Source organism: Balaenoptera borealis (genome assembly GCF_965194805.1).
Source record: "Balaenoptera borealis genome assembly, chromosome: 14".
Classification (NCBI taxonomy): domain Eukaryota; kingdom Metazoa; phylum Chordata; class Mammalia; order Artiodactyla; family Balaenopteridae; genus Balaenoptera; species Balaenoptera borealis.
In genome coordinates, this window is record NC_138875.1 from 61,680,712 (window position 1) to 61,752,005 (window position 71,294).

At 49.9% G+C, this 71,294-nt stretch overlaps 2 long non-coding RNA genes across 7 annotated transcripts; both read right to left on the bottom strand.

The window, feature by feature from the left end:
• Positions 1–15,597: 15,597 nt before the first annotated feature.
• Positions 15,598–35,692, bottom strand: LOC309610467. Of its 6 annotated transcripts, none has more exons than XR_014233966.1 (4): positions 34,433–35,692; positions 26,131–26,266; positions 22,510–22,794; positions 15,598–16,698 (listed from the first exon to the last, which is right to left on the bottom strand). It is a non-coding gene; the product is annotated as an uncharacterized lncRNA (long non-coding RNA). The 6 variants fall into 6 exon arrangements; XR_014233967.1 differs by having other exon boundaries at positions 22,510–22,676; positions 34,433–35,684; XR_014233968.1 differs by lacking the exon at positions 15,598–16,698 and adding an exon at positions 17,163–17,221 and having other exon boundaries at positions 22,510–22,676; positions 34,433–35,686.
• Positions 25,392–26,124, bottom strand: LOC309610468. Its single transcript, XR_014233972.1, has 2 exons — positions 26,016–26,124; positions 25,392–25,546 (listed from the first exon to the last, which is right to left on the bottom strand). It is a non-coding gene; the product is annotated as an uncharacterized lncRNA (long non-coding RNA).
• Positions 35,693–71,294: the final 35,602 nt, after the last annotated feature.

The following is a 71,294-nucleotide window of genomic DNA, read 5'->3' on the forward strand; positions in this document are numbered from 1 at the left end:
CCACCCCATTCCCCACTGAACAAGCCAGCAGGCTCAGCGCCCCTCTCGGCCCTGGAGGTAACATCCCACGGGCTGGCTCTGTGGGGCGTCCAGCTCATTTGTAGGGACTTAAAAAAGCTATCCGATCTGGTCACGGGCTGAGTCTTAGCACATGTTGGTTCACGCCTGTGGTGTGAAGAGCCCGCTTCGAGGCAGAGAGGAGAGAGAAAGTCCCAGAGAGAAGTGAGGGAGCTGGTGTCTCGTCCCACCGTGGCCCTGGACGTGGCCGGGGATCGGCGACCCGGCCTCAGCCGTCTTTGAGGGCATCTGTGAATATTCTTGCCGTTAGAAGGAAGAAGGGAAGGCAGAGGGGAAGGAGCAGGGGGAGGAGGAACGGGCGTGAGGGCCGTGTGCAGCCCAGGAGCTTGGCCTCGGGGAGTGTAACTTATGGTCAGAAAAATCCCTCATCATCACAAGCAGCGTGTCTCTTTACAGAGCTGTCTGTCCCCAGAATTTGAATAATCAGCTTCACAGAACTGGGAAGCTACAGGTAAGCTGTATTTCTGAAATAGTGGAATTTTGGCTTCTAAAGCTTCACTGGAAACATCAAGTTCTAGTCTGTGATGCTGAATAGATTATCTTCAAAACTGACCTAGAGCATTTTCTTTTTTTCAGTTTGCTATATACCATTAAGGATATTTCTGTGAGATTGTTTTTACACGTGCTTGGGTTTTAAACAATTGCTTCTTCCTGTATTGCCAGAAAGTGGAAAGATTTTTAGGATAATTCAGTCTAACCACTGTTCGAATTTTCTAGGGTGTCACAATGTTCTAGCCTCATAATTTCTATGAACTCGAAAGGGAGGAAAGGATGATGAACTGATCGAGGGGTTCTATGTGGAAAAATGAGGAGATTCTTCAGAACGGGAGGTCAAGGGACCAGTTAGGTCATTTTGTCTAAAGAGAGAGAGAGAGGCTGCTCCCGGTGTTTGTGGACTTTTTTCTGGTTCCATCCCAAGTGACTCAGCTAATGAGCTTTCCCATAACCTGTTTTTGGAAAAATATCCAGAAATCTACAGGGTTTCCTGCGTAGGAAAAGCTCCTGTTCCGATGAATTTTCTTGTGGTTCCGTGTCCTTTGCTGGAGATCCTGTTCATTCTGTCACGGTAGTTACATCCCCCCAGGATGACAGTTAACAACTTTTGGTTTATGTCTGTCTGATGCCTCCCTATTGTGTACTGTCAAAACGCCTTCGACTTGCTAATTGCTTCTCCACTTCCTCAAGGCTCAGAGCTGGATTCAGAATTTTAGGTGATCTGAGCTGAAGTTCACGGCCCAGTGTTATGTCTGAATCCGAGAATCAGGCAACTATTGGTATTTCCCAGTGATGAAGGATGTAAGGTCTGCAGCTCCTGTGCTGGACCTGTGGGTCTGCCCCTCACGGGCCTTGTGACCTTGAGCAAGTTACATGACCTCCCCAGCCTCCGTTTCCTCATCTGTGAAAGAGAGACCCCCATAGGGCAGGGCTACACACATAAAATGTGTAGCACGGGTCTGACTGCTGAAGACGTACCTGACTGTCAGCCGCCGCTGGTGCTGGGAACAGAGTTCCAGGTCTGGAGAAGTCGTGTGAGATTTAAAGCAGATTTTCTCGGAGTTTGGGGCTTCGGCCCCATCTCCGTGGGGTATGGTCTGCTTCTCCTGGAGTAGCCGTCACCCCGGGCTGGCCCAGGGCCCCTGAGCGGGGCTGGCGCCTCTGGGACCGGCTCCTTCACAGCTGCTGAGAGCATCCTCCAGCCCCCCCCACGTCATCTCCCCAGCCCTGCTCTTCCGCGGCTCCCCCGGGGGGAGCAGGCGCTGTGGCCCCCGCAGGGCTGCCCTGGAGCTCAAGTCTGCACGGCATCGTCAAGGTAACCCCAGGAGTGTGAGGACTCCGCCCTCCCACTTCAGGGGTCTTGGCCCCCACCGAGGGTGGGAGAATCGTTCTTCTCTCCTCTCTCACTGTCACCTTTTGCTCTTAGGCCACCAAGCCCAAAGCCCCCGGCCTCAGTGCTGTCCTAACGCTGAAGCTTCGTGCTTTCGGGCGCCAGCACCACACTGCAGGGGTCTGGGTGGGTCCAGGGCACTGAGTGAGCCCGAACCGCAGAGCCAACCCCTGTCCTCGTATCAGGAGAGGCCCCTCCCCCGCACAAGGTGGGGAAGGGCAGGGACTCCCCTGGGCCCAGCAGCTACGTGCTTTTAGACCTGGGACTAGGGCAGAGTGTCAGCCGCTGGTCTCTGCCGGGGGTCCTGGGCTCCTCCCGTGGCCCCAGCCATGCTCCACACGTCTGTGTTTGCAGAAGGGTCTCTCCTTCTGGGTCCCCAGCTCCACTGCATTCACCTTACAAAGGAAACCTGTTCTCGCCCTGCGTCATCCGGGCGCTTCTAACAAGAGAGTTGCCCTCCATCTGTTGCAGCAGATTTTTAGATTTTCCTGGTTGTGATGCAAATCAGCCAGGCAAGAACCCCCTGAATGCAGGTGGAGCCAGCACCCCCGAGCACGATGGCCGTAGCTGCAGGGTCTCCCTGGGCCCGGCCCCTGGCTGCGATCACTGATCATATTACTGAGCTCTTCCCGATTCAGTCATCGCTGAGTAAACTCAGCCTGACAGCATTAGTGAATGGTATTTGGCTGTTTGGCTAAATCTGCCACCGTTTCCTGTGGGATGTGCCAGCTCTGCTCTGGTCCCATTATGGCCCATGTTGGTCCCCATTTACTAATGTTCATTCTTGCAGGAGGAGTCATGGTAACACTTCGGTCATCTCGCCTGGCCGGTGTCCAATTCCTAATGGAAATACATTAGGAGTATCTTTTGTATTTGAAAAAGCAAACAAATGTGGCCATTCTCATATTAATCTCCAGCAGGACAAAACTTCGTGTCAGAAGGAACAAAGCACTCAAAACAGCCTCTAAGATCTAATGAGCTTCTAAGGTGTTTCTCTCTTAGAGGGTCCCCTGTCCCTCTGTCACGTGGAGGGCAGTTCTCTTGATGCAAACACCCTGAATGTGACAAATGTGACCAGGTGAGAGCAGGTTGTCCCTTGAATGGTGAAAGCAGTGGAGCTGGTAGCCCCAGAGGAGTGTGCCGCCTCCTTCTGCAAATACGGACACGCCCCAGAGCGGCTGGGGGCTGAGGAGTAGTTCAAAGAGGTCCCGAGGGGAAGGGGGGACGAGGTGCCTTTGGTTCTCCACCTCCCGGCACATCCTTTAATCAGCACAGGTCGGCTCTCGTCTAATGGGTGTATGTGTGTGTGCATGCGTGTGCAAGTGCACGCACGTGTGTAGAGTTTAAAGAAAGTGTGAATGCCACATTGGATTCTCTGAAGTAACCAGAACTCTGTAGAGTCTGAAACAACCAGGCGAGGGACCCCCGTGTGAGCAGTGGGCGTAGGGTGGGGGGAATGAGTCCTTGTATCTACTTCCTTCATTTGGAGATGTAACAAATGATATTTCTCGTACTTTATCTCAAATGTGTGCTGACACTGTTGTAATTGATAGCTACAAATCCAGTGAAGCATTACTGAATTCGTGGCAGCTTTCTGTCATGACTGTCATCACATATTTTCCCAGAGTGTCCCAGAGACACAGCTGCCGCCATGCAGAACTTACCGGTTGGTTGTTCAAGTGGGACCTTCAGGCTTGGAAAGGTCGGGAACTCCTGCCTTTTGTATTCAAGCCTCACTACACTCAAGGAGCCGTCCTCTGTCTGGTTATTTTGTCCCGGTATCTTGGGGGACAATGGGGCGGTTGCCCAGGAACAGCCCTCCCGCCAGTCTACGAGGTGACTGTAGCTGGGGAGCAGATATTCCCTGGATACCGTGCTAAAGCCGGTGACTGGGCCTTCCCCACGTCTCACAGGCACTTGAGGACTGGATCCAAAACAGAACCGCCGCGTGCCCTCCCGCCGGCTGCCCTGGGGCCTCCCGGGAGAGTGGCCCGGCGTCTCCAGGGCCCACACCTGGTGCAGAATCAGGCCGTTTCCTTCCCCTCTCTGGAGTCAGCTGGCATGTGGGAGAGGAGGTGTGGACAGAGTGAGTGGAGCACAGACTCACACGAGCAGGCAGCTGGCTGATTTCTGATGGGACCCCCAGCTGCTCTGCAGCATTTTTACAGACGGGTCTTCACACGTGACCTTCCCAGTGTCACACGTTCCGGCTCTGTGGCCACTTTTCATCCTAAGCTCACTTTCGCTGCTACAACAAGATGAAGGAGATGATCATCCTTTCCTGACTTAGTCTTGGGTGTCTCGGGGACAGTATTCCTCGCTGGGTGCTTGATAAGACATGGGCTTCTCTGTTGAATCCTCCAGTCAGTGAGGCAATATTCTAGCAAGAAGAAAAACTGTAAATCACCACATCAGTCATCATATTTTTCCAGAAGGAGCTGGAGGGGCAAGGTACATAGGGTAAGAAAAACACCTTCAGGCCTCCAGTGTGAAGGAGGGGTGGCTGAGGTCTGACTTCAGCAAGTCAGTGGAGACACTGAATCCCCCAGTCTCCTCCAGGACCAGCCATCTTCTCTTCTTCCATAAAACAGGGCATGGAGTAGCAAACTCCCACGCTAATTCCAGATACGTTTTTATTTCTAATAAGTTCTATGAAGCAACCTCCTGCTACAAACCCTGACCCAGGCTGTGTCCCAGGTGGGGTTTTTCTATTTTGGTTTTTGAAGAAGCAAACCACATCCCGTGTATCATGTGTGCATGGCCTCTCAATATCTCCAGGAAGATAGTTGATCTGTCAATAAATACTAATAACATCACAAGGATTTAGAGCTTATTAGGCAATTAACTCTAAAAAGTGATGGAATTGAGGTTCAGAGGAAAGAATCTGAGTGATCATGCTCGTAAGTATTCAGAGTCACCAGGAAGCTTCAAAGAAAATGACTGGGAACCACAGAAAACAAGGGAATCAGGTGAGCACTGAGTATGGCCAGGAGTTAGGTGGTCAGTCTCCCTGGATGCTGGGAGAGCCACAGCTCAGAGCCAGCTTCCCCGTTGTGACCTGCACAGGTGGCCGGGTTGGCACGGTGTTATAGTCAGTTGTCTGAATATTGGGGAAAACTCATTTCCTTTATTCCTGGGTTATATTTATGCAGAGAACTCAGGATTCTCCCTGGAGAGCATACATGAGACTTACAGCCCCAGGCAGGGAGGGAGTTGGGGTGACGATGGTGATGTTTTCTTGGTCCCCAAGCAGGGAAGCAGGTAAAGCTCACAGGTGTGGGGAATGTGTTGGTCACTCGAAAAATCACCCGGTGACCGTGCTTCAGACCAGCCGTGGGGACCAGCCATCGAACGTGGAGGCCGCTGGGATGCGGCTGTTCTCCTAGGTCTGCTCCAGGGGAAGAAGTAGCAGGTGTGAAGACACGGTTTTGTTTTCGCTCCGTCAGGGAAACACACAAGAAACCGTTTGCTGTATTGGAGCAGCGAGTACTGAACAAACCTGCCCTAACCTCAGGCATTTGGAACCCTCTCCAGCCTGGGCGCTGAGCAGAGGATAGAGGTGTCCCCAGGGGAGGTGGCCGTGCCCTCACACGCTCCTCATTGTATGAGATTGGAGATGCGTGGCCTTTCTGAACCCTCGGCTCCAGTGGGGGTCCCTGGAGGGCCTTCTGGGGGGAGCAGAGTTGGAAGGTCAGTGGCCTCTTTGGCTGTCACGTCGAAGCTGCCCTTCCGCAGGGCTGGCCTCCACTGGAGAGTTTTCGTCACCGAGTCCTTCTGTCAAAATGATCCCTAAAACAACCCTCAGCCGTAATTTACACCTTGATGCAAACGTAAATGAGTGGGTTCCCAGCACCGGGATTTGGGCCTTTGGGGGCCCCAGACAAGGGGGTGTTTGTGGAGAAGGATGGTTCCTGACTGGCCTTGGCAGGTTTCTGGGGAGTCCAACCCTGGGTGTCCTCTGTGGGTCCTGACCCAGAGCCCCACAGAACCCCCCAAAGAGAGAGGCTGTCAGACCCCAGGGCGGTTGAAGCAGGGGGGCCTCAGGGAGGCGGAGGCACGGTTTTCCTGACCTGGTTCCTCCTCCTGTGCTCCGTCGGCCCCTCCAGGGAGACTCAGAAGGATAACGGAGCTGCTGCCCCACTCACTTCAAAAGAAAACGTTCCTTTTATCTCCCGCTGTAAGATTAGGAGTCCAGGCACACTGACTTGTGTCTGAACACTTTAAACACACTCTTGGGAAAACATAAACAGGATTTATACAAAATGCTTTAATCCCCCCCCACAGAGCAATGAACTCTCACGAAGGGGCACCAGCCAGCCGAGGGCGGGGTGAGTGCATATTTGCTTGTGTCTGTTTCTCACCTGGGCCTCAGGAGCGGCCTCACGTCAACCTTAAGCATCTCCCCAAATTCTCTTGGACGCAGGTGCTGAGCTGGGGAAACAGGCGAGCAGAAAAGGTCTGGGGCTGTGAGGGGCTCAGGGGCTCATATTTATAAACAAACCTCCGTTTAAAATTTTGATTGATCTGACTTTCTTCTTCTGGGGAGTCTAGATGATTCTCACGAGGTTCTGCCATCCACATGTTCCTAAAAACATAAGTGTGAGTGGAGTTTTGGGAGATTGAATCATCAACCCATACAAGCGCGGGGGTGTGGCCGTGACTGCGAATTCTTTGGAAATGAACCCTGACTGTAACTGTTTGGTAAATCAGCACTTTTCCAGCCTCATAGAGCTCCATAGGCGAGCAGATTTCAAGATGGTCTCCTGCAATGGGCTTGTTTTGTGGATGAGGAAACGGGGATCCAGAGAGGTTCAAGTCTTTCTCAGCATCACACAGCAGCTGTAGCGACATCTGGGTTGTGTGTAAAGCAGGACATGTTTGCATGTAGACCCAACACTGTACATGGTGATGACACATTGGCCTTTCTGCTTCATTTCAAGAGATGGAGTAAGGCCAGCAATTTACGGACTTCATGGTAGGAGAAAAGATACACAGCTGCATGCACAGACACGCACGTGCACAAACACAAACACGCGTGTACTTTATTTTTGCAAAGGAAAGGGAAATAGGGAAAAGAAGTGTTGACACCAACTCTCACATCCTTAGAAGGGAAGCCAAGCCCTCCGTTCACTTGAAGTGTCTGAGATATTAATTACGTTTTCTTAAAACTACTCAAGTTCTTAAAGTGGAGAGCAATTTAAAAGTCAGGTGGGACAGAGAGGAAATGACTTAAATATCCATCTCTCTTCCCTGTGAGTTAATGTCTCCGTTGTCCGTGTTCTATTATGTCTTTGGAAATAATAACTCTGGAGGTTTATTTTCCTTTTATTTATTTATCAAGTTATCTTTTGGCGGCCCTGTCTGGCCGCAGGGGGACCGGGCCTGGGCCTGTCCGGAAGGGCTGTGCGGAGAGTATTGTTTGCCTTCTGCGCCTGAATGAACATCTGGCCGAAACTCGCAGCCCAGGGCCATCTATTTGTTTTTAGAGTGTGGTCGTTATTTTCTGCCCATGTGCCCCAGTCAGCCTGAGACACTCCTGGCTCCTCATCAGTGGGAAAGGACCAGAACGCCCTCACTAGTACTTTCTTCTGTCGCCTGCAGGGCCTCTGAGCTGTCCCTGATGGAGCCATGGTGGCCGGCAGCACTTTAGTGCCCCCTGGTTCCCGGGAGCTGGCAGGAAAGCCGGAGAACCCCACCTCCCAGGGTTGCAGTTCCCTGGGCTGAATCCCCGCCCCCCCCAGTGATAAAACATAAATCACAACATGACAAGTGGTGCAACGGACACGCCTTGGAGGGGTCGGCCCTGGGCTGGTGCGGCTGAGCCCCTCCAAGTGGGAAGGGCTTATCTGCCGTAGTCCAGGCCTCTGTGTCGCTGCAAATGGGACTTGAAAGCGACGCCCTAAGTGGATTAGGCCTAGAGATTAGCGAGAGTATCCTGTGTTGAAAGGCCTGGATTTCACTCTCCCCAGAGACCCCGAGGATTTGCGATGGACCAGTATTTCCAATGCTGTGGCAGCAGCTGCCACGCAGGAGACCCTGTTGCCGAGAGATGGGGAAGGGGAGGAAGAGGCTGTCCTTTCACGCTGCTTTGCCCAGGCCTGACCCGTCCCTGTGCCCCAGATGCAACGCCTGCCCCGCCTTTAAGGGCCGTGCGTTACCCAGACAATCGCCAGGCGAGTCAGAACCTGGAAAGGAGGGGCCGGAAGGTTCTCTTCCAGAGACGTCCAGGCTCCTGAAGTCACTCAGTACAAAGGCCGGAGGGGCTCGTTTGATGTTGGGGGTTGTGGCTGAATGTCCCGCTCTTGGTCTGGATGTACAGGGTCGGGGTGAGGGGGGCTGCGGCGGCAGCCAGGCGCCCTGAGGGTCCCACTTCCCAGGCCTCCTCGGGGCCTCTGTCCTGGCAAACTCTGCTCGGGGGTTGGGGGCATAATTGCTCTCAGATGCGGAGGGGACAGATACTATTCACTGAGCAGGAAGCTGCTTGCGGGGCACCTGATGTGGAGGAGGCCTTTGTTAATTGCGTGTTGTTTTCCTCATTCCTGCGGGAAGAGCAGGTATCAGGCAGGCCGCTAACCTGGCGGGTGCCTGTGGGATTTTGTCTCGCGGGGATTTTCCGTGTAGTTCAGTCCTATGTCTTCACTGCAAACCTCGAGCCACAGGAATTGACTCTGTGGTGCAGCTCCCCTCCAGGAGAACCCGGGAACTTGCTCAGGATCATTGCTAACAGGTGGCAGAGCCAGGATTCAAACCCAGAATTTTGCGTTTACCTGGGGCTGACTCACTGCTCCGATGCCGGGGCTGCCCGCTGATCAGACCGAGGGTGTGGATTTTCCACTGGATGTGGGATCCTCACCCGGCTCCGGGGAAGGCGGGCTCCCCCCGCCCCACGCTGGCCGCTGCACGTGGTGGCCAGCTGCGGCTCCCATCCGGGCAGCGGTGGAGCGGAGCCAAGACTGCACATCAAAGGGGAGCAGGGAGGTGTGCCGGCTCCTTCCTGACTCCGGCCTCCGCCGCGTGCTTCTCAGCCTGTGTGAAATTAACCGTGGCCAGACCACTGGGGGATCCCGTCTTGCAGGACAAAAACTGTTATCCCAGCTTCGTCCAGTCCAGTTGCAACTGGTCATAGGTGGGCAGGTAGAGGACTGCAGAGGCTCCTTTATAGGAAGTTCTTACCACTTTCACTGGAGGTGAAAGAATCTCTGACCGAACAGTTAAAACTGCTTAAAGTAAAAAAAAGCAGAGCTCAAAGTACTATAAATTCTTAGTCATTTAACGGTCTCATGGAATGGGGTAATCTGACTAATTTTTCAAAGAATTAAAATAGTAGAAATTTCTTTAACAAAATTCTATGGAAGATAATAATTTAGAAACAAAAATCTACTGGGCACCCATGTTGTGCTTTGTGTAAAAGTTGTACAAGACCCCGGAGAGGTTCTGGTCCAGTGGGGAGACAGACCTTTGAACAACCTCAGTCCCAAACGATTAGGACTGCGGTTAAAGTGTGTACAAAATGTTACTGAGATAGAGAGCACGGGACTGGTGACGGTTTAGAGGGGTGGGGAAACCTCAAAATCTTCCCCAAGATGACAGTATTTTGGCTGAATGCTGAAGGATGCCTGGGGCATCTGTAGAGAGGGCAGAGAGAAGGGCATTTGTGGCTGAGGGCAAACTGTGCGTGCGTCGGTGAGAAGGCAGGAAGGGGCCTGGTGTGTCCGGGGACTGGCTTCGGGTCCATGCTTCTGAAAGCAAGCCATCCGTGCTCTCTATTGTAGACAAAAGTGTGGAACCCCAACTCATTAGAAGGTAAACCACCTTTTACTACATTGTCTGAGGATGCCCAGGTTTTGGGGTTAAAGAGACTGGGTTAGAATCTTGGCTCTGCCATGCTGTTTGTTTGTTCATTCATTCATTCAAATGCATTGTCAGGCAATGCCTGGTCCCGGACACACAAAAGCGAGCAAAGACACAGACACTGGTGTCAAAGGCAGGACAGGCTGGGAGCAGAGTGTGTGTGGATGGTACAGAACAAGGGTTTCTCCCGAGCTGATCCGAGGGCAGGTGGTGGAGTCCGTGGCATGGAAGGTTTTCATAGAAGAAATGACCTCTGAGCTGAGTTTTAAACCTGAATGAAAGTTAGGAGGCCCGAGGAAGGTGGGACATTCCATGCAGAGGGAAAGGGAATGGGGAGGAGGACCAGCCCGTGAGTTGGAAGAACCAGAGTTCAGCCTGTCCTGCGGTGTAAACTCTGGGTGGGCAGCCGGGCAGGGGCTGGTGGCAGCTTCAGGCCCAGGGATGGAGGGGTCTGTACAGCATCAGATCTGTTCCACGTTAGAGTCACCCCAGGGAGCTTTACAGACGGATCAGTGTGCAGGTCCCACGACAAAAGGTCCTGACTGAATTGGACTGGGTCCTGGCCGTGTTGTCGTCTGTTTTTGAAAGTGGGTGACTGATGTGTGTGCAGCTGCAGGGGTCGGGGTGGGGGGCGGGCACTGAAGAGCTTTCGATAAAGGGCCTGGCTCAGTCACTCTGTGATGGGGAAGGGCCTTTCTGGCAGAAGTCTGGAGGAACCAGTGGTGTAAGAAGCAGGAAAAACATGTTGGAGACGATCATCCACACTGGAGATGGTGGGGCCTGAACTGGGGCGGCAGCTGTAAGAGTGAAGACAGACAAGAGGAAGTGTTTTCTAGAAACATCCAGGAGGTGAGATCAGCAGGAGTTGATTGATGCTGAGGACGTGAGGATGAGGGAGAATTCGAGGTGGGCACTCCAGTGGAGCTGTCACGTCAGATAGAAGACACCCAGTGACGCCTGCATGTAAGATAAACAAGGAATGTATGTTTTTTAGTATAAGGATGTCCCATGCAATATTTGACGCAAACTTATAAATATATATATTTTCTGCATCTGACAATCTTTGTCCCTGGGCTTAAGGTGGAGACGTCAATAGACAGAGATTACAGAAGGAAGAGTCATCGTGTTGGTGATGAACCCAGAGCTTTGCCATAAGCAGGAGGAGACATCCAGTTGGCCGTTGTTGGATATACGTGTCTGAAGTTTACAGGGTTATCCAGGCTGAAGTCACCAGCATAATTTTGTAGAAGTTGAAACCATGGAATGTGGATGAGTTTTCTCAGCCCCATTAGATGAAGTGAGGACAGTGGCAGCTCAGGATGGAACCCAGCTTTTTAGGTGACTTTGAGAAAGTCATTGAGCTTCTCGGAGTTGCTCTTCCCCATCTGTAAAACGGAGAATAATAAAACCCGCGTCAGATACTTGTCATCTCCAGGTATGACACCTTGCCTGGCTCTTACTAATACCAACGTTATCCTTATCACCATCAGTGTCACTTAAATGGATCGTTCAGAATAGTGAGCAAAGACAAACTAGTGTCTACAAAAACAAATACGTTAAAATATTAGCAAAACAATATACTTATGAAGAAACAAATGCAACAAAAATAACCATGAAGCCCCAAACTATGGATTATTTGATGTAGTTCAAATAGTAGGAGAAATCAGAGGGATAATTCTTTATTACAATAATCTCAGTTTTATTAATCATCTTCTCCAAAGGATGAAGTGAAGAAAGCTAATTTGTATCTCCCAACACACCCCACCAACAGAGTCTTAGCAAAGAGTTTATTTTCTTTATCTTTAGCCTTTCTGGGAAGTAAATGTTTAAAGATATAAGTAATATTCATTTTCTATAGCAGGAGAAAGAATGTCAATTGTCTGAATTGGCCCACAAATACATACAGATGGAGTGCACGTGCACACACACACACACACGGCCCTACCTGATCTCTCTTCAAATTTTGTCCGGACACGTAAGCCACACAATGAGTCGCTGTTTGTTCTGTACATACAGAAAGAAGCAGGACCACCAGGGCTTTTTAATCTTGTTCCAAAGGTGGGAAACTAATGCCTCGATGAAAAGAAAAGGGAACATAGAAATGTTTGGGAAAAACTCAAAAAAACTAATTCCTCAGAGGATCCCCTTTAGCTCATCTTGAATCATGTAAACGGTTTTAGAGAAATCTATATTCATACATATATTCAAACACTTATTTCAAGCTCCCATTTTATATACATCTTCTGGTTGTTTCCCACTGGGTGTCCAAGTAGCATCCTGACGTGTTCCATCTGTCAATCAAGTTGCCAGAATTTACAAATGACCTCTCAGGGCCTTTCTCTCTTGTAGTAAATCACTACTAGGAAACAAAGAGGCACAAGGTTCAGACTGAGCCTCTGAGCTTCTAGATCGGGAGTGAGGGTGGGGATGCAGGAAAGGCACTAATTTAAACAAGCTCCTTCCACACTTGTGCACAGAGAGAAACACCCAGGAAACAGGCAGCGCTCGTTCACTGGCTGGTTCATTTCACGCCCAGAGGCGGGTGTTACAGCCCAAGCAGGAGTTCGGTCCTGTGAGGTGGGAACAGGGAGCAGACAGCCGACAGCCCGTTTCCTGTTACACGATGCAATAGGGCTCTGCTTAACAAAAAGAACAAAGTGCCAAGAGGGGGAGACCCTCGGATTAACGCTGCCTGGGTGGGACCAGAAGGCTTATCCTGAGTTTTCCAGCTGGTTGCTCATCCAGTCTTAAATGTAGAGGATTAAAAAAAGAAACCCGTTGCCTGATTTGATATGGTGCAAGTCTCCTGGCAGAGCTAGTCTCTGCTTCCCCTGGACAAGCCCTGCGCTTACTCCACGCCTCCACGTGGCTGGGGCCCTCCGTGTCTGTCTACACGGCTACAGCCTAAGGCACGGGCTTGCTTCCCAGCGCCGTGGTCCACCGTACACACTGGTGTTTCCTACACGTTTGCTGTTGGCGTGAATGGATGCAGCCCCTCTAGAAAACACAAGTGCCCTGGAGCAGGAACTCCTGCTCTCACCTTCTGCTCCCACCCACATCTTCTCTCTGCTAAATGAAGGGGTCCGAATATTGGGCGCTAGTCATTCTGTCTTTGCCGGGGAGAGGTTGCCCACGTGGGAAGAGAGGAAGGTGGATTCCAACAGTGGCAACAAAATGTAGGGATTAATGTCTCAACCAGTGAATTAGAATCTCAAGGGGGGTTCCTATTATTTCCAACTGTCACAAACCATTAAGAAGACTTCGACCCAATTGACTGATTCTCGGGTCCCTGAGTGGGCTTCAGTGAGAAGTGATCAGCAAGTTGTGAGCCCAGGAGGCCACAACTTACTTTCCGGCTCTTATTCTATTGCCCCTTCTTATCCAGGGCCCTAAGCATTCTTTGGAAACAAACAAAAATCGTAATAAAGCAAGCAGAGTTCACTAAGGGCACATAAACATTTTAAGAGCAAACCAACCAGATTTCCTTTCATACATATTGGTTTAGAAAGGTCCACTATGAGAAACCTTTTGGGAACTATAATCACGTCAGTAGTCATTTCACTTAGTTTAGCAGAGAAACAAAACACATACTCTTTCAGCTTGATTAATTAAGGCCCACGGAAGGAAATACCAACGTGGGAGCAAGGTGGCGGGAGAGACTTGGACCACTCTGTACATCCGTTCTCTCTATGTGATGTGTCTGTCCTCTCTAGTCATTCACCTGATAGAGCCGTGACAACTCGTGTATGGAACCAATAAAAAGTTTCCACATATTGTCAGATCCGAAGTGTATCCTCAGGTCCAGACATCCTCATCTTTTATGCTCTGTACTTCTTCTTTGGCAGAGTTACACTGGACTCTGGCATTTTGCCAACTTTCAGATACACTTAAACGCTGGATGTGAGGAGAGGAAGGAGCTGGGATCTTTGCCGTGTGTCTGACCTTCCCAGACTCACAGGTGAAGGCAGATGGGAGTGGTCCTGGCGAGGCCCTCAGCCTCCATCTCTCCTTCCCATCCCACCGCTGTAGAAAAGAAAGAAAGAAAGGCTGAGATACTGAAATCAACTTTACAGCTGGGGAGGGGGCAGCATCAAGAGGACTCCGCCCACTACGTCTGTATCCACTGTCCTGCCCGAGTCAGATGTGCCTCTTCAGAATCCCCGGATGTCCATTTCCAAGGCCACAGAGAGTCTTCCTTACCCGGTGTCTGTATTGAAACCACCTGGATGGGTTTTGATAGACTAAGACTTAATTAAGGAAGCCAAGACGTTTGTTGTTCATGAATAATTGAAATGAACGACTGAGTGAACTTATGAACTAAAAGCCAACCAAGAACAAGTGGATCACCGGCAGCAAACTCATGTCAAAGCCTGTAAGAATTTTCTAAGAAATAAGTACATTTAATTCAGAATTGAAAATGCCTTTTGCCATCACTAATAAAAACATTTCCTAAGGAACAGAGGAAACAATTTATATATTCTCCAAGTGTATGTATGCATTTATTGTATACATTTATATTATAAATGTGCAAGTATGTGTATACCAGAAGGTATGGCCGCGCGTTGTGAGCTGTTATTACTTTTATGGACACACTGGCGACCCCATCCCACGGGAGACCACCCCTGAGAATAAGCCTAGGGGTGCACGGCTGGGCGTTCACCCTGAGACCGTGAATCACCCCAGGCTCGAGGCTTGTCTCGGCCTTGGGTGGTTGCCTGCAAACAGTTTTTACTGTTATTTTGAAACACGGGCTGGCGCTTGGGCCCCTCACATGCCATTTTCTCTTCGTCACAGGGAAACATTTTCCCTGAGGGATGAATTGCCATGTGTGGGAACCCCTGCCCCAGCTTATGCAGCTGAAAGACTTGGGAAATAGGAAACGGAAGGTGGGAAGGGCGAGACAGGAATGACCGGAGCTCTGTCCCTGGAAAATTCCCTTTATTTCTGTCACGACAGAGCTGGGCTCGCGTCCTGCCCTTCTGACCCCAGCATGGAAGGAAAAGGGGGGCTGGCACCATTGGGGGACCACACCGGTCCCTGCCTCGGATGGGACCTTGCTGTGACTGGGCCCCATCAGGTCCCTACTGCCATGCCTCTTGCTGCCACCTTCTGGGGTCCGTGTGGCCCTGCCTCACCTTGGTCTCGTCCCCCGAGCCTGGACCCTCCCACCCGGAGCCTGGACCCTCCCACCCGGAGCCTGGCTCACAGCGTTCGCTCTGCCTGGGACGCCCTGGCTGACCCTCCATTTGTTAAACCTGAACGTCCTTCAAGTTCAGCTCCAATGTCACCTCACCAGGGATCCTCCCCAACCACTCAAATGCTGCAAGAATTTACCTGTCCCTCTTCTCTGCTTCTAGACCGTTTCCTGTAGCCACTTCTCACCACCGGGAATGCCAAGAGAGTTGATTGGGAGCAGAATTGATTTTGTACACTGCATATCGATGCAAGCAGCAAAGGGCTTACCTGTGAATCTGAGATTTTGCCCACCTGCTTTACACCCCACCCCAAGGCTGAGAATATACAGACGGGCCTCGGAGCTGAGCCACCGAAACCGCGTGTGTCCCGAGTAGGTTCTCTCCCGTCCCAGCTTTGGCTCCTGATGTGGACCCCGGTCTCGTTCCTCTGTGCAGAGAAGCCCACCAACCCTTCCCACTCACTAACTACAACTCAGAACTCTGGGAAACCACAAAAACAACTATCTGAGGGCTGTGAAGAGCAAACAAAGCAGGCAGATTGTGGAACCGACTCAAACTTGGAGAGATGATTGCACACAACCACTGGTCCCCATTGTGGGATGCTGAGAACTTTAATAGAAACTCCATCCTGCTTGCCAGAGGAACTAGGAGAAGGGTGCAGAGAATCCCGGAGGGGACCCCCTAATTCTATGTGTAAATCCACACAGGTCTCAGCCTAACCCTTGAACCACCCGTGCAAAGGACAGGCCCCAAACAGCATAATGGGAGTATTAGCTTCCTGGGGCTGCTGTAAAAGTCTCCACACACTTGGTGGCTTAAACCAACAGAAACATTTTCTCTCCCAGTTCTGGAATTTGTTCTGGAGCCAGAAGTCTGAGATCAGTTTTACTTCTTGTTAATTGGAGTTCATCAAAATTAAAATTTTTGCTTTTTTGAAGATATAGTAAGAACATGAAGAAGCAAGCCTCAGACTGGGAGGAAACATTGAAGGATTTGTAGGGACACTATATTAAGAACTTGTACAGCTCGATTACAAACAACCCAATGAAAAACTGGGCCAAAGATTTGGATGCTTTCAAAAGAAGGTACCCGAATGTCTGGCAAGCACATGAAGTGATGCTCAACATAATTTGTATCAGGGAAAGATGAATGAAATGGACAATAAGATACGACTGCGCTCATTGCATTGGCTGTAATTAAAAACAGTGAACATGCCAAGTGTTGGGGCAGATGAGGAGCAACTTGCTGGTGGGGATGTGAAACGGTCCAGTGCTCTGGGAGACATTTGGGCAGTTCCTTTAAGAGTTAAACATACACCTACTCCATGGTCCAGCCCAGCCTTTCCACTCCTGAGTCAAGTTACTCCAGAGACATGTTGTGTCCAGGACGTGACTGTTCTTTGCAGCTTTGTTTGAAGTAGCCAAAACAGGAAACGACCCAAGTGCTCACTGTAAGGGTAAATGAGAATCATTTTCTCCATTTATAAAGGCCCCAAAGACCATTTTTCCTTTCTCAGAGTGTGTTCTGGGAGACGCAGTGAATCTGTGTCCTTGCTCTGTTTGGAATACAGGTCCGTCTCTCCAGGACCGAGCCCAGGCTCCAGGCTTACAACGTAGAGATGTTTCTCTGGCCACGTGGACGGACTCAGGAATTAGCGCCAGGCTCCCTCACAGGAGATGTGGCATGGAGCTGGAAGAGAAGAGACATGATTGATCTTTCTTCTCTTTTGTGGCAGAAATATGTTGGATTTCCCCCTAACTTTGTAGTCATCTTCAGGCCACCTTACCTGCATGTAAATCTGTTGATGTTTGCTCCGTAATGTGGTGTGTTCTCTGTTCTTCTATTGGTCCAGAGGGTCTTTCTCTTGGCCCTATTTGCATCCTCAACCCCACCCACAGGTGGATGGATAAGCAAACTGTTGTCTATCCAGACCACGGAACACACTCAGCAATAGAAGAGAATGAATTGTTGACTTGTGCAGCAGCATGAATGGATCTCAGAGAGCGGTGCTGAAGCCCAAGTGGAAGCCGGGTCTCTCCGACCCCATCCTCAGTGGTCTGGGTATTTCCCAGGGCTGAGCTCTTGGCCCAGAAACAGCCGTACTTTTCCCTCAGTTTGTTGTCTTATCTTCAGACTATTTTTTCACAGCCAAAGTGGAAGTCATAATGGGGGTGGGCAGTGAGTGGACTTCAGTCTCATCACTTAAAAACATCTATAAAAATATGCAGGGCTCTGCCTCAACCAAGAGCCAGTGATCCTGAGAACAGGGTCTTGAGTCTGAATTTGCAAACAGGTAGTGACCCAAGAGCTGCCTCCTCATCATCTGGGGACTTCCTTAAAAATAGCTCCCTGAACACCTGTGGGAACTGCAAGTTAATTGATCTGAGATGGTGCTGGGAATTTGTATTTTCATGAGGGGTCCAGGTTATTGTAACACGCAATAAAGTGTGGGCACCGTGGCTCTGAGGGTCACGTCATTGACTGGAAAATTCCATCTTTTTCAGTCTCTCCACTTTTGCCTTCACCAGCAGCTGGTGCCTGGAAGCCCCTCAGAGGAGCTGATGGCAGCCTGCACACCAGAGGCCCCTGACCAGCTACCCCCATTATTTTTGCACTTTGCTTTTATTTCTTTTAACTGAGTCTTTGAAGCCTATGAAAATGCAAACTACCTTAGGCAGATGGAGTGAATTAGGAGATGGTCCAAAATTCTTTGCCTTTCTACCCACTGAGAGGTAGGGTCTCTGTCTCCCCCTGCCTACCCCACTGCCTTGAATTTTGGAGGAACAGATGCAGCAGAAGATGGGACTGTGCCAGTTTCTAGGACCAGGTCTTAGGGAATCGGCAGCTTCCCCTTGCATCTCTCGGAATGCTTTAGGAACTCTGCGGCCATGCTGTGAGGAAGCCCCAGGGGCCCTGTGGAGGCGAGGGGAGGGTGGGTGTGGGTGGGTACCAGCCAACAGTGAGGGCACATCTTCCAGGTGCCTTGAGTCACCCCAGCTGAAGCCTGTGGATCAGGGTGAACCATCCTTGCCAGGCCCAGGGCAGACTTGGGACTAAATCCAGGACTGCTGTTTCGGGGTGGCTCGTTTTGCAGAAATGGGGACCTGCAAGGGGAAGCTCTCACGTCGGTGTTTGAGACCAGCTCTCAGTTGTCCGTCTTCTGTCACTGAGCAACGGTGACCCAGGACAAGCGGCCGATCTTCACTGACCTTAATTTTCTGCATCGTGAATTTGGGTAACACTGGACTAAACGATCAAGATGCTTAAGATTCAATGATTTTGTGGAACTCTGTGATTTTTATCTTCATCCGAATGAAGGGTTGGTAGGTGGGTCTGGATGGGAGGTGGAGAGAGGGGAAATCTTCCCTGACAGCCCACCCCTCACCTTTGGGATAAGTGGGTCCCTGACTCTCTCCAGCTCAGTAATTCTCAAAGAGGGGGAGTCAGATAACATCTAACAGCTCATATAGGTTTTTAGTCACAAAATGTTTTGATATTTAATAAACCTTAAAGGAACATATGAGATGCTGCATCCTCCACAGGAAGCAGGCATTAAAAAGAAGCTTGGATGCCTCATTCTGGCTTCTCCGACTCTGCCTGGGGCCGGACCCACGTTGCCACCCCCTCCCTCTCACTCGGAGACCAGAGGGTTATCCCAGAGATGATCTCAGGGCATCAGGAGAAAGCTCGGCCCAGTCCGTCTCATTTACTGAGCTGCCTTACCCTCTCCCAGGCCGATGCCGGGGGGCTTGCCCTGGAACAGATTTAATTCTTTTATTTAGTGTCCCTGAGGACAGCGGAGGGGGTGTCCACCTGGCCCCTGACCGCGTGGAACCACGTCATAAGGCCTTTGGATTCAGGACCTCCTGTTGCCCTGAAATGAACGATGTAAACTCGTTCCCACCATCCTGAGTGGCTCCTTGCAGGACTTTCGAGGTTGAATGCACTTAATCCGTGGGGATTTCCTATTTTGAGAGTGAAAGGTGCAGCCTTGCTAAGTATAATTAAACACTTACCCTCGGATGCTTTTCAGAATTTATCCACAGCAGCATGTGGTTTGTGTCCTGCTGGGACTTTAAGGTTATTGCATTGAGAGGGAGGGTAGGGTGGGAGGTGTGTGTGTTTTTTTTGTCCTGGTAATTTCTCACTTGCCTCTGAGCTGTGCAATTTTCAATGGGAAGAGCTGACCTTCCAAATAACCCCTGTGATGCCACCGTGCTCTCACCTGTTTCTATCCTTAACGCTGAGGGGCTCAAGCGTTCAAGGCCACACATGGCTTGGTCGTTTCCTTCCAATTTGTGCAAAGAAGTCTGTCCATTCTTCTCTGATGTGGACTTTCATTTCAGACTTATTAAGCCGTTGGAAACACCCTTCCCTTCTGAGTCCTGAGATGATCAAATGCACATTCCTTCCCTGTATTTGTTCTGCACTTAAAGCATTTCAGACCATTGGGCTTAAGGCATTTCTCTCATATCTGTGTGGAATATTCCCATCTTCTCTCATCTTTGCTGAAAATACAAGCCAATCTATTTCTGTGAGTTGTAGATATCAATACAAATCCAGGTCCGTGATAAAGGACAAAATATAGAAGGAACCCAGGTGAGCTGGGTTGGGGGTGGGGGAGGAAGAAAAGGACAGTAAGTGGAGATGTGGGATTAAAAACATGACCCCAGGGCTGAGACACAGAAACATGGGTGGAGTGAGATGGGTGAGGAACATGTATCTGTCAGTAGGGGACAGGTTATGCTGTGGTAACAAACAGCCCACTGATCTCAGGGCCTTCAAACCAGGCAGGTTTCTTTCTCTTGCACAGAAATCCCCTGAGGTCTGGGTGACCCTCCAGAGCACCTGTCCCTTTTTTCACTTTTATCAGACAACAGAAGACCGAGGCTCGATCTCAACTGTGTGGGAAGCAGAGGGAACTGGTTGTCAGTGAACAAAAGGAACGGTTGCCACAAAATAGAAAGAGGGGGCACACGGGGGGAAGAGAGGTTGCAAACTTCGGTGGGGGGCCCAGGAGCACTTGGGGGTGTGAGGTCAAGACTTCAGGGTATAAGGACTCAGGGGCCTTTGGGGCTGACGAATGCCACCCTTGTTCCAGCCCAATTTCTGAGCCAATTGAGAAGGGAGGCTCGGGGACCTGCTGAGAGGTCCCTGTGGCTTGTGACAAAGCTGGTTTCCCCTGGGGAGGGGCATGTGTGTCTCACTCACGGGGATCTTGTCAAACAGAGGAAAACAAGGAGGAATGAGGGCAGCCCTTCTCCCAATGGCCCCTCTAGAGGCTCCAGGTGGAGGGCGGCTGAGCCAGAGATGGAAGCAGGAAAAGACAGAGAAGCAGACTTAGGGACAGAGACTCGGAGAAAGAGGAAGACGTTCTCGGGAGAAGAGAACACCTGGAGAGACGAGTGGGATGGGGAGACAGAGAGATGCAGGGGCTCAGAGAGAAGTGGTGAGAGATAGAGACATAGCGAGACAGGGATACAGAGAGAGAGACAGAGACAAAGATAGACAGAGATACAGACAGAGATAGAGAGAGATACAGATAGAGATAGAGAGACAGAGACAGAGAGACAGAGACAGAGAGGGAGGAAGAGGAAGAGAGAGAGAGGGAGAGAAATCAGACTTTTGGGGGAACCAAGGCAATAACTACAAAGAACCCGCCTGGGTGGGTTTGGGGACGTGGAGGCTGGAAGGCAGGCTGACGGTGCCCGGAGCTCTCCTGCCCACCTGCTGTGTCCTCCCAGATTTTCATACTTTCCTATTCCATCTACAGAGATGTGGGTGACTCATTGCTTGGAAGTTGCTGAAGGGCTGTGGGTAGAGAGTAAGCCTTTCCTTGCTGCTTGGAGCCCTGGTCCGGGAGGTGGTGCGGGCCCGGTGAGGGGGGAGATGGGGGCGCAGGCCCTGGGCTCTGCCAGCGGTCTGTCACCTGGCCACCTGTCTGCGCAGAGCCCCTCTCTGCGTCTCTCTCATCCATCTGGACAACCATTGTTTGTTAGAAAGCTTGTTAAAACATGGCCTGATTCAAGCAGAATCTATTTACAGCCACTCACTCTTAAGCATTTTTGTCTGCTTGTTTGTTTATTGCCAAAATCACACAACAAACCTTTGCATTGATTCTTGCATTTGATAGTTTTCAACTCAGAAAATGAAAAAAACAAGTGGAGTGGGAATGGCTGTCTCACCGAAGACTCTGAGTTCAGCTCCAAGTCCCCTGTTGGGCCAAGGTCGGCATCATTGTCTCATCTGTGTGTATTCTTTTCAGCTGTTCGCAAAAACCACGTTCCAGGCCTTTGAAGACGCACGGATGCACATCTTCTTGGTCAAGTTCCCCAGCGGGAGGTTTGCAGGATCAGATGCCCTACGCACCCCCGGAGAGCGCTTGCCTCTAAATGCTTGCTCCCTTTTGGCATTTAGAGAATATCTGAAGTAGTCGACATCCTTTCTGGCCTTGACAAAATCCATAATGCATTTTCCCAAGCACTTTGGCCCTTCATTTTTCAAGTGATCTATTTTCTCAGGGAAACGTAATCCGCATGTTTCTCATTTACACTTAACTCATCAGTCTGCTGTCTGGTGAAGTCGGGTGGCGTTCAGGGGGCCCGAGGTCGCTGTCATTGAGCTTAATCGGGTGTGGGACGCACAGCGGCCACTCACCCTGCTTCAGACCACGTCCCCTCGCCTCTGAACTTCACTGTCTGGGGCCAAAGTAAATGTGTTTCTCCTTCCCTAGAATTTGTGACTGATCCCCTCTAAACCCTCCTAAGGGCTTAATAAGAACAACATGGGCTCCCTTCCCACCTCCCACCTCTGTACTTCCCTTTTCCTTAGCAAGTGCTCAGTGTTACAAGTAGATCTGTGGAGACAGATGACTGTAAGGGGTTCTGACTTCGGTCTGATTACAAAGGTCCAGGCCGGTCTTGGGTTCAGCTGAAATTGGGTGTCTGCCATTGACCTGACTTTCCTCTGCTTGGGAAAGTCGAATGTGCATCCCAAATTAGAAGTATACAAAACTTGGATTCACTAGAAGCCAACCTTCCACGGGGAGCACCGCCAGCCCCGACAGACTTCCCAGTCTGCTTTGATAAGTGGAAGGCAAACCCCAGGGAAGGGCTCCGATACCAGAGATTGATTGAAAACAAACACCGACTTAGATGCACATGGTTGGGCCTGCGCGGCTTTCCACATCTGCATCTCAGAGCCAAACGATGAGAAGTCTTCGCTCTTGGAATTGCCGCCCAGGGCACAGCGAGATCCTTAATCATCACGGAAAAATTCAACTGTGTGCAGTTCTGCTGCAGGAAAATATGTGCCTGCGTACGTTTTAGAAACATCTTCCATGTGGACAAGGGAAACAACTAGAACTTTTCTGGTTAAAACAAACTTAACCCCCCAAAGTCAAGTAACCAGAACATACCGCTGCCTCCAATATTTAAAAACAGAGGATGATAAAAGTCACCATTTATTGATTGTTTCCTGTGAGCCAGGAACATCACATACCTTATCTGTCCAGGGGTTGACGTCACCTCCCGGGGAGAGAGCTGGAGGTCGGGTGGAGGTGGCAACGTGAGAAGGTGGTGGTTCTGGGCCCCAGCTCCTCCCCCACGTGGCTGCTTCTCCCAGGACATCGTCATGGAGGCTTACGTGTCTTCATTCAAATGCTGCTTCTGTCAAAAAGGGAGTCCGCGTTTTCTCTCAAGGAGGCTGTATTTCAGCCTTCCTCTCCAGGTTAACCCAGGATTAAATCAGGCGTGATCCAAGCAAGGAATCAAGGCTGAACTCTTCCTTCAAGGAGAATCGTGCAAAGAGAAATAATGGAAAAATAGCCACCACATTTGGAGAAGTTTGGAATTTCCCTAATACTTCCCTGAGAAATGATTTTGGAGAGACAAGAGGTGGAGTCAGAAAGCAGGGCCCCTGATCCTGGGGACACACACACCTGTGCCAGAGGAGGCTGCTGGGCTTTTGAGGCGGCATTAAGGATGGGGAATGACCATACCCACTTCCCTGGGCTGCCCTAAGCGTGTGAAATGCCTTATCCTAGTGTCTGCTCATGGCCATGGGCCCTGTCGTAGGTGAATCTGAATCTGTGAACAGTTCATATTTGACCAAGGAAATGTTTTTCTCCTCATGGAATGGTCATTTTGGTTTTTCAATATGGCAACCAAAGCTCTAATCAAGGCCAGTCTGCGGACAGGCTTCTGGACAAAATCATGGTTTCCCCTTTTCTTTTGTTTGCTGCACATGGTTGACATCAGTGATGGAATTATACTGGATTTAAACACATCTCATTGCACACGGTCAGAAACTGGTCTGCAAAATCAGGCTGAACCCAGGCCCTGAGGATGGTTCTCAGCCTTCCTGCTGCAGGTCAGTCCAGAAATCCTGCTTCTAGGCCCCTTAGAGGAACAGACGTTCAGATACACGTGCTGCAAAACACAGACCAAGAGAAAATCTTTCTGGACGTTTTTTAGTCCCTTAAAATGTGTGTGGGTTTTGAGACGGTAAAGAGCTGGTTTTAATCTTGGTTAAACGGAGGGAAACCATCATGGCTCCTTATCAGCCCAATTATTCATCAGTAGTGAGGTAACTGAGAAAACTTCACAGCCAGTGTAAGGTGCCCAGAGATTGCTCGCAAACGCCGACTGTGTATTCCCGTTTGAAGCAGCCTGTCTTCCCTGATGCAATGCGATGCCAGGGGCACTGCACACTCTGATTCCCACATGTGGGCAGCGGGTCCTCTGGACACACCCATTTGGAGGAATTCAACAAAGAGGGAAAGTGGAAACATCCACTGGGGTTTTTTTTTAGGTTTCCCAGTGCATTTAAATTTTTTTAATTTAATTTTTATTTTATATGAAATGTCTGTTGGGTTTTTGACGTTCTAACTGGGGGAGGAGGAGCCAACTGTAGTATGTGTGCAAGTGTGTGTGTGTGAGAGAGACAGACAGACAGACACAGAGAGACAGTGATTCTGCCACCCCCAAAGCTCCCTGAGCACATGGGCTCCAGCCTGTGTCTCTGAGTCAGGCTGCGCGGCCCCTGCCCTCTCAGATGCGACGCAGACGACAAAAGCACGCACAGTTTGAATCCTCGTGAAGAACAGTGTAACCCACTCCCTCCAACGACTATGTGAAACTGGAGTTAAAACTTCCGGAACCTGTGACCCCCTCCGTCAGTGGGAAAGTCCCATCTCAGCCCCGACTTGAAGGATGAATGTGTCGCCCTCCCCCACCCCGCCCCGAATGGGGCTCAGCGCAGGGCTTTGATCTTCCTACATGAGAAGAGCGACTTTAAATTATGAAAGATGGCTTTTGATGATGGGAATAAAACGGATCTGCTCCCACTGTGCTGGGCTCCACGTCCCCCCTCTCACATTCCTGAGCTTCCCATCTGGGCATCCGAGAGCTGACAGCTCGGGGGGTGGGAGGGGAGATGTGTGTGACAGCTCCGGGGAGGGGGACAATGGGGGGACGTTGGGAAACGCCGCTCTGGTCCTCTGCACCCCAGGCACTGACGTCCAGCCCACATGATAAAGTGCCACCACGCGCTTGCTGCCAGGATGCGGGAAGGACGCAGGGAGGTGGGAAGGCTGAGGAGGAGATGAAAGCACAACTTCCAAGGCTCCTTTAAGTTGTACCATCCTGAGCAGAGCCAAGCCTGAATTATGTAAAAGCTGGCCGTGTGCCCACATCGGGCCATGCTCAGATGGTTTTGTAAGCAGGCGCTCTGCACCCGGCACACGGGCTGGTCCACCCTGGACCAGGGAGATGCCTGTGAAGCGTCCCTGGGACTGGTGGCCAGACGGCTGGCCTGGGCGAGAGGGGGCCTTTCTGGGTACTTGAGCTCCCGGTGCGGCCAGGTGGCAGGGTCCTGTCCTCCCCATGAGGACACCATCAAGATTGTTTCAAGCCCACCCCGTCCCTGCCTGAAATGAAAACCACGCCTCCACTCTGGTGTCAGACTTGGAAATCAAATTTTCTCCAGGTCTTCCTAAGGTTCTCAGAGGAAACAAGACCTTTTCCTGGGTCTGCAATTTTATCCTTTCTGCACAGACGCCCCTCCCTGCACGCCCTTTGCCCCCTACCCCGGGGGCTGTGGGTGATCCGAGAAACTCAGCCCTGCAGGGACCCTCATGTTAACTCCCTTCTGTTTGCTGCTTTGGGGCCCAGGTGTCGAAGGGCTCGTGGCGGCCCTGACCCAGGATCTGAGGGCACAGCCAGCTGTACCCCGTGGGTTCTGTGTGTCGGGGGACACATCCTACAAACAAGGACTAATCTGGTCCAGTTTCTGCAGCTCCAACCCACCCAACACCGCAGTAAATGCGGAGATGCAGATCTGCATTCTTTTCCCAGAGGAACAAAATAATCAAATGTGCTGGGTGACACTCAGGGGGCCATTTAATGTGAGCCTGGTGTTGCTTCCCGGGAGACACCAGCGGCAGCCACATGCAGGATGGCCTTGGGCACGTGGAAACACACAGCTCCATAAGAGGACTGGGTCTGGGGGCCCCCAAACCGGCCTTGAAGCCTCTGGCCTGATTTAGATTTGTTCATAAAAACAACACAGTTGGTTCCTGTTAAGTCAATAGCATGTGACTTGCTTCTCAGACATTTAGCTCTGGCAGGTCCTTTAGGACACGGCTGCATGTATGCTGCACTTCACAAGGCCTGGCTAGCTCTGCTCTTTTCTTCATTCCATAGACGGCAGGAAAGAGAAAGCAAAGAGAGAGAGAGAGAGAGAGACGGGAGCTGAGAGAATACCTGTTGGACTCTGATTTTCATCACTTATCCCATATTTTCATGCCGAATGACTTAGCTACTACCTTTAAAAGACATCCTCTGTATTTCCTCTTTCCTACAGTTTCTATTTCCCATAAAAAGTGGTTTTGGAATTGGACGTCAGCTTTAAGCCGACCCCCACAGGGACCATTTCCAATGGCCTGGTAAGAACTGCCACCCCCGTCCCCAGCTCAGCCCCACCAGCTCTGAAAGCCTGGGTGTCACCTGGGCAAGAGTCAGGAGGCAGGGATGCAAAAAGCAAAACTGCCCGTTTCTCCATTCTCCCGTGACTCTGGATCGTGGAAATCTCTCACCAGCCCACTAGAATTCAACCTGGTACCTTGGGACCTTGACGTGTTGGCTCCTGGCAGCAGTGAGAGGCAGACAGCAAAGGTCCGAGGAGAGCGTGGGTAGTTGTGTACTGCTCGCCGTGGGCCAGGCTTCCTTACAAATGGCCCTGGTTGGAATTCGGGGTTCTGTGGAGGAGGGAATGATAATATGACCAATAAAACAATCACGTCTCTTCTGCTGGATGCTGACTTAATCTGGGTTAAGGCAAAGCACACTTGCCTCATTTGCCCCCGACCTCCAGAGACATCTTGTTGATGTCACCATCAACCAGGCAGAAGGGAAACGGCCCCACTGTGTTTGGCCAGGACTGACCTGGGCCACCCTCTGAATTTGCAAACCATCAACCTACAGAGGGGTTGGCGCAAATACCTACGAGGTATATACAGCAAAACGCTTACAACAAAGGCCTTACACTGAGGACGGGATGGGAATCCTGGCTCTGGCACTAATCAGCTATGAAACCCCAGGTAAACCAGTTACACTCTAAGCCTTAGTTTTCTCATCTATAAAATGGACATAATAGTACTCCTGTCTTAGGGTAGCTATGAGCATTCATTGATACAAAGTACATAAGATGTTTAGCACAAGAACAAGTACTTAATAAACAGTGGTAGTGTTATTACTATTATCACCCAAGGAATTGTCATTAGGTGATTTGAGCCAGGAATGAATAGCTTTCCCCAATAGGGTCCTTAAAAATGAAACCAGCTAGTCATCTAAAATCTTGCCTTCTCTAAGCCTCAATCCTAGACCTTGATTCTGACATCCAGCATCTTGAAAATGTGCTTGACCGGTTCCAAGGGGCTCACTGGCAGAGACCCCCTGGGGAGGTGGTGTTGGAAAAACACTGTTTAGCATTTTAGCAGCGACTTCCAGACCAGGCACAAAGGACACTTACACTGCACTTCAAACCGCACATTCCCGGTCAACTCAGAGATCAAGCTCTGGGGACAGAGTCGGACCTCACAGAATGAAAACTTGGGTCTTTGGCAGGAATCCTTTGTGAAGCATGGGAAGAATTTCCTTTACGGGAATCCATGGCGGAGGCGTGGGATGAGGAGAAGGGCCACGCAAAACCAGAGACTGAGCTGGGTGGTTGCTTGGCATTCTAATTAAATTAGAAGAATTCTGCTCAGTGGAATGTCTTGGAACATCTACTACGTGACCCAGTTTTGTTCGTAGGGTTTTAGAGCTTATGGCGGGTGCTGTCCACAGCCAGGAGGTAAGGTAGAGTCATTCCAACCTCCAGAGTGACAAGAGACAGTAGAAATGAATATATAATCCTCCGAAACCCATTGGTTTTTGAGATATGCTAAAATTATGATTGAAGTTTACGTGAAAATCTTTAGGTTATCTTAATAAAGCCTCTCCCAGGTCCTCCAAGTTGGCTGTGAAGGGCGGTCAGAGGTCATGTCTCCAAGATTCACCTGCCCTTGGCTGTCTCTCTCCTTGGTGTGCTGGTCACGTCATGGCCTTAGGAATGCGAATACCTCTTGCTTTCCTCTTCAGGAATATGGACACAGGCGCCCTCCTAATTGCCAGGTGTGTGGTGGAGAACAAGGTGTAATGTTTCCTAAGACTCGGTTCAAGTTGAGGGGTGATGGAAGAGACTAGAAGATAACACACAACTGGCTCTGGAAAGGGCAGCACCCTCATTCAGGAAGACCTTCCACCCAACAAAGGGGTGAGCATGCTCGTATCAGAGCCCCCCAGAGAGCAAGCACTTCACAAGGAGTAGCCCGGAGTGTATGGAGTTGCCCTACACACGTGGTGACCCAACGTGTAGCTGTGATGGAAGGGTACGCGGAAAGGGTGGGGGGATGTGCAGTTTCCTCTAGACTTTCATGGCTTTGCTCTGAGCTTCCTCAGCCCACGATAAGGGCGTTTCTCCTCTGGGGGAACTGGAAAAAAAGTGTTTGAAAACTTTGCCACAAGCTACAATGTAAATATCATGAGGTAAAATGAGGATCAGGACTGTGGGGCCCAGGCAACAGGCAGCAGCAGATCTCAGCTCAGAGAGGCCGTCAGTGGATGGGAAAACCCAGTGAGGCCACTGCTGGATTCTCCTGCATCCACAATAGAGCTGTATTCTGTCGCTTCTAGAGACACAGAGATCTATTTCAATAATTAGTAGGTTTGAAGAAGTCTTGAGAAATACTAGCAGCAAGTATTTTCCAAACAAAGGAAGCAAATTGCCTTAAGACCATGCAGAGGAGTTCAGCTAATTTGAACTTTTCATCGTGTGCACTTGCGTGACTGAGGGAGTGTGGTAGAAACCGCCCACTGGTCCCTGAGGTCTGCTCTCCCCTTTGCTCTCTTAGTGACAGTGCTTTCTGAGCTTGTAGTGGGCATCCGGCCGCCTAGATGCAGACTCCTTGGGGTGAGCTGTGATCACCTCTCAGGAGGGCAGTGGGAGTGATGCGTACCATGTGCGGTCACCCCAAAAGGAACCACTTGATCCTGCTTCCGTCCCCTCTCTGGGTGGCTGGGCCACAGGGGGATGGTCAGCCATGTATGCAGAGGGGTATGGCACGCAAGTGGGGGGCTCCTAACTCGGGTCCACCTCCCTTTGGGGCTCGTGGACTCGGAGGGCAGGAATGCAGCTTGACTCTCACTAATCCCTGTCTGACATCTAGCACCTCCTTTATTCTCGGATGTAGGCAACAGATGACTGCTGTTAGCAGAATCTGTGATTTTTACCGTCAATAGAAATAAGGTAATTTCATATGGCAGTTCCGTTTTTGCAGATGTCCTGAAATATTTACACTCATCTTGTCCTCAAAGTTATAACTGACATGAGGTCTGCTGGGGGACCTGGTTATTTAATGTGCTTATTAAAGATTACAAGGGAAATCAATTACATTGAAGTACAGTTACCAATATAATGGGTTTCTTTTGTAATCTTATGAGTTTAATTTCATGCATGTAAAAACATTATTCTAAGATGGGAGCCATCACCTTTATCAGACTGCTGAAGGGATCCATGGTGTAAGCGTGCACACATAGGCATACGCACACGTACACAGGTACACGCACACATGTGTACACACACATATACACATACACACATGCACACATGCGCATGCACACACATACACACACACACGCACACACGCATACCCCTTGCCCAGGGGACAGTAGAGAACTTGGTCAGAGGAACCTGGGCCGAGGGGGACTTTGTGACCAACCTACTGTGAAGACTAATAAAAGAGAGGGTAAAAAGGTACTATTTGGGAGAGTATCGTAGCCTCTGCCCTGATAATACAGAAATTAATCTTAGCTTCAGGAAGTCTCTAGCTTTCAAACTTCTCCCAGTAAAACAAGGTCTGTGTGTGTGGAGGGGCTGGGGAAAGGTCCCGGGGTTGGCTTGCTGCCCCGCATTTTCCCCCGAGCTGGAGAGGAGGGTTACAACCACACTTCCTACGATGCCCTGTAGCTGAAGGGATGGGCGTGAGCTACGCTCTATGAATTACTGTGCTGGTGGGATTTGGGGCGCAGGAGTGGGGCAGAAGCAGCTTCCTGCCTCCTCTAGCTGTGTAACAGCACGGAGTGTGGAGACCAGATTCCGTCTGCTTGTGGGAGAGCACCTGCTCCGTTTCTGCTCTGTGTCCTGTGTGCCCAGAGCTGGCCGTGCTGGGGCATCACAGCTCCAGTGGGGCCCCGGGTAGAAGCTCATCCTCCTGTGTCATTTGGATGATGTCCTGGAATTCTCTCCCGCACGCCCAGCCGAGCGCCCTTAGCCCTCCTGACAACCTGTAAGCACCCAGTTTCCCGTATTAAATCCTTCCTGCTCGAGACACCTAACGTGGTTCCTGCATTGGGTGTGGCAGGCCAGGGGGTGTGTGCCTGTCTCACAGAGGTTGACCCACAGAGACTTCAGCATTTTTTCATGTAAGGAGAGCATGACTTTCACTGCTTTTCCCAATTAGGGGCCCAGTCGCCCACAATTGTGTTGCCTGACATGTTATTACCCGTCATCCCCTTGAACACGTCACCTGTCTCTCACGGTAGCCCAGCGAGCCGGCCGGGGCACGTGGTGCTGCACAGGTGAGAAAGAGAATCGCCCTCAGGTGAGAGAGAGGTGAGTGGCTTGAGGACAGACCTGGCCTTTTGTCTCCCGAGTCCAGGCCTTTTGCAGTGGGTTCTGAGGACAGGCCGGGGGCGGGGGAGCTTTCATTCAGAAACAGACCTCCAGCTGGGACGGGCCTCCCCTAGGTCACCGCAGCCCTGCGCTTTTTTATATCTCACGATTCCTTATGAGCTGTCAGTAGTCTAGGTTTTTTAAAAGGTCATCTTAAGCAAGGTTAAGCTCCATGCGAACTACCTTCTGAAACTCCTTCCTATGGTCACCATGTGGTCATCCTTCACTCTGGACGGAAGGTGCAGAACACGAGGATGTAGCTGACCCCGGCGTGCTGGCACATGCCCCTGGGGTCCCCTGTTTAATTTCTCTTGGCTGGTTTACAGCTAAGGGAAATTGCCAAACACTCTTCCCCTTAAAATACTTTTTCCATGAACTGCGCTGACTTGCCCTCCCTGTGACCAAATTCCAGAAACTCTCCCTTGGCCTGCGAGCAAAGATCGTTCTGAGGCCTGAGGCTTGTGGCCGGCGCCTTCTGGCCTCTGCTTCCCCCCGCCCCACCCCGCCCCTGCCCCCCGGGCTCGGTTCTCCTGGCCCCTTACCTGGATCATCTGGGGAGCATCGCAGGATGCTTTTAAGGGTTTGAGAGAAGGTTTGCCAAGAAGGGCAGGTCTGGCCTGGTGGAGACGTTTGGTGAGTTTTCTACAGGTTGTAGCGTCTGCCAGTTAAGACACGTTTATTATTTATTATATGCTGTGTGCAGAGGACATGGGTGACCTCACACCCAACCCGGAGGGACCCACGGGCACCGTTTCAATGCTACGAACGTTATGGACAGAACGGAGAGTAACAGCCCATCAGAGCTGCCGTGAGAGGCCTGGGAGAGTCAGGATGACAGGGCCTGAGTCAGGGTCCCCTGAGAGTCAGACTGTGGTGCCTGTCTGTAAGGTGGCCAGGCCGGGCTGTGCGAGTTCCAAGGTCCCTGCCAGCGAAAGGTCTGTAACCCTACCGTTCATTCCCCTGGCCCAGGCGCCAACGCTCAGAGTTAGCTTTTCCATTTCCTCCCCACCACTTCCTGCCCCAGCAAATACAAGTTGTCGCTAAATTCAGAGGCAGCTGGGCCTGGGGAAGGGGGCTGACTGCAGACGGGCGCCCTGCAGGCCCTTCCCACGCAGGCTGCGAGGAGGCCGGCCTTGCCGGCTGGCTGCGCACAAATGGGGGCCGATGCCCACCATCTGCCCCTCCCTCTCCAGCCCACATCCTCCTCTGGCTTAGAGCTGTCTGAGTGACCCAGCAGCTCGTCTGCAGGTTGGTGGGGAAACTCCCCCAGCAGGTCGGTTTTGAGGGGCCCGGGCGAGGGAGGGAGCCCCGCAGAGGACAGTTGGCCATGGCCCTGGGGCGTTGACGGGAGGGGCGGGGGGGTGTCTGCCCAGAGTTGGCTGCGTGAGTCCAGGGCGGAGAGGGCCCGTCCTGTGTACAAACACAGGCCCAGGCTCTGTTTCCCCCCGGAAGACACATGTGGTTCCATTCAGATCACTTTGGATCCTAATGCAGTTTCCTTTCGTTGTTTGGCTTGTTTTTGTTTGTTTTAGAAGAATTCACATTTCCTGTGCCCAGGGTTGTCCAAGCACCCCCTGCACTGCCCTTTCCAGATGGGATGTCCTTTGAAGGCACCCCCGGCCCTTGCCCGTCCTCCACGCCCCCTCCCACCCCAAGCAGAAACTGTCAGCAGCTTAACAGTGGGGTGTGTTGAGCATTTTCTGTTTTTCAGAGCTGAGAGCCCTTGGGAATCTTTCTCCTGGTGGGGAGTGCAGTCCTTTGAAGGACCTTTTGTTTTGAAAGAGAAAAATCAACCGAGGAAAAAAGTGCAAGCTCTCTGCAGTGAAGTTTAGGGGCTCAGAGATGCCAAATGAGAAAGATGCCCTTTAGGAAGGCGGCATGGTGACTCCACCTGTGGCTTGATGACCTTGGGACCCCTGGTGTCACCTGCGTCACCTGTGTCCAGGCAAATATTCTGCCTGTCCATTAAATGGGATCTACACCCACCTTTATTAGCTAATTTCAGATGTGCCAGGAAAGCAAAGGTTTGGAGAATTTAGGTAAAATGCACCAAGTCACTGGCTGCTCAGTGGTGGAGGCCACACTTCCAAAAATTCAAAATTCAACAAGAGGGACCATAACAAACTAAAAACCTTCTGCACAGGAAAGGAAACCATCAACAAAATGAAAAGGCAGCCTACTGAATGGAAGGAAATATTTGTAAATCATAGTTCTCATAAGGTGTTAATATCCAAAAATATGAAGAACTCATACATCTCAACAGCAAAAAACTAAACAATCCAATTAAAAAATGGGCAGAAGATCTGAATAGATATTTTTCCAAAGAAAACATACAGATGACCAACAGGTACATGAAAAGATGTGCAACGTCACTAATCATCAGGGAAATGCAAGCCAAAACCACAATGAGATAACACCTCACACCTGTCAGAATGGCTATTATAAAAAAGACAAGAGATAACAAGTGTTGGTAAGGATGTGGAGAAAAGGGAGAACCCTTGTGCACTGTTCAAATTGTTGCAGTTATTAAAAATAGAACTACCATATGATCCAGCAATTCTACTTCTGGGTATTTATCAGAAGAAAATGAAAACACTAACTCAAAAAGATATCTGCACCCCCATGTTCATAGCAGCATTATTTACAATAGCCAAGACATGGAAACAATTGAAGTGTCCATTGATGGATGAAGTGGATAAAGAAATTGTAGTATACATATATAGTGGAATATTATTCAGCCATATAAAAGAACAAACCCCTGCCATTTGCAACAACATGGATGGACATTAAGGGCCTTATGCTAAGTGAAATAAGTCGGAGAAAGACAAATACCATATGATCTCATTTATATGTGGAATCTAAAAAAGAAAAAAAAAAAGCTCATTCATGTTGATTGGTGGTGGCCAGAGGCTGGAGTCGGGGGTGGGTAAAAGGAAGGAGGTCAAGAAGTACAAACTTGCAGTTATAAAATAAGTAAGTCTTGGGGATGTAATGTACATCATGGTGATTATAGTTAGTGATACTGTTTTTGCATATTTGAAAGCTGCCAAGAGAGTAGATTTTTAAAGTTCTTATCACAAGGAAAAGAAGTTCCATAAATATGTGAGGTGATGGGCGTTAACTAGACTAGTATGGTGATCATTTTGCAAAATACACAAATGCTGAATCATTATGTTGTGCACCAGAAACTAATATAACACATGTCAATTATACCTCCATTATAAAAAGGATAAAGTTAAGCCATTTAACTTGAAAAACATTCCACGGGACAGAGAATCCAGGGAAAGGCAGAAGCAGGAATCTAGAGAGAGACCCACAGATGGTCGGAGGGAAGTGTTCCTCGGAGCCCTAAGACAGGTGCAAAGAAAGTTCCTGTTCCCCACGCCCTCGCCGGCCGATACCAGCACTCACTGCTACAAGAAGCAGAGATTTGTAGGACCATACATCCTGGATTTTCTGGGATCTCCCTGATTTCAACCATTCTTTTTCCCTGCCAGCTACTTCCAACGTGGCTCTAAAAATAGAGCTGGTGTAAGTGTAGAGATTTTGGAAGCTTGAACCATCTGTGCAGAGTTTGAAAACATCCTTGTTCAAGGACAGAAATTCATAGGCACAATTTCAGAAGACGATTTTTGCCTCTTTCCTGTCTCCTTTACCAGGGTGTAAGGGAGATGGCACTAAGAGAGAAAAAGTAAATTAAAAAATTAAAAAAAAAAATCCACCAGAGCATTTTAAATGCAGTGTTCGTTTTCTCTCTCCAGCTCCTGTGGAGTAGAAAGGCAAAGGCAAGGCCAGCGGTGAACATTCCAGCCAGGAGCCCTGCCCGCAGCCAGGACTATGGTCTGCTTTAGAGTAACCATAGGACAGCCAGGGGTGGTGGGGAAGGGTGACTCATAGCCAGGGGTTGGGGGGGATCTCCTTCCCATGGTAGAGGAGGGTGTTTCTGACCTCATTAACCTGGGGAATGAAAAGTGATATTAGGCTTTGGAAAACTCCGCCCAGGGAGTTCTTATGTTCTGGGAAGTGTGCTTCCTCCACTCAGATCCCCGTGGGCTGAGATGCTTGTGAGTGCTTTGCTATCCCACTAAGCCTTCATTTGCAGAAGGGAAGTTCATCCCTGACCCTAAAGATAGTTTCCAATGATACCTACCTTCTGGGAGCTCTCGTCTCGATGAAACGGAGGAAACACTTTGGGCATCATGCAGTGAAGGTGGATCTGGGCAGGAAGTGGAGCTGGTCCCGTGGAGTTTCAGGCCCAGACTTGAGGTCCATCTTCTGGCCCCAGCTCTTCAGGGGTCTTTCTCAGGGAAGCTGGTGTCCTCCCCAGCCCTCGGGGCTCCTGTGGGGATGATCAGTCCTCTTGAATGGCTTGACGGCCTCTGGAACCGGCAGAGTCCTGAAAGCTTACTGTGGTCTTTTAGGCAGAACCCCCTTGACCTTGTGTGTCACTCAACAGCCCTCTGCTTCCCCAGAGGCCCCTCAGCTTTCCTCGCAGCCTCGTCACGGCCAGCAGCTGGTCAGGTCACTTCTCCTCTGGTCTTCCTCCCATCATGATGGCCAATCTGAAATCCAGGCAGACTGGGGAAGAAGGAGGGGGCCCAGCAGATACAGAATTTCTGCTTCTTCCCACAGGTTCTTCTTCTGTCTATTGCTACCGGCACCAGCTGCCACAAAACAGCTCTCTGGCTTCTGCACAACCTCTGTGGATTTTCCTGCCCTCACATCCAGGAAGTCCAACCCCGCTTTAAGAAATCCTGGAGGGGTTAGTGGAATTCTACCACGTCCATGAAATAAAGTAAGCAGGTTACATGTGCAATTTCTACCCACAGAAAAGTTCTGCGGCAGCCTCTTTGGGAAGAGTCTTTTAGGGGAGGGCCTTTTACTAGGAAGCCCGTTCTGGATAACACCTCAAAAAGGCTTACCTCGGCACATATGCCAAATCCTTCATCAAATAACAACGAATGTACAGCGGGTGCCTGCCAAGACTCACTGGATGAAAGCCACCACGATTTCCCCCTACAGGGCTATAAGCAGATGGAATCCAGTGTATTCCACACAGTATGAATGAATAAGGCAGGGAAGAAAGTTTCTCGGAGAATCTGCTACAAGTACCTTAGATGATAAAAAGACTGTTTCTTCATATTAATATTTAATTGTCAGGGGATCATTGCCAATTGGCTGGGTTTCCTGCTGGAATGAGCATATGCTGCCATTCTGACTTCAAATGCTGCTGCCTTTGAGAAAGCCCATGCAGGCATTTTCTCAACCAACTGCAGACCAGTCCTAAATGGTGCCAAGCAGGCAATGTTTGTAAGCTGGAAAAGTCGAGCAAAGTGTCCAAGATCATGTCAGAAGGGAGAGGAAAATAAAGAAAAAATGGTACCTTCCATGAAAATATTATCTCAGACTCAAGATGAACTAAATTTCAAGTTAGACTTTTCAAAATTTCTAAATGGAAAAGGCAAATGTTGCATGAGATCACCTGTTATTTGATTTTTTCCCCCTGATAGTTCCATATTTATGAGAAGGTAGTCTGTATGGTTTAGCTTGTGCCTGGGTAACATAAAGTTCTCAATAGGGTTCTTTGGAATGTTGGTCAGGGAGCACAGTTGACCATTTGGAGGGCCAGCTGGTCTCAATTCTAAACTCCTGAGGCATGATATCTAGAGAGCCACAAAGATTCTGAGGTTTCTAGGGTTCTGATGTATAGGTGTAGAGGCTACTGAAGACCAGCATCCTTCTATCCATTCACCCACCTAACCATCTATCCACCTACCTATCCATCTATCCACCCATCCACCCACCCACCTATCCATCCATCCAATTACTATTTATTCATCAGGAGAGGGTTTTGCAGGGTATCTTTGAATTAGTCTTAGAAAAATGTGCTCCACAGGAAGTTAGAAGTGACCCTCTTACTGACAGGAAATAGAGCATGACACATTCATGAAAGAGCTGGACTTCAAGGGATCAGGACAAAGATTCCCAAACCCAGCACGAGGGCTCAGCACATGATTCACGTGTTCAACATTAAGACAGAAGCTGGCTTGAAGCTGAAAAAGGCCCATGATGGGTGAACTGCTTGGGCATCAAAGTGATGACCAATGTGGGTTTCCCATGGGGCTGACACATGATTGTGAAGAAGGCACTTGGAGAAGGAACCAAAGGGGAGTTATTCTCCCATCTTCTGTCCTTGCCTGAGAGATAAGGACGCTCAAATGGTCAGGAATTTGGTGGCTAGCGTATGGGCTCAATACACCAACTTCTTTGTCAACGCTGACATATACTGTTTCACGTTAATTAAATAACATCCTGTGCCAATGGCGCACAGGGAAAGAAACACTATCTGATTCAATTTAGTGCCTAATACAAGTAAAATAGGTAACAAACAATGTAGATTATTCATAAAATAATGAATCATAGCCTTTCACGTCTACAAGAGTTGGCATGAAGTTCAGTCATTCACTCAGCAAATATCTACTTCCAACAGGGGAATTTTTTCTGTGCTGCTTGGGGGTACCACATGTTACTTTAGCAAGGCTGATGCCATGTGGAAAACGGCCAGTCGTTTCAGTGTCCTCTCTGGAGCCTGGAAAGAGTCCTGAATTCGTGCCAGACTGAAGAAGCTGGCCGGCCCCAAGTCCCCGTCCTTAATGGTCCTCTGTGACGCCAGCTGCTGTGACCTCACATCGTTGTGATGCCAGCAGCCCAGTGGAATGAAGTCTGCTTGTCTCTCATGCAAAAGTCCTAAACAGGTGTTCCTGGCCAGTGACTAGCTCTTCTCCAAGCAGTGGTTCAAAGCGCGGCTCTTTTCTTCTCTTTTCCTCGTATGGTGCTGTCACCCTTACTGCCTAGCTGTTGAGTCCTCTGGGCTCTTCTGCATCAAGTCTGATGGGGAAGAGCTTGGAGGAAGAGGGGCAGGAAGTCTTAAAGGGCCAGGCCCAGGGCCACACGTCCATCCACCCCTTCCCACTGGTCAGAACTCAGCCTACTTGACCTTCAGGCCTCGGGACACGCTGGGACAGTCCAGCTGTGGGCCAAACAAGGAATCGGGGTACAAAACATGTTTCTGGAAAGGTTACGGGGAGGCAGGTGCGGCGCCGGGGCGGTGGGTTTGCGTGGCATCCACGCCGTGCAAAGGGCTCTGGTTACCTGTCAGGTTCACAGGTAACGACTTCATAGGCAGGGCTGGGAGTGAGACCAGGGGATCTGGACCAGCCCACAGCCCGCTGTACCTGACCTCCGACCACGGACTCATCAGAGTCTAGGGGGAGCCGCTCCAGGCTCAGCGCGCCCCCTGCGCCCTGGACCCGGCCTCTGCGGGGGACACGGGCACAGTGGTGCCGTAGCTGAGCTTCTCAAATTGTGCAGATGTGTATAATGACACCTGCTGGGAAGAACTGCTGCAGAGAAAGAAACCTCACTAAAGACCCCCACGAGGCACTGCCACTGCCCCCTTTGATGGCATCTTCCTCTCTAAGCAGATTAGGACTTTCCTCCTTGACTCTCCTGCCTCATGTGGTGGTGTTAATTCTAGTTTGCTCTTCTCTAAAGACAGAGACCAGCTGCTCCCTTTCCAACTGCCTAGATATGACTCAAGATTCGCTTTTATTAAATTTCGCCTTTTTCCCCTCCAGGCTGAAGCCATGTCGGTTCCTTCCCTCTTCTTTCCTCAAGGGGCCGTGGTCCAGAGCCGACAGCACCTCCTGGGCAGTCTCAGAGGCCACCTGCCATCTTACCGGGGGACCTGGGGACCTGGGGGGGGGTGACACAGGGCGCAGATTGGTGGCCGAGGGCCCAGAGCTGCCGCTGCCTCTGCCTCTGACTGTGTGACCTTGACTGTGGACTGAGTCTGCTGAACCTGAGGGTCCTTCCCTGAAAGAGAAGGATAGGATAATTTATTTCTAAATTTCTTCAACACTTAAGCATCTTATGACTCCTAACAATTCTATTCCTTTTAAAAAATTCTGGACTTAGAGCACACCAATCCAAAAAAGAAAATCAGTGTTTGTCAAAGTTCTGGAGGGGCATTAATTATATTTTCTGGGCATCAGAATCTTGACCCTAAATCATCAAGTAAGACTCATCCAGTTCCAGTATCCATAATTGTTCACCCAGTGTGTGTGTGTGTGTGTGTGTGTGTGTAATTCAGGATCTTTCTTTTTTTCAATTTAATTCTTCTGGCAGGAGCAATAGAGTTACCTGATTCAAAAGTATAAAAAGTATAATAAAGTATAAAAAGTCATAGATTGAAAGTCTGACTTTTACTCCCCTTCCTTCCCACCCTGTTCTCTGTTACCTCATTACTTCCTGCCTAAAATTAACCACTTTTATTTGCTTCTTGTATACTATTCCAGTGTTTCTTTATGTAAATATGAGCAAATATATTCTTACCCTCCCCCAATTCTTCTTATGTCATCTGCACCTTTCTTTTTTCAAAATTTATTTTTAGTTTTGTATTGAGATACAATCGACATATAACATTATGTTAGTTTAGGTGTGCAGCATAATTTGATATTTGTCTGTATTGTGAAATGGTCACCACAATGTTTAGTTAACACCCATCCCCTCACATAGTCACAGATTTTTTTCTAATAATGAGAACTTTTAAGATCTACTCTCTTAGCAACTTTCAAATATGCAATCCAGTATTATTAACTACAGTCACCACACTGGATGTTATATCCCCAGAGCTTATAACTGGAAGTTTGTACCTCTGACCTCCTTCACCCATTTGCCCACCCCTCCCCTACACCTTCCCTTTTCCACTTCAGTCTCTGACTTCTTTCCACACCTCTCTTCAGGCCGTGTCCCCATTGTTTTTTCATTGCTGCATAGTATTCCATTGTGTAGAACATCATGATTTATTCACCTCACCTCCAGCAGATGCATTCTTGGGCTGTTTCCAGTTTTCTGTCATTGCAAACAATGCTGCAATGCATAACTTTATAAATATGCCATTTTGTATGTGTGCAATTCTTTCTGAAGGATACATTCCCAGAAGAATTGCCAGGTCAAAGAGTAGGTGCACTTGAAATTTTACTAGATATTTCCAAACTGCCCTGCATGGAGTTGTGTCACCCTTACATTTTCACCCTCGGTATATGAGCATCCCATTTTTTTTTTTTTTTTAGATTGATTGATTGATTGATTGATTGCTATGTTGGGTCTTCGTTTCTGTGCTAGGGCTTTCTCTAGTTGCGGCAAGCGGGGGCCACTCTTTATCGTGGTGCACAGGCCTCTCACTATCGCGGCCTCTCTTGTTGCGGAGCACAGGCTCCAGACGCTCAGGCTCAGTAGTTGTGGCTCATGGGCCCAGTTGCTCCGCGGCATGTGGGATCTTCCCAGACCAGGGCTCGAACCCGTGTCCCCTGCATTGGCAGGCAGACCCCCAACCACTGTGCCACCAGGGAAGCCCGAGGATCCCATTTTTTTCCGAATCTTTGGACATTTGCCAAGCTGATGAGGAATGATAATTTGGAACAGTTTGGATGTTTTCTCGTATTAAGAATGAGGAGCTCAGGGCCCTTTGAAAGCAGCAAAATGATTTGTTAAGAGTGACTGGATGTCACCCTGGTAGGAACTCTATTTGATTTACTACTTTTCTCTGAACTGGCAGTTCTCAGCCTGGCTGCACACAGGAGTTACCCGGGGAGATTTTAACACGTGCCAGAGCCTGGGTCCCGCCCCAGACCATGAGAGCAGAGCCCCTGGGGATATGGCTTCAGCTCCTTGTCCCTCAAACTGAAGTTCTCCAGGTCGTGTATTGTTTGTCTTTTTCCAGCTGTGCCCTCTGTGGCATCTGGGGCCAGCTTCTGTCTTCTCCTTTTCCTTAGCCACGGGGACATTCTAGGTCTTGTTTGTAGTAAGCATTGCTTCTTGCTTGGGAGTGAAGCTGCAGACAGACTCTCAGTTCTGTGACAGGTCATGACAAGCCCCACATAGCGTCGTGAAGCCCTGGTCTTGGAGGCCAGCCGATCCTCCCTCCTGGCCTGTGCCTGCGGGCTCCACCGACACTTACAGCAACAGTCTAAGGAGGGCTCATGTTCGTGGTCATGCTTCCACCCTCCTAGGACATGTCCAGCTTTGCTAGAGTAGAACTGTTCTGGATTTTCAGAGACTAAAGTATATTCCAACTGCAAAAAATCTATATTGAGAGCATGCATGTATTAATAAAAGTAAACAGATATTTAGATATAACATAGAAATAAAATTGTGAAACTCCTCTCTCTTCTGCACCAATTTCAAAACCATCTCCTGTCCCTGACAACTGTAGCTTAGGAATTTGGCAGAGGGAGGAAATCTTGGCTGCATTTCTGATACATCTTGCAAAAGCCATGCTGGCTGGAGGGGCTAAGATTCTGTCCTCTGAATGCCAAGGAAACATCGAGATGGGATCACGTGACGCACAGGCTGTAAATGGTGCAGTGTTTCTGCCCCTCTCCCGCTGCCCATAGAAAGAGCAGTTCTCTTCTTTCTCCTTCCAGCAGAGGAAGTGATTGGCCTGAGCGAGGGAGGTTCTCATGGGGTCGTGGGGGGTGTTTGCGCCTTCAGGGTGGGAGGGCGCTGCCCTCAAGGTCAGAGGTGACCACCAGGGGCCAGCATGGACGCCCCCAGTCAGCTGCAGAAGTGCCTGGAAAGAGTAAGGACAGAGTTTGCAGAGGAAACCAAAGGAACCTGATTCCATCCAACTGCAGCCACCTGGACAGAGTGCTCTTTGATGGTGGGCCCAGCGCTCATCTGCTGGTTGGTAACACCCTCTAAGGGTACGTCGGGAAGCCACGCAGAACCAGTGCATTTATCAATGAACTCGGGGGGAGTAGACCAGAACTAGGTTTGCAAATAACTGATGGTTTTCCATTCTTTTCCTAATGCATTAATAACGCCAGGGTCTGGTTTCTGACCATTTCTATGGCTTGGAAAGGCGGCATCAAGACTTTGAAAATGAGCAAGACTGTCTGACTTTCTCCAGTCCCTGGAGAGCAGCGCCAGGCCCACCCCCCCTCCTGATTCTCACCCAGAAGGAGCGGTCCCCTCCCTCACGGTGGCACCAGGGGGAGTCAGATGAACGTGGCGAGGGGGCTTAGACGGGGGGTGGGGCTCCTGCTTCCCTGCAATCGCCTCACCCAAAGCGGAGCCCTGACCCCGGCCTTCTCCGCGGGTCAGTTTCCTTTCGAGCAAAAACACCCGCGGATGAAGACCACAAATTTCAACTGGCCGCACCGTGAATTCAGAAACTTCTTTAAGAACAGGGAATATGTGAAGTTGTACCTGGGAGTCATACCCAAAAAAAGACAAGCTTTTAAGATCAGCATTTTTGAAGTTATGGAGCACAGTTTACTTTCCACCATGAAAGTCCCCAAAAAAGATGCTGTCAGAGAAAATCTCCAACATGTCTGCACGGTGTGGAGATAAGACTTTTGTTCTCCGCGAGGTTTTGGGGGGGAAACGCCAGACAAGCTCGTCGTTCAGCATCGCGAATTCAAAATAGTTACACAACGTGGATTTTAAATGTCTCACCTGGTTGTCTGGGCTCCCACAGGGCCCACACCAAACGCTTGTCTGGTTTTCTTTTGGTAGCATCTAGAAAAATCGAGCTTTTGCTCTTTTTGGCCTCTTCTTGACCTCTTTTTCCCCGGTGCCGCTTATCCGACAGCAAACCTTTCATTTGGAACAATGACTTCATGGCACCAGACGCTGCTCCTTCGCGCCGCCTGTCTGCCCGTCTCCGTGATTGTGAGACTCAGAGGGAGACGGCATTTCTCAGAAAAGAGCTGGAAACTTAGAATCCAAAGAAACGTGCCTCACGGGGACCCGGGCTGTTGCAGAAGGTGCCAGACCCACTTCCCTCTCTTGGTCCCCAGGGGGAGGTCCCACCAGTGCATTTTCTGCGTCTCATTCCAAACTAAGGAGGGTTCTCATTATCTTTCCAACGTGATGAGACCTCAGCATTCAAAACCACGCAGTCTCCCTGGCATCTCCAGGAGCGAGCACACAGGTAGTGCACTTTGAACTCGGCCCAAAGCCTCGGCGGGTCCTGGTCCGGGACTCATACTTACCCAGGTCCTCCCCCTGCAGGTCATGAACCGCTTGTGGGTCATCAAAGCACTGAGAGCGGGATGACCAGAATTTACCAAAATGAGTCACTAGAATAGAAAATATCCGCGTGGCTTTCGGGTAGTGAGGCTGAGTATTATTTCATGGAACTTGCATTTCAGTTGTGTGTATGAGTGTCGGTGTGTGTCCTGGGTTGTGACAGAAAATGTGGTTCTTGCTGTAGGTCAGGGTCAAACCAAGTTGAAACTTCACTGGGTTGGCAACAGGTTCCCTAGTGGAGGTGGTTGACTGGCCTTTAATTGCATATAAATCACGAGTGCCGGGTTTTAAAAATATCAGACAAACGGTATGCTAATTTTGTACTTCATTCCTCCAAATCCTCTGAGCAAAATCAGGGAGAAAGATTGTGATGGTCAGAAGTCTGCTGTCTGTGGAGACAGAAGCCGTTAACAGTTCAGAGCAGGGCACATGGGCAGGTGTCCCCTCCACCTGGGGGTAAGCCTTCTGTGGGGCAGGGGAGAACTCACCCTTTGTTTTCTCGAGGCAAGTACTGTCACTCGCCATCTTGGTCATCGGTCAACTGCTTTCCGATGTGTCTTTGAACACATGGCTCCAAATGCCAGCATGCCCAAACTTCCTTCAAACTGTTTTTAAACCTACACCCTTTTATTTAATGTTAGCATTTCCAACAAAATCCTGGAATAAAAAGCCTCAATTTCAGATTATAATCCTTTATCGCGGACTCAAGCTAATTGGGAGAACATGAACACAGTTTAGTGCCGGGCGGCCTGGATGGGAGGCAGGGGCAGACCTGGTCCCCACCGTCACACCCCTTGCTGTGTGTCCTCCCAGGTCATCGTCCCTCCTGGGACCTCTTGTTCAAGCCACAGACAGGGGGTGGGTCTACCCCAGACCATCGGAAGTGCACCTCCACTGTCTCTAGTCAAGGAAATGCTCCTCTTTGTGTCTAAGGACAGCAGCCCCCTCTGCTCTTTTCTCGCTTGCATTTCTACTTAAGTGGGGTTTAAAATATGGCCTTCCTCCTGTCTCTGGGGCAAGATAAGCTTCTGACGGCGGGTACTAATACACCTCTCACTGGAACACACCGAGGCCATATGTACTGCTTTAGGGGTTGAATAGACACCAGGATTGATTTAACTGGGTTATTTGGAATGGGGGAGGTTGGCTGTATTCACAAATTATTTAGTATCACTAAAGTAACTTTTCTCCCAGAAATGTCAACCATTTTTCAACCAATACTTCCATTGCCTTTAAATTCACTTAATCCCATTCAGTGTAGACATACCCCAAGGCTCTTGACTCTAAGATATTAAAAGATAAGAACCTAATAAATGCCGTAGAATGTCAGGCCAGTGATCCCCCATACCTGTGCTTGTCTCTGACCTGGATGTGGGGAGATGTGTGTTGCTTGAATATTATAGTTTTAATATTGTAGTGTTCCTATTCCTTTTTCGTTGGTCTGAAAGGACTAATGATGCCCACAGAATCTGCCCAACTTTCCCTTAAGACCCTGTTAATAAGGTCTATTATGCACAAATGTATCTGAATCCATTTTGAGTCTATTTACAATTTCCCCTGACATTCTCAGCATAATTCGCCCCATATGTTTATAACCTACTGTAGTAAACAATATTTCCTTCTATTTGTCACCAAGACGACCTCCCTTAAACTCTAAGGGGTCTGTCCTTCAGCTCAGCGTTCCGAGATTTTGTGGCAGAGCCAGGCCCTTCCCTGGCACCTTCATCCTTTTGTCTTGAAGCTCTTTGTAGCAGAGGGGTCCATCCCCATGATGGAAGCCCTCTCTCCCTGAGACCAGGGATCTCTTGCTCACTCATTCCTCTCTGGACTTTTCTATTAAATGTTCTCCTTGAGACTTGTGGACAGAATTACTCACAGTATTCTAGAAACAAGCCCTGGTTTTGTTGAGAGTCACTGTTTCAGAAGAATAATTTCTTGTGACCCAGGGTTATGTCTGGGTTATCAGTGAAAATTCATTCCAATTATACGCAGACCAAAACAGACCTCACACAGCACAAGCGGGGGACCCGAGCCCGTCCAAATTAGCAGAATAACTCATGGAGGACCTACGATAAATCTACTCTAAGAGAGGTCCCTGCTTATAACAATCTCTTATTCTAGTTAGAGGGACTATATATACACATGCACCCCAGAAAAAGTCGTGAGCAAAACAATACATGTCTACACGGTGATATAATTGGGAGAGAATTACAAAACTGGGCTGTAATTTTATGAAATTCAAAATAATTTGAAAAAATTCTCAAAATTTTTAGAGGAGAAAATGTCATGAGCTTCATGAAGGGGGCAGGGTTTTAACGCTGTCTTAAAAGATAGGGTAGAAAATAAACCAACAAGAGAAGATCAAAGAAAGAGAATTTGTGAGGTGTTTCCTAGCTACACTGCAACCCTCGGAGTTGGGAGTGATCCTTCCCACCAGTCAAGGTGGGGACACGGACTTGGAGACGTGGAGGTGGCCCAAGGCCTGGTCCTGCCCGGGCCTCCTGGCCGGTGTCCCAAGAGCCTGCTGTCCGAGACCCCGGTGACGCTGCGGGATCCATTGTGAACCCTCTGCCCTGAACTGCCTTGCACGGAGCTTCCTGAACTTTCCCCATCCTCCAGGCTTCTGACCTCCTGAACTGCTTTCCCTTCTTGTGGTCTTGCTGCCCCTTGATCCTGGCTTGGTTCTGCGTCCCTGTGTCACCCTGTGTTCCTCCCCCGTCATGGTCACGGTGAGGACGCCATTCGTGGCACCACACATCCCAGCCCTGCTCCTGGGATCCGACTCTCCTTCCAGGGTGGGCATTCAGAGCGGCTGGATGTCAACATCTGTGCTCCCCTCTCACCCCCCACCACCTCCAGGGAGGATGCCGGGGTTTCCGGCGGCAGAAGCAGGTGCTGAGGGCCCCTCAGAGGCTCCAGCGCTCACCCTTGGCCGTGTGTGTGGTTCCTCATCCACTTTCAGATAAAAGGTGGCCAAAGCAGATGTGGAAAAAATGCACTCTTTCTTTATTTTTCTAAATCAAATAAATGGAGAGGACGCGGCATCTGGCCCTGCTCTGCTGTACCACTTCACCTGAGTCTCTGGTCCACCTGGGTGGTCACTCCAGGCTGGACCGGGGGTCCCCTCTCAGCCCACGTGAGAGAGACTACGTACCCACCAACCCCGCTTTCTCGTCCCGGTTTGTGTGGTTGTGAGGCTGGGGTTAGGGACGGGTTCTAGCTGGTAGGCTGTGGCAGAAGTGATGTAGGTCACCTGCCAGAGTGGCCACAGAGTCCCTGCCCTGTGATCCTTGACCCCAGCTCTGTCCAACAGAACCTTCTGCCAGGACAGAAACCTTCCATATCTGCACTGACCACTGTGCTAGCCACTGGCCTCCTGGGACTGAGGGCCTGAATTTTAAATTTTATTTAATTCTAATTAATTGGAACTTAAGTAGCCACATGTGGCTAGTGGTTGCCATACTGGGCATTACAGATCTGTCCTCTCACTGCCCTTGGGAGTGACCTTGGAAGTCCTGTGTTCTAGAAGGCATGGCTCCAAGACAGAGGCGGCCTGGGTCCCTGGGTCACTGCGTGGAAGCCAACGTCCCAGAAAGCTGCTAACTTACAGCAGCTTGACTCACAGATCCGCTGCTGTGTGAGGCCTTAAGTTTCAAGGAGCATTTGTTAATGCAGTGTAACCTGACGCATCCTGACCATGACAGCCCAGCCATCCAGCTGTGATCCCCACACTCAGCAGCCACCTCGCACCCTTGCCCCATTTCTTTCCTGCTCCTCTGTTAGTCCTTAAACTACACTCCTTCTGCCCTTGAACTACCCAGACTTTATCCACATCTATTCTGGGACACTCTGGATTAATTATTCTCAGTGAGCCTAGAACTTGGGGATAAAAAAAGTCTATTTTGGCTTTTATTCCCTTAGGTCCTGCCTAGCAACTTCTGTTTGTTTGATTGTTTGTTTTTTAGCTCTATTCTTCCCTAATGAGTCTGCCACCAAGAAAAAGAAAGTACAAAATTTCTCAATAAGTACCATACTGCATTAAATTATTAATAAATCATCGAGCTTTAACTACAATTGCAGAGTTCTGGGAGTGGAGATAAGGGAAGAAATCATTTTCCTTTATTCATGCCAATTTGGCACTTTTGTCCAAGGCCTGGCATGGGAAGTTCCACAGAAACAATTTATTTAAAAGTATAACCCAGCTAGGCAGGCCACAGAGAAGTCAGCTGTCCCCCACACCCAACTGATTCCAAAATCAGCATCCCATCAAGCAAACCCCATCTCACAGAGCCTGAGGAAGAAATGCATATTTTCCTGAAAATTTCAGGAAAGCTTCTTGGAGAGGCAGAGAGGAAAAATCACAGCCATAGCTCGGAATAAATTAAACTCCCCATCAGACATTTCTTTAATCCCTCAAAACTTCTCCTGCCAGCTGTTTCTTCTCTTACTTGGCCCTGGCCTGGCCCTGAAAATCCCTCCTAACATCCTCAGCAGCTTTGCTTTCTTTCTCAACTGCGCCCCTCACTCAGCAAAACAAAGTCTCCCGGAATTGGTCCAACATGCATCCCTGGGGACGAGGGGCTCTCCACCACCCACCACCCCCAAAGCAAATACTCCCATCACCCTATTGTTAGGGAGGGGGTAACGTTGAAAGCACAGCTATGCATCTGCTCCTTCTTCCTCTCAGACGTTATCCGGTTGTCACTCACGCTTGGGGGTGGGGGGAACCTGTCCCTGGGAGCAGCCGCCCTGGGTCCTCCAAGCCCTAAGGGGGCCTGATTTCTTGCCCTGCCCTGGTGGTCCTCCTGCAGCCACCGCCCAGCGCCTGCCCGTCCCCAGGCCCGGTGGAGGGAGGCCGGCTGTTCCCATGTCCCCGCTCCCTGGCTCACTTTCCTAGGGGCGTTCCCCCAGCAGTGGTTCAAAGCAGTGATCTTCCTTTGCTCTCATTTTGGAGTCCCTGTGCTTTCCCCAACCGCCTCTGTTATTTTTCCTCTGGATCCAAACCAAACAGTGTTTATCAGTCGTAGGAAGGGCTTTGCAGGTTCCTGCCCGAGTGATACGCAGAGCTTCCTGTGTGTGCCCGGCCTGGCCCAGCATCGTGGACGGGCTCCGGGAGGGCAGAGTTGTAGCTGGGCTGTCTCTGCAGGGCCAGGAGATGCTGTCCTTTCCCTGCCCATGTCACCAGGGCCAGGAGGGTCTCAGATAAAAACTTCAAAGTCCAGGGGGCTGGATCTTTCCCAGGGGGCCCAGTTTGCACTGAGGGAGATGCAATAAAGAACAAGAGGGTCTCGTGCAGTGGTGGGCCTGGGAACGCTCATTCCTCCACAGTGGATGGCACACGCGGGGATGCCCGGTCCCTTGTGCATGAGCGCCTGGGGGCTGGGCGTCCTCTCCAGCTCTGCGCTTTGGAGGCAGCAGCGATGTGGCTGGAATCGTCCTACCTGCTTGATGGTGGGGAGGACACGTCCTTCCCACCCAGGGCCCTGACCTGGTCGGTCTCCCTCACCAGCCGGACCTCAGTTTCTCCATCCATCAGTTGAGGAAGCTGGGACCCTGCGTCAGGGGACCCCTGTGGGCTCACTCATGGGGACAGACTTGGTGGAAGGCTGGACTCACAGGTCAAGGGAGGGCCCCTCTGAGTCCTGCCCATGTGGTACGGATGGGCTGGGTGCTGGGGACACAGGACAGATGAGACAGTCTGCCCTGGAGGAGCTCGTGGCCCAGAAAGGAGGTACCCGGGTAACCGGTAGTCATGGTCCTCGTGTTATCACCCCCGAGGATGCGTCTCTGGCAGGTGCTGTGTCTGTGGGACACGCAGGCGACCCAGGCGTCAGACACGGCCCCAGAGGAAGGCGCTGTGCTCACTCCTCCCTGGCCTCCGGCCCGTGTCCTGTGAAGTCAGAGTTTGGGTTCTGGGCACTCTTGGCAGGTCCTGAGCTCTGCTTCCACCAGGGAACCTTCCTCCAGACCCTGGGTGAGCGGCCGGCCTCTCTGGGAGGATTTTGTCCTTTTTCAGTGCTTTATGACTCGGGGCAGGAGCTTCATGTAGGCAGGCAGGTCCCACTTCCCCCGTGCAGCTGGTCCCAGCCCCACACCTGTCCTGCAGGCAGCAGAGCCCTGGAAGCTTCTGGGCTGAAGCTTCATCTCCTACTGGCTGCTCTGAATCTGAGCTCCTATTCCTGGCACCTAGGGATTCCTCCCTTAGTGTTAAACATGTATAGAGACCAAAAAAGTTATTTTATTACATTTCCCCACATTCCATATTTTGGGGCCAGAAGGAGGGGCTTGGAAGTCTGCTTTGGCCTGGACTCGGTCCAAGGTCATTGCTGGTCCAAGAGCTGTTGGCGTCCTTGCAGAAACACTCGCTTCTCTTAAGCTGGTTTGAGTATCTGAACTTTGCAATCCGAGAGCTCTGACCAGGACAGGCAGGACGTGGTCAGGGAAAGGTGGGGTGATGGGAGCGGGGGATAAGCAATTTTATCTCTAGGATATGGGAAAAGATTAAAGCTGGGGGGTGATGGGACTGATTTGTGAGTCAAAAATCACAACCTGCAGCACTTAAAAAAAAAAACAACACTTGGGGGAGGGGCAGGGCAGAGAAGAGGGCAGAAAGTCTGTTTGTGAGCCATCGCAATAACCCAGGTGAGAGGTGACGAAGTCCTGAGACAAGGCAGCGGGAATGTGTGTTTTTAGGAAAAACAAGAAACCAAAATGTGTGTGTATCTGGTCTGCCTTCACTACACATTTTCTATATGTTTCTCACTTACTGTTTGCAACACTCATGAGAAGTTCACTTTAATTATTATCCCTATTTTACAGATAAGAAAGTAGAAGCTCAGAGAGATTAAGTAATGTGATCCAAGTCCTATAACTAGGAAGTGAGTGAGTCAAAATTTGGGCTTAGGTCTCTGACACCGAAACTCATCCATGTTCTTTTCTTTACGTAAAAGAAATTTTAATGGGAGTTGGTGGTAACTTGTACATGGAAGATGAGGAGGAGGGAGAGTAGAGAAGGAATCTGGAGGTCACTGGCTTGGGTAACAATCGGCTGGGGACGGTGCCGTTGGAGGGCAGGGTGGCGGGGGGCAGGGTGGGCTTGGGGAAGAAGGAGGTTAGGCTGTGTGTGCAGTGCCGGGAGGTCTAGGTAGAGATTTCTAGTGGATGGTTGGATATAGGGGCTGGGGGCCAGGGGAGAGGTCAGCTGGAGATCCAGCCTTTGAAGTCACTGGCTTACTGCTCGTTACAGAAACCAAGGGAGAGGATGTGTCTTCAGCGAGTTGGTGAAGTGAGGAGAGATGGTCCTGAAGACAGTAATATCTACGATGGGCAGGGATGGATCAGGTCAGGAGACGAGGAGGATAGTAAAAAGGTAGGCAGAGAATCCAGAGGGAGGAGAAGCTCTCAAACTAAGAGAAGAAGAGATATATATTTTTTTAAATAAAGGAGGAAATTTCAATACTAACAAACGCTAAAGAGGCAAATAGGATATAGACTGAAAAGAAGACTTTGCTCTGCTGGTTGGGAAGTCATGGATGAGCTTTGCTGGGGCAGAGGAGAGGAGGATGAATCCCGCATGAGTGGCCCAGAGACACTGCGGAGAGAACTGGACACTTGAGGGGACCTGAAGCGTGTGGTTTGTGCCAGGCAGAGAGAAGGGGAAAGATATTTCGGGCAAAGGGAACACCATGAGGGAAAACAAAATTCCAAACTAAGAGGCCATTTGGAATATAGTTAGAGCTCTTTGGGTTTTCACAGACAACATGAAGTTGGCAACACAAGCGTATTAGGCCATGTGTTGTTTTCAATACTTTGGAGAATCTTATGGTTTCTCTTTCCACTGCAGATGTAAGAACTGAGATTGGGAAATAGAATTAGTGTCTTCCAAAGGGACACAGGGTTTAATCCATGATGAAAACAGAGATCTAATCAGACAGAGTGAGTGAGGTGTCTCCACAGACAGATCTCCCAGAGCTTGTCATGATTTAGAAGGGTGACAAAGGCTAGCTGTTGTGACAAATAACCCCAAAGAGGTTATTAGCACCATTAGAGCTCAGTTCTCACCCAGAGTCTGATGGGATCTGGGTAGCTGGGCCGGACAGCTCTCCTCCACACAGTGACTCAGGGATCTGTGTTCCCCCAATATGTGCTTTGCAACCTCACACCCCTTCACTCCCAGCCACGTGGACGGGGCAAGAAGCCACAGAGAAGTCGTACTGGACACTTCATCTCCCCAGGCCGGACATGACACCTCACTGCTGGTCACATTCTGGAGGCTGTAGTTAGTCAGATGGTCAACGTCCTTGAAAAGGAGGCTGGAGGACGCATGTGAGCGCCCTGATGGTGGTGAGCACCATTATTCCATCGATTATCTGATATGAAAATACTGGTTATTACAATATTCTTCGCTTCCCTTGGAATATGTAAATGGCTTAAAGCATTGTCCATTTTCTACGTTTTGAGGTAAACTATGTCCTCTGATTCAGAGGCTACTGTCTCAGTCAGTTTTTAAAAACAAAATTTCATATTTTTCATGGGAATGTAAATCAGTGCAGCCACTGAAGAAAACAGTACAGAGGTTCCTCAAAAAATTAAAAGTAGAGCTACCATGTGATCTGGAACTACCAAAGGTCCATTTACAGATATTTATCTGAAGGGAATGACATCACTGTCTCAAAAAGTTATCTGCATGCCCATGTTCACTGCAGCATTATTTACAATATTTACATTATTTCCACAACATGGAAACAACCTAAGTGTCCATCAATGAATGAATGGATAAAAAGTTGTGATTTTATATATATTACTATTGGAATACTATCCAGCCATAAAAAGAATGAAATCCTGCCATTTGTGACAACATGGATGGACCTAGAGATAGTCATGCTAAGTGAAGTAAGTCAGACAGAGAAAGACGAACACCGTATGATATCTCTCATCTGTGGAACATAAAAAACAAAAACTGCACTCATACACACAGGGAACAGATTGGTGGTTTCCAGAGGTGGCGGGTGGGAGTGGGCGAAATGGGTGATGGGGGTCAAAGGGCACAAACTTCCAGTTATAAGATGAATAAGTCCTGGGGACCTAATGTACAACGGGGTGACTATAGTTGCTACAAGGGTAAATCTTAAAAGTTCTCATCGCAAGAAAGAAACTTTTTTAAAGCTCTGTGTGGTGATGGACGTTAGCTAAACTTACTGTGGTGCTCATTTTGTCATGTATATGGATGTCAAACCTTTATGTCTTACAGCTGAAATGAATACAGTGTTATTTGTCAGTTATATCTCAATGAAATCAAAACAGAACAAAGCCCCAAATTTCATGTTACTAGAACTCTGCACTTAGACTGTGAGCGACTTGCCTACGGGGTTAAAGACCACAGGACTGTGTTGTTAGGTATTTGCCAAAGTGAAGTGAATTCTTGAGGTAAATGCAGTTCAGAGGGTTCCAGGGGAACCGGTGTTGGGTTGGCAGTGGGAGTGGTGGGACCACATGGAGGGGACCCTGCGTCAACGCTGGGGCTGAGCGCGCAGGGGGATTATTTCATGTCACGATGGTGCCATGTCAAGGCCCTATTCCTATTCAACCAAGGACACATTAATTTTTTTGTACCAATAATATTATAAACATATTAAGAAAGAAAACAATGCCCACACATCATTCTGTTGTAGTTTCCTATCTCCTTGCAGTTTGTTTTAATCTGCATGTAAATTCTTCATAGAAAGGCCCCATCCACGGCCTGCTTTGCACGGCCATAGACCTTCTTAGCTGAAACAGGAGTGTCGCTCAGACGGGGCTGTAGCAGATTTTCTGTTCGTTGCAGAGTCATTAGGCTGAGTGGACAGGCAGGCTATCAGTTTGCTAGTTCTTGTGATGTGGCATCAGGCAACCATATATTAAGGATTCAAATATGGCCCCTAACATTTTCATTTCCTTGAGTTAATGAAGAGGCTGGGTTGAGAATTTTAAAGTAATTCAAAACAGCTTCAAAATTCTCCTATGTGCTCTGAGTGATTTTACTGAGTTTACCAGAAAGAGAAAAAAAAAAAATCTATCTATCTAACTATCTACCTATCTATCTCTCTATCTATCTATCTATCTATCTATCTATCTATCTATCTATGGAGCTCCCATATCTAATGAAAAGTTAAATAACTTTCTCGGCCTCCAGAGTGTGACTCTAGCCTCTGATCCATCACAGGTCAGGCTGGTTCTCCTTCACCTTCAGTGGATTTACCTCGAGGAGCCGGGGCAGAACTTGACCTTGGTCCCACTCCTTCCAGGGCTAGCCAGGCGGTGTGGACAGACAGCAGTGAGGCTTGAACAATTTGCTTGCACTCAGGAGAAGGACGTGGGCCCCAGGAACAGGAGCCTGCGTGAGACTTGAAAGCAAGGCTGGGTTTTCACGTCGCCTTTATGTTTTATGAGGGTTGGGAACATGCTGTCTGTTTACTAATTATCAAAGCGGTTTTTATGACTTCCCCGAAGGAAAACAAAAAAGGAAAGGATCCAAGTACATATTCCTTTCGGCCATGGATGAAAGCTTGACCTTTTGTGCCCTTGGGGATGGCGTGGTTTGTAGCCCTGGAAAATAAAACTCGGGATGCATGTTCAGGAAAGTGAGAGGCTTTGAAGTTAGAAGCCAAACAGGAACAGCTGTCTTGGATGGCACGGCCACGCTGGCCTGACGTGACAGACCCGTCCACGCACCATCCCTTCCTTCCCACGGGGCTTCTGTTGGTGTCCCGTGGACACTCAACGTTGATTAACAAAGGACACATTCAACAAGGCCAAGACTCCAGAGCATCTCAGTGACTGTCCCAGAGGAAATAACACGGTCACGTTCTCCCCACAACCAGCCTTTCATGGAAGCCTCAGATGCAAGGAAAATAGAAGCAGAGAACAGGCTGTTACCGCTGAAAATCTCATTATAATGATTTAAGACTCAATCAAGTTTGACTGGAACAAAAGTACTTCTGCCTTTTTAAGCTGCTGAGGGCTTGGAACTGGCATCGGAGCAGAAAAATATTTTCTGCGAAGAAATTTTAATTTTCTCATTGGGATCTACGTATTAGGTTAAATGCCATCAATCACCATTGAAAAATTAGCATAAAACATTCTTTTCCCCGGAGAGGATGTGAAAACCCTCGGAGTTCATCAGTTACCATAACCACTGGGCCCAGTATTTATTTGCATTCTTACTTTGGTCTCTTTTCAATGGACAGGCCCTTTACAGCTTCCTTCCTGTTTCTATCGGCGGAAATTGAACAGTCAAAATGGTAAATAACTTAGCCCTATCAGTTCCCAAGACTTAGGTCCTTTCTTTTATAGTCTCTCAAAAATCAATTCAGCTATATCACTTTCTAAAAATAAAATTTACAGTTGCATTTATTGTTCTAGCTTTGTGTTAAACCGTTTGAAGAATTTATGACAATGCACCGTCTCCAGTGAACAACGCTTGGCTGATGTTCCCAAACGCTCGTGAAGTTGGATTTGCAGCATAGCTCAGTTCTGATTTGAAACTTACAGTTTACCATAGATGCTCCACAAGTCATTAACAGCATTCCCCTAACTGTAGGCTTTGCGTTGGGATTGCAAACAGGCGCCATGTTTTCTGCGCCCCATCTGTGGGGTGTTGGATGCTACGGTCAGTACCCGGAAGGCAGCACCAGGGAGATGGCACCAGGGGCCTAGGAACATAGAACTGTTGTTAGAGAAGAATTCAAACACAGCCAGAACAACAAAATCCAGAACAACTAAGCCGGATTAGCAGTGGGACCCTGTGGCTTGAGTTACAACAGTAGGAATTGCCCGTTTCAACCCAGACTGTGAGTAACAACCTCTGAGCATAAAGGACCAGTGATGTCGGAGCCCTAGGCGCTTGGACATTTGGATCCGTCACTGCGATGGTTTTGCCGGCAGCTGAAGGGCCAGAACCTCGGACGGGCCAAAGCCCGTCCAGAGGGCCACAAAGAAAACATCCGCTCAAAAAGTAAATCAATAACATTTGCTCTTTTTAACGTGTTGTTAAAATATGCACCTCATGCTTCCTTCCATCCGTGATGATGTTTTCTTGGGACTTAAGAAGGCACCACGTCCTTTCACGCAGGAGAGAAGGGTTCTTTCCAAAGGTGAGCTCACGTTGTTTTTCGCAAAGTGAATGAAGATTCTGGAACTCCACCCCAATTATACTAAATTAAAATATTTGGGGTGAGGCCTGAAATGTCTGCATTTTGAACAAGCTCTCCAGATTATTTTTACGTCATCAAGTCTGAGCTAGCTGTGAGCTGGATTAAGAACCGGAAAACCAAATTCTAGCTTTGAGGAAGCCTCGCTATTTACCCGAGACCTTGGACATGTCATTTTTCTCTCCTGAGCCTCAGTTTCCTCAGTTATAAAGTAAGGGAAGTGGGAAGGAAAACTGAGCCTCCTTCTAGCTTCAGTATTTTATGAATATTCCTGTCCTTCCTGGTATGCTGGTCAGCTGTGTTACTTGGCTGCTTTATTTCAGGAAAGATTTGGCTACTTCATCAACCCACCACCACTTCTTATCTTTTCTTTAATATTTATTTATTTGGCTGAGCCGGATCTTAGTTGTGGCACGCGGGATCTAGTTCCCTGACCAGGGATCGAACCCAGGCCCCCTGCATCGGGAGCACAGAATCTTAGTCGCTGGACCTCCAGGGAAGTCCTCTGACACCACTTCTTTTTTTTTTAGAGATTGGAGTTTTATTTTATTTATTTATTTATTTATTTATGTATTTATTTATTTTTGGCTGTGTTGGGTCTTCGTTTCTGTGCGAGGGCTTTCTCTAGTTGCGGCAAGCGGGGGCCACTCTTCATCGCGGTGTGCAGGCCTCTCACTATCGCGGCCTCCCTTGTTGCGGAGCACAGGCTCCAGACGCACAGGCTCAGTAGTTGTGGCTCACGGGCCCAGCCGCTCCACGGCATGTGGGATCCTCCCAGACCAGGGCTCGAACCCGTGTCCCCTGCATTGGCAGGCAGATTCTCAACCACTGCACCACCAGGGAAGCCCCCAACACCACTTCTTAACAGCAGAGGACGGCTGGCAGGTCATCTGCCAAAGAAGGACTTGGTCTCTGAGCGAACACGAGGTGCTCTTCTGACTGAGGTTTAGGGCTTGGAACTGGACCTTCCCCTCTGTCTAAACAAATCCTTTCCTCTTTTTCCACCCAGGTTGCAGCCTGGATCCCTTTCCTGTCCACGTCAGCTCATATTTCCTTCCCCTTATCTAAATCTCTTGCCCTAGCCTTTCCCATCAGCCCCAGCTTCTTGTTCTGTCTGCTTTTTCACTGCTGATCGGTGTGGATGGATGGGGGGCCTTGGGATGAATACAGACTCGGAGCCAGGCGATCGGGGGTGAGTGGTGCCCTAGGCGGAGCGCCTGCCTCTCGTCTGTTCGTGGGGATGAGACCACGCAGCAGAGCCGGTTCCCACATGGGAGATAACAGGAGCAAGCTCCCGCACGGTATGAGAACGTCCTCGTCTTGCAAAGCTTCGTGAGTTTAAGCTAAATTAGATAATACCCTTCTTTTCTGTCCCTCGAAGGACGGAGAGTAGCTGACATTCCCAAGGACCTGCCACCTGCCAGGCACTGTGCTAAGCTCAGCACCGCCACCCTGTCGGGCAGGTCCTATAATGAGCCCCATTTTACAGGTAAGGGAAATGAAGATCCAGAGGTCAAGCGATCTGCCAAAGGTCACATAGCTGTGCGTGGCAGGGTCAGGGGCCAAACCCAGGTCTATCTGCTTCCATAGCCCCGGCCACCAGACTCCAACCAGGACGCAGTAATATGTGTTGGCCGACCCTGAGTTTGTGTCTCTGCCACCACTGACCTTCCCGTTTCTCTCTTCCATGGGCCTCTGTTCCCTGGGCTGGTTTCCTTCTCTGTGGAAGGAGAGTGCTGGGCTGCCGTCCTGACAATGGGCGGGGGGGCCCTCCTCGCCCCCCGGGCAAGGGCTCCCCGACACCCGCTGGTCAGTCCGGTGATCAGGGTCCTCGGCTTCATTTTTATTTGACAATCACTAAGTAATCACGGTGTCTCTTTCATGTCAGATGTCCTTTCACTCAGTCCACTTCTGTTTAGGAAGCATATATATATATATATGTATGTATATATATATTTTATAAGTTCAAAAATATGATCCGAGGGAAATGAGTTCAATAAGCGGACACACAGGAGTCGTGGTGCAGTGATGTACAAAGCGGCCTTTATCTCCGTTAGAGCAGGTAACGCACGACACTCCCCCCCGCCTGCCACCTGCTCTAAATCTGTTCCTCATCCTGTATCCAGTCTCTAGTCTCAGGTAAACGTGTTATCAGGTCTCCCTGCTCAGGCAGGAGGTCATTTGTACTCCTCCCTCCCTCTCTCCTCACATCACTTCACTCTGGGTTACAAGCCTCTAACTTCGCTTGTGGTTTCCTGAATATGCCAAATTCCTACCCACCTTCATGACCTTACACGCATATCCCCTCCTCCTGAGAAAGTTTCATCCTCGCTGTTTACCTGTGAACATTTGGGTATTCCATCTCCGGAACTTCCCTCTTGTATAGCTTGTATCACATTTAATTCTGACTGCTGGTGTCGATTCCCTGTCCTGAGCTGTGAGCCCCTCCAGGGCCGTGACCGTGTCTGGATCACCCCCTCCCAGTACCAGGTAGACACCAGGTAGCCAGCAGGTGCCCCGTCAACGTCCAGTGATCACCAAATGAGTAGCTGTGGTCACGTCTGCTAATGACAGCTCTTCAGGTCAGTTCCCAACGTCAGGTTTTGTAGCCTCACACTGGACAGGACCCTGTGTGGATAACTTCAGGGGATTTTTTTTATCAAGCACAGTGATCCAGGGATTAGAAGACACCGATCAGGGAGACAAATCCCCCAGTGATTCTGGGCACCGCATGGAGAATGGGGTGCAGGAGCCTCATGACAACACCCTCCCTTGCACTGTCCCAGCGAAGGAACCAGGAATCAAATCATCGGCATTACCAAGGGGGGTGAGTTCGACCAAGGAAGCGGCTATTTAAGGACGTCCTACTGGCTAATTTCAGATGTTTGAGTGGCAGTCGTGTAAGTGAGACAGTGGATTTGCTCTCAGCGTCACCATCTTGCAGAGCAGGGACCAGTGGTGGTGAAGTTTGGTAAATGAAAGGAGAACGATGGAGAAACTCTGCCTTGCAGGGCAGTCGTCTGTAAGCACAAGGTGACCCACGGCTGGCAGGGTCCCTGCCTGTGGGACGGCCGTCTGTCAGGGTGCTGGACAGGGCACCCCACTCACAGAGGGCTTAGACCAGACGTGCTGCGCCCCTCTTAGCTTCAGGATTTCTGCTTCGACAATTTGGGAGAAGAGAAGTACTGAGCGAAGATAATCAACAGCGGAGGGGATCTTTGAGATTTTTCTCCCCACAAATGATATTAACTCTCCCACCTCCCCCAATTTTAAACTTGCTTTGTTGCTCTTGATAGAAACAATTTGTGAATAAGACTTTGCTATAAAATGAGCTTTCTGCATCTTAAGCTTCTTTGAGCCCCGACCCCCCAGTCGGGGAGATGGCTGGTCATTGTATCTCTTCTTATTACTTGGTGGAGGAGCCAGACTTAGCCATGGGGAAGTATCCCTTTCTGGCCCGTTTTCAATTATCAGAAGATTTAGCAGGCTTTCGGTAGGGGGGGACCCTGCTCATCCTTGCTGCCCTGCGACCCCCCGAGTTAGTCTCTTTTATCTCTTTCTGGATGTCCCGCGTCCCGCATGCCACACTGTGCTGCCTAAATAAAACCGTAAATCTAGCTTTTGTGTCCTGCTAATCCTTTTATTTCCTAAATCTCATTTAATCCGAGCGGCTGTCTTTCATCTCCTTAACTGTCCGCAGGGTCACCCTCGCATCCCATCAGCCATCCTTGCAAATCCTGGGTAGAGTTGAAAGGCTTCCCGGAGTTTCCCCGATTACGGGCAGACCAGGTCACACCAGGCAAGTGGCATAATAGGGACAGACTCCACCCTGGGCGCCCCTGGGCCTGGGAGAAAGACCTGGGCATTGCCCACCGACAGCAGAATGAGCCATTGTCCTCTAGATGCCCCGGGTTTACTGTGGGAGAAAGAGGCTGCGTTTCCGACCTCAGAAACATGGGATCACAGGCCAATGACAAAATTAAATTGGGCTCAGAGAGACACAGAAGGGCCAGTTCATGCTAATGAATTTTATTTTTGTCTAACTCAAATGAAGTTTGGTTTGAAGAAAATGGAATATTAATTAAGACAATGTCACTGGTTAAAGGGACCCAACAGGCAAATCCACATATATCCAAAATGAACATTTCCATTTCAGCTCCTTCTAGATGCTTATGTGGAAAAGGGATGTAATAGGACCATTAAAATACCCGTCATTGCATTGATAATTTTTATCATCACAGTCTCTTTGCTGAACTTTGTTTTGGTTTGATTCCCTGTACACGGCCCAGCCTTCCTGGTTCTGATCTTCTGCCTCACCGGCCTGTTCACGTATTGTCTGGATTTGTTAGTTCTGTTTTCATGAGAGTAGCTGGAAATGTCTGAACTCGGAGTTGGAAGTGTTGGTGTTTCACCCAACTTTGAATTAGGCTGTCAGCACCTGTCTGCTTTTGCTATGCCTTGGTGACTTCCAGCACTTCTGTAATGTTAGCCAGGAAAATTATGTGGCCCTTGCAGGACTGAGTGGGGATTAGATGAGATGAAAACTGTGAAGCAGCTAAAGTGAGTGACACACAGGGGGGAAAAACAAACGCCAGTTCCCACCGTCTACAAGGTTCTTGCGAGGGAGGATTCATGAAATACGAGTGTGTAAGAGATCCACACTCTCTACAGACAATAGGGATACAAGTGGTGTTTGCACATGCCTTGTGTATGCAACGGGGTTATAAACCACGTGAACTATAAGGATGTTGGCTGGGGTCTCCCCACCGCCCTGCCAAGAACCTGGAAATGATATCAAAGTGGAGGAAAGGCATATCTCCAAGGCCAATGTGATGAGCGGTTGGATTCTAGTTCAACTCACCAACATATGGACCAATCTACAGAAAGACGTTCTTACCAGATGAGTCAACGGGGTGGAGAAAATGTGGAAGGTGGAGGGGCAGGTTGGCAAGGGTGGCCCGGCTCCCTGGGAAGGGAGATGCACTCCCTGGAGGGCATAAGCTCTCTGACCCACAGCAGCATGCTTCCATCCAGCTCTACTGCTGTCGGGTGGACGCGAAAGCATCTTCATCTACAGAGAGAGAAGAAAAACACTCCTGGTAGAAATAATACGTATACCTAAATTCTCTGGGCTTCTCAAGCTATGAAACTATTCTCGGGCAGAATAGTTCTGTTCTGTGAGAATTTTTTTTAAAGTCTACTTTTATTTCAGTGTTAATCTAGAGAAATTACTTGTGTTAGAGAATTTTTTAAGAGGATGTTGAGAAAGAATTCCTATTCTTGTCCCCTGGCCCTCGCTCCTGGTTGGTCAACAGCCCCATCACACCTACGAGCCAGGACGGAAGTAGGAAGAGAATTGATGGGCCTCACACTGGTTACCACTGGGATAAGTGGCCACAATGGGGCGGGGTCAGGAAAGGCCGGGCACCGAGGAGCAGGAGACAGGGAGGCGAGTGGACAAGCGGGAAGAATGAGGGCTCGTGTCAGTCCTCGTGTCCATCATCCACTCGAATATTCCCAGGTCACGTTTTAGGGGGCATGTCTGGGTCCTGGTGGTGACGATGGATGTCCAGGGAAGTACAGTGTATTCACACGCATGGAGTCACTTTGCACACAGGGTCTCTGGCCCTCTTAGCAGCCCTGGAAGGTATTCTCAGAAGTGGTTGCTCCAGCGATTAGTAATGAGCCTGGCAGCACAGCCAGGTGGTGGCAGGTGGGAATCTGAAACCAGGGCCGAGGACAGCAGGGGGGCCTTTCCCACCAGGATGTCAGTCACACTGTCCCATCTCTTCCTGATTGTAAAAGTTTCTTGTTCTTCATTGAATTTCTATCCAGCGTCCCGTGTCTCCCCAAGAGGCACTTGAGAGAAGAGTTATGGGGTAAAGTAAGCAGCACAGAGACCATTCCTAGGGTGAGCTTTTAGGAAGGTGCCCCCTTGGGAGCACACACGACATCGGGCTTAAGTCTCGGGACCCTGTCCCAGGGCAGCACCAGCCGGCCCAGTGCTGGACGAGCCTTTAGAAACAGCCTCGCTCGCTTTACAGGGAACGGAATGGAGGTACAAGGTGGGCAAGGAGTGAGGTCTGGAAAAGGTCTTCCTTTCAGCTGGCATCCGGGATGGGAACTTAGTTCGCACCTGACCTGGAGCTGAACCTCCGTCCCTGGCTCATGTTCTGGGGCAGCAGCCATGTGGGTGCCAGGGAGCCCATGTCAGTTCCCAGCCTTCCCCTGGGAATGAAGAGGAAGAAATAACAAAGAAAATGCCAAGAAAATCAACCCCATAGGCCAGGAAGCCCGGGGCCTTTGCTCAGCTGCACAGGCCACAGCAGATGTGCCAGGTGCTCAGAAGGACCCAGGGAGGGCCCGGCCGTGGCCCCTGGAGGCCCCAGGGAGGAGGCGAGCGTGGCGGCCACTAGGTCAGTAAGAGACTGTCCTCAGATGGGGATTTCTCAGGACCACCTTGTCCGTATGGTGGGTTCACAGAGGCCAGAGCTGTGACCACCACACAGCTCGGGGATGCTGTCTGCAGACAAGGGAGCCCTGGGCACGTGACCCCGTCCGCAGCCGAGGACCACTGCCCACACCTGCCCAGCCACGCGGGAGGGGCCCCGTCAGCTCTGCGACAACACGCAGGTGCCCAGTGAGCCGCCACCCGTGAGCTGATGGGGGACAGACAGACAGACAAAACGATCGGGAGTCACTGCGGAGCAGAGGGGCCGGTGGGGTCTCAGCCACTCGCCTACCCCCTCGTGGGTCTGCCGCCGTCGCTAAATCTCTCTTTTCTCTGCGTTTCTGCAGCCTGGCCCCTTCCCGCGCCCCCCAGGCTGCCCTGTTCCCTGTCAGCTCCCTGCTGTCCATCCCATGTCCCCCTCAACCCCTACTCTCCCACCGTCCGCTTCCCCTCGGCTGCAGACACCGTTGGGCCTCCCACGCGATCCCCAGGCTCCAGCTGCCATTTACAAGTTCAAAGTCCCAACTCCCGGCTCCAGCGCAGACCTTTCTCTTGAGCTAGGTCTCCATCTCCAGTGCCCACCTGCCACCCCCAGAGAGGGCTTGCTCACCTCGCCAACTCAGGGTGTCCAAGTCAGAAATGACCTTCTCTCCTCCCAAACTGCCCCATCTCCTGTATCTTCTGTCTCAGAAATGCTGCTGTCACCGACTCCGCTGTCACAATGAGGGTCTGTGGAGTCATGTTTTTTCGTGCCGTTCCTTCCTGGTTTCCCCCTCCCATCCTGTGGTGTCACTCTCCATGTCCCTCATATGTGGTTGGTCCCCACCCCCATCTTCTCTCTCATCTTCTCTTGCCCGAGTCATTCCAATGGCATCTTTCAGGGGACCCACGCCTTGGCCTCTGCCGGAGGGACTTTCTTCCCTCCCGTAAGCACAGGACACATCCTTCATCCTTGTGGCTTGGCGGGCGGCCTCACTGACCATCTCCAGGTTGCACGTGGCTCCCCTCCCCCTTCTGGACGAGATCTGGGGTCCTCGGGCCACGGAGACCTGCCCCTGTTGCCGCCTCCGGCTCACTTCCTGCTCGCCTGGCTGAGCATACCTGTGGCCTGTGCTCAGCATGTTCGCTGATGGAAGATGGGTAAACGGGCGACTCTGGAAGGATCGGGCGCAGGACAGAAAAGTGAACGTTGGCGCTGAGACACCAAGGGCATGCTTACAATCAGGAGTTTTATAATTTTTAATGCGTCCACGAACGTAGTTTCTGCCAGGCACTGCCGACAGTGATGAACAAAACAGGAATAACTGGGAGCCCTTGTGGAACCTACATTTTAGTGGCAATATAAATAACTCAAGTAAATCTTGTCAAATAATGACACGGTCCCCGGGGAGTGCAGAGCTGAGGAGAAGAATTGGGGGAGGTGGAGGTGTCAGCAGGGTGGGCTGGGGTGACAGCTGCTGAGTCAGGACAGCTGGGAGGACAGCAGACCCAGCCGACAGACCACCGACCGGGAGGCCAGTCCGTCGGGGTAAAGGGCACAGGTGAGATCTCGGGGTCCCTATGGGCCTGTCCCCGTGGGCCTGTTACAGAGCGGGGCCTCTTCTTCAGGGAGAATGAAGGCAAACATGAACGCGTTCAGCCTGGCTCTCAGAAAAGGAAAATGTCCCGGATGTGGGGGGATGGTGAGGAAAAGACAAGGAGGCGGTCACTCCCGGGTGGAGGGAACCCTTGGGAGCTGCGGTCCCCCCTCGTAAGCTCAGTACCGCTGCGGCGGCATCCCAGCCCCGGCGCGCACGACACTAAGGGTTTCTCGGGAGCCCGGCCTCCACTCCCCGCTCCGTCCTGCCTCGTGCGCCCGCCCGGGGACAAGGGCCCTCAGTGAAGGACTTGGCTGCTAGCCCAGCTGCGGCAAAGAGAGTCCGAGGTGGGGGGGGGGGGGTTAGTTCCAGTACGAGAAGGAAGTGGTGAAGCAGTGCGTGACGGGAAGTGTCCGAGCGGAGGGAATCCTCGGCCTGGGTCTCCTTCAGCTGCCCTTTGGAGACACCAATGCGGACGCCTCTGTGGCGGGGATCGTGAGTGTCCCCCTGTCCCAGGGCACTGCCTCCGTGAGATCGCAGGTTGGCTCTGCACCCACTGACCGGAAGGGCCACGGGGCACGTGTTAGGAAACAGCCCAGGCCGGTGGACAGAGGTGACAGGGACCCGCCAGACCCTGGCACCTGAGGTCACCCACCCGGGAGCCCTGCGCTATCGCCCACAGCAAGTCCACCCTTTTGCCCTGGGTTGCTCTCTTCTCCTCATGCCCACTCACAACTCTTAAGGTGCTAACTAATGCAAAACACTCTGGGGTAAGCTCGCCAAAGTTGCCCATGATTTAGGGTGAATTCATTTAATCGGATTCTTTCTCAGGGCTGCCCTGCCCTAAGTGGTGGGGATTTCACAGCACAGAGGGAGGCTGGGGGTGAGACGGTGCCCCAGGCACCCTCGAGGCTGGGCTAAGGGCCCTGCCCGGTCAGCTTGTTAGTGTCCATGGCCTCCGCAGACCCGGAACAGCAGCGCGGGCCCGGGGTGGCACTGTGGCTCACAGCATCCCTCCATCCCTCCAGGGATGACCATCGCAGGTAGATCTTGAGCTCTGAAGGCTCCGCTCTCGGGTCTATGAAAGGAAGTGCCGGGAGTACATTCCTCAAAGGGCTACTTTGAGACTCAAAGAAATGATCCCCGCTGGCTGAGCACAGACCCCATGGCAGGGAATCCTGGGGACACGGACACACGATGCCGCGTGACTGTCTGCCGGGCCAGCCAGGGTTGGGGGAGGGTCCTGGGGTGCACCAAGAGCTGCAGGTTGGGCCCCTGCCCCCCGGGAATCTGTGAGTATGGATGACGGTGAGGCCTGGGGTCAGCAGCCGGGCACTCCTCGCCGGAACCGTACCCACCTCGGCTGCCCGTCTGTCCTCTGCCGGGTCTGAGTCCTTCTGACCAGGAGCAGAGAAATCTCCCTTCCAGAGGAACCAGCGCCCCCTCAAAGCCTACGCCTGGACTTCTGAGATACGAAGCTTTGAATAAGTCACTGCGGCACAATTTTTATCAAAGCTAAGATTCCGTCATCTTTCACGGGGATGAAAGACACACCGGCATTTAACGTTTTGTAAAGAATGGAAATATGCTGCCAGTGAAGCTGTAACACGCCATTGACGGGCAGTTGCATCCTGAGTTCAAGGATGTCGAAATGTTGGGGAAGAGAATTGGAGGAGGAGGGATGCTGCATCACTTTGGCTGGGCTGGGTCCCCTCTCGAGGTACGTGTCACAGGCTTGGCAGGCAGACCAGTTTGAAAATGGATCAAACACTTAGGAACATTCCTTCCAGTAAATCCTTCTGTGAATGTGAGAACTTCGCCCTCTATTAAGTTTTATCCACAGCAGTGGGAACAGCACCCCTGCATAGGGCGGGAGGTGGGGACACACAGAATTTCTCCTGGGACTGAACAGTCTGGGCCCCAGGGTAACCCTGTTATGTAGTCTCGGGCCCGAGGCTGCATGGCTGGATGTGACAGGTCAGACCTTCAGAGGTGACGCAGGGCTTGTGGCTCCAAAGGGATCTGCCAATCGGGGGTCCGGCAGCACCAGCTGAGGGGGGCTGGCTGGGGGACCCCCTCTCCGGGCACTGGGTGCGTGACTAGACCACAGCCCGTTTCTTCCAACTCCCTTGGCTGCCGCCACCCAAGAGTGGATAAGAAAGACTGACTAACTCGGATGCCATCTGAGTCAGCGACCAGGACCTGGAAGACCCCAGAAATCTTGCTTTCCTAGAACTTATTAATTTTAGGATGCTTATAGAACACACACACACCACACAGACACACCGCTCGCACTAACTGCCTTCGCTGCCATGAACAGAATAAATGGTCTGCTTGCAGGGGAGAAGGGTGTTTCTGGAGATGGGAGGGTATCAGCTTAGCAAAGAATCATCCTGAAGCCTCTTTGTTTTCTGTACCTCGAGGAGGATAAATCATATCTGCTTGGCATAAAACTTATTTTTTTATGAAAACAGAAGGGAAACCCTGTTGATAATCTAGTCATTGATGGGTTGTGGAAAGTATGAGAGTGAGAAAGAATCTTTGGAGTCACACACACACGTACACACACTACTCACTCATGAATCTGCAATCCGAGATTGCCCTCAGATTTCTTTCTCTTGATAAAGAAGCTATTTTTTTTTCTGGATGCACAAACCCAAGAGAGGGATAGAAGGTACCAAATTATCAATTGTAGTTCAAATTATTTTCCCCTTTAACCATAATTTTATCAGAAAACGTACATTGAATATAAACCATATCGTAAGGAATGTCCAAGCTCACATTTTTCACTTTTGCAAACAATTTATATTAACCTGTGTTCTGCGTTTGCACCTGGGAATAAAATATTTCTCTCCAAGACCAAGCCTGAGACAAGGGAAGCCCTTGAAATGGTGTTCTTGGTGAGACCTCATCTGTGGCAGAAAGGCCCCAGAGTGACCCCAGTTAGATGCAAGCTGGTGCAGAGGACGGCCTTCCTGGGAAAGTAAACCTCGGAGAGAAAGTTACTCTGGCCTCGGAGTAGCCCCACCAGGGACCTGGGCCATGAAGTAGGTTTGCAGTCTCTTGGTGGGTTTTTACACAAGAACACTTTATCCATGTTGGTAAAATCCCAGTCTCCGTGGCCCCCTTCTTCGGGCTTTGAGCTCGTGGTGGGGGGAAGGGGAGGCAGTTATAGGGGTGGGTCCTGGCTGAGGGACAGGGCAGCCTCTCCAGGAACAGTCTAGAAACTCTCAATTGCCAAGTTGCAGTGATCGGTCCACCTGAGTCTCCTCCTGGGGAAAGTGGCTGGTGGGGCCCTGTGTCTACCAGACCATAAGGCCCTTGCTCTCCCCTCGGCTTCTGTCTGGGGCTGTGAGCTTCTGCGTCCACTCGGGGTACCTAGGGGAGCAGTTATGGATAAATTCCCAGATGTTGCCCCTAGAGCTTTTGATCCAGTAAGACTCACATTTTTAATAAACACTGTGCACAACTCTGATATAGTTTGTCTAGTTCCCAAATTTGACACGTTTCCTTACATACAAGGAGCATCCCAAGGGAAGCAAGAAAAGAAAGTAGAGTCCAAATCAGTGTGCGTTTCTCCTTGTTAGCAAATCAGTAAAGGCAAGAGGATGTATCTAACTATGGATTTCAATTCCTAATGGTTTTCCTCTCTCTTGCCAACACATCGGCATTAAATTCATCAATCCTTATGTTATTAGCCAATATGTGTATATTGGGCTTCATTCCAGAGAGGACTTCAAAGCCTCTCACAAACCATATTGTACATAAGCTGAAATAAAACTGATAATAAAAGATTGGGAAAACTACAAACTAAAAGTCAAAACTGCTCATTTGAAAAATGTTCATTGTTACGTAGGAACATTTCAACCTGATTCTCATACTTCATTCCCTCATAAAAATGGGTTCCTATGTACCCTTTACAATCATTCGTAGCATCATTAATGTGACCTAAATGTTCTAAAAACTTTAAAAGTTCAGAAAAACCAACTTTTGATAGAGAACTAACACATTATCAGGCAGAAAGCTGGAAAATAAAGATAAGTATAATGATTGAAGACAATCAACTTTAATATTTAGGTCTGCTTCCTTCACTGTGGAGATAGGTATAAATATCCATAAGGATAGATTGGATATATCAAAATTGAGATTATGCTACTATAAGTTTTTTTTTTTTCAATTCTGCTTTACATGAAATGCTCAGAGTAGGCAAATTTATAGAGAAAAAAAGTAGATTAGCAATTGCCTAGGGGAGTCGGGCAGGGAGGTGAGGAGAGAAGGCAAATGACTGCTAATGGACAAAAACTTTCTTATTAGAGTGAAAAAATGTTCTTAAATTATTGTGATGTTTGAGCCACTCTGTAAATCTATTAAAGACCATTGAATTGTACACTTTAATTGGGTGAACTTTATGATGTGTGAATCAATAAAGCTGTTTAAAATATTTCAGTTAGCGGCCTACCAAGATTTCACAAAATAAATTCCATATTTTCTTTGCAACTTTATCACTTTATGTTGAAATGAATATCAGCGTATGTTAGTTTGTTGTATAAATTTAACCCTGTAAGGGTGTTTATTACTATCCAGTTTGAAAACTCTACAAAGTATTTTAATAAAATGATATGTTCTTCCAGAAAAGAAAAACCATTTCCTGAATGAACATACATAACAATAGATATGGACACATCCATCCATCCATCCATCCAGTAGCCATCACCCTCTAGTCACGGAGAACCCAGCAGTGAGCACAAGACACTAGGCCCTGCCTTCACCAGGTGATGTTCTCAGGGGCCATAGCAAGTGGAGGTGCAAACACCTGTCCCTCCAGCCACTCTTCTACCAACCACTAAACCAATTTGTTAAATAAAATATGACAAGCACCTTTGAAAGGAAATGCTTGAGGCAGGTATAGAGTCATAGAATTTCAAAATGTCCGTAGTAATTTCTGTAATTCTATCATCTTATGGACACGAGAACTGACCCACGGGAGTTCAGTGATTTGATTGAGGGAGCAAGTATGTAGCCAAATGGAAACTTCTAAAACGCACAAATTCAGGTATACAACGCAGCAAAAAAAATCATTTTTCTCTCTGGAGGCATATTTATAAGTCAGATTTTTGGGAGAGTCCCAAACATTGGTACTTTTATTCTTTTCCAAAGGCCGTTAAAAATGTGTAAGTATATAGAGTTATTTCTTCCCTTTGCTAAGGCTTATAAAAAATAAATTCCGAAATCAAGAGTGGTGTTTTTCTAAAGCATGTTTTTGATTCCTTTGTCAGGCCATATTTTTGGTTTATAAAATACAGTCACCATAACCACATTCTTCTCAAAAAGAGTAGGTGGTGGAGGCTTTGGAGTTCCCTGTCCTCGGCACTGCCAATGTCATTAACTTGCTAAACCTGAACTTCTGCTTCACTCAGAATCTTTAATTACTCCCTGCCTCTCCCAACCCCTTCATTATTACGAGCAATTAACTTGCAGAGGTAACGTCATCTTCTTGACATCTGGAAGATATTACCACTTGCCTCCTTTCTCCAAACCAAACCCCAGTCCGAGGCTGAGCGGGACCCCAGCACCAGCGTCTGTGAGGGTGGGACGTCCAGCCCAGGGTCTCTGGGTCACTCCCAGACTGAGGACAGTCACCCGACCTCGTCGCCTCAGTCCTTCACCCGTCAAACCAGAGATTCTGCTGTATCTGTTTTTCTCAGCCCCAGATACTCAAGCTTGGGGGCATGTGAAGACACTAAGGAACATGCTGAATGGTCTTCCTGGAAAGTCATTATTTGGTAGAAACGGAAAACATTATTATTTCATTAAAGCAATCAGAGTTATGAAAGAGTAGAATGTCAAACTTACAAAAGTATTAAAGCTAAAGTATGACCTTACAAAAAAATATGTCCTATATTCAGTGAAAAGTTCTGGTTAAAGCAGAGCCCCCTCGTCCCAGGCCCTTGGGTGGGACGCCGTGAGCACAGTGGGGGCTGGTATTCTCGGCGCTAAAGCCCGAAGATCCTGCAAAGACAGGATAAGCCTGGAACAGAGGCCCTAAAGAAGGTCTTCGTTTCATTAGAGAACAATCGCCCCCCAGAGAGCCTGAAAGGCATTCGTCGCCTTTTTATTAAGCTGAGATCTGGGTTCCCATCCAAGGGAGAAGCCCCTCCCGCTGAGGGGTCCGCACCCACACTCTCAGACTCACTTTCTTCCAGTTCTGCTGCTGGGACCTCAGGGGTCTCCACGCCCAGCCTGTGGGCTGCCACCCCCATGGCAGCCCCAGGAGGCTCCCCATACCTGCCCGCCCTGCTTCAGACCCTGGAGGTGCCTTCAAGGTCATGCTCTGGCCTCTTCCTCTCCAATCTGTTTGCTTTTATTCTTTTATTTTCCACATCAGCCTATACATTTTTGTTCCTTCTAAACTTTGCTATGATAATACTACATACCATCATGCCCTATTTTTCATAAGGCTTTTCTTATACTGATGGCAAGGGCCTTGTAAATATTACTTTTAGTCACTGTGTCACATTCCATTGTATGTTGTGAGGGGGTTTTTTTCCAAAGATGTTCACAACAATTTCTCCCCCTCCTTTGCAGTGAGACTGTGGCCCTCACCCTTCAAGGGGCTGGGTAGGCATCTATTTTATTATCTATCTATTTTTATTTCCCGGGAATTTGGGCTGCCTTGTGACTGGCAGGAGGTGGTGGAGGTGATGCCATGAGACTCCAGGGCTCCAGGAAGCCCAGCCCCTCTGCCCCCACCTCTAGTGCCCTGGAGGGCCGAGATCGAAGATTCCCAGCCCCCAGCCAGCACTGCTGGCCAGGCACCTGTGTAAGGTCCCCTGGGACCCTCCAGCTAGTCCAACTTCCCAGTGCAGAATGAGCCACGTGGGTGAACCCAGGTGACACGGCCAAGAAGCCGCCTGCTGACCACAGAATCGTGAGAAACAGTGAATAACTGTTGTTTTCAGCCACTGCGTGTGGGCTGCTTCGTGGTGCAGGAAAGGCTCACTGACTTTAGTGGGAAAATGGTGAACGGGACAAATTTACAATTGCACCGCAGCAAACCCTAGGAGGTGTTCGCCCTGGCCGAGCACTGGAATTAGCTGATGGTGGTGACGTGGGTGCAGAGACCTAACGGGAACAGAAGGTGGTGAGACACGTGCTTGTGGTCGAGTCACGTACAAGAGCGTCATCTCACTTCAAAGCCAGGAAACCAAAGCTTGACGTCCTTGAACAACATCAGGAATGTTCAAGAGCCCGGGCACTGTCACCGGAGAGACACAAGCCTGACTCCTTTCTCTGCCACTAATTAAGTCAGCTACTCGGCCTCTGAATCTCTCACTGTGCTCGTCTGCAGGATGGAAACAACAACATCAAATGACAGTATCGTCGTGAGGGTCCGTTGAGAGACCACGTGTGAAATGCCCCCCTCGTTCCTGGCACGCAGCTCGCTTTGTGGATGACGGGTCCCCAGGCAGGGTCACACAGGTAGTGGGTGAAGCGAGGGCCCTGACTCTCTTCCCCATCTGACTCCAGAGGTTTTGCTCTTGCTACTGTATTTCACTTTTTACTCCTAATGCTCAGCCTGGAAAACAGTGAGGAACAGATTTTCTCCTGTGTCTGTTCATACTCACGTATTCCATCCGCTTTGATCGAGCACCTACTAAGCGCTGGGCACCCAACTCTGCTCCCAGATAACATGATGAGGCAACGCAACGTGAGGGTCTGTGGGGGACAGTTGCTGACAGCACAGACCACAGACGTGAACGTGATTGTCAACCATACTCGGTGCTGGAGGGACAGGATGGTCTCCCAGGAAGCTGAGGAGAAGGGATGCTTGGCCTGGACCAGGCGGGGGACTGACGCGCGGGGAAGCTTCTGGAGGAAGTGCCATCTGCGCTCAGATCTCAGGAACAAAGAGGCCTTAACCAGGTAAAGAGTGTGATGGGACAAGCAGGGACGATTCGAGTCAGAGGGACAGCGAGTTTGAAGATACTAAAGTCAGAAGGAACTTGGAACTTTGTGCGAGCTGGGGGAAAGTTCACGCGGCTGGGGGCAGAGAGCAAAGGGCAGCTGCTCTGAGGGAGTGGGAGGGGGCAGGGCCGGGTCCTGGGGGCTCTGGGGCCACACTAGAGACCACAAGCTTCATGTCACAGAGAGGGAAGGTCTTGAGGAGTTCCCAGGGGGGCAGTGACATAAACGTGGTGGTGGTATCTGGGGAGGCTGCCAGCACCTTGGGTCTCCAAGAAACAGCAGGTGACCTGTTAGTGATGTTGGATGTTACCTCGGGAGATAAGATGTACCAGCAACTCACGCGGTATGGGCTGAAGTCGGGCCATTCTACTCTAGCACCTGATACAGGCACAGAGGAAGGATTTGTTCAACAAAGGAATGAGTGAATAAATGATTCTTCGGTGGTAAACTTTCCAGCACCTTGCTAGGCCGGCCAGGAAGGCATCTGAGCTGATGCCTTAGGTTACGTCAACAGGGGGCAATGCCCACGGCCTGAGGTTAGGGACAGGTTGATGTGCCCGGGGGGCAGCGAGAGAAATGGGGGTGTCTCGCGGCCAGAGTCCCCAGAGCTCTCCACTTGCCTCTGGTCTCTATTTTGTACACTGACAGCTAAGTCTCCGTTGAACATCTGTTTACAAGGTGTTTACAGATCCTGAGATGAAAATCATCACGAAGACGCTGGAAGCTCTTGATCTC